Source organism: Chamaea fasciata, unplaced genomic scaffold (genome assembly GCF_029207755.1).
Source record: "Chamaea fasciata isolate MVZ Bird 193981 ecotype frontalis unplaced genomic scaffold, bChaFas1.0.hap1 SCAF_10, whole genome shotgun sequence".
Lineage (NCBI taxonomy): Eukaryota > Metazoa > Chordata > Aves > Passeriformes > Sylviidae > Chamaea > Chamaea fasciata.
Window position 1 is genome coordinate 17,099,838 of NW_027094095.1, and position 60,948 is coordinate 17,160,785.

General features: G+C 39.1%; 3 protein-coding genes across 15 annotated transcripts; 1 reads left to right on the top strand and 2 right to left on the bottom strand.

Moving 5' to 3' along the window:
- Window positions 1-4,130: 4,130 nt before the first annotated feature.
- Window positions 4,131-26,408, bottom strand: LRRC8B (leucine rich repeat containing 8 VRAC subunit B). Of its 2 annotated transcripts, XR_010722456.1 has the most exons (6): window positions 26,316-26,408; window positions 13,925-13,979; window positions 13,024-13,123; window positions 10,197-12,355; window positions 5,850-9,212; window positions 4,131-4,547 (listed from the first exon to the last, which is right to left on the bottom strand). XR_010722456.1 is itself a non-coding variant. In XM_066192508.1 (5 exons), exons 4-5 carry the CDS (start codon window positions 12,327-12,329, stop codon window positions 8,940-8,942), a joined length of 2,406 nt encoding a protein of 801 aa, XP_066048605.1. In that variant the 5' UTR covers window positions 12,330-12,355; window positions 13,024-13,123; window positions 13,925-13,979; window positions 26,316-26,408; the 3' UTR covers window positions 4,131-8,939. The 2 variants fall into 2 exon arrangements, 1 of the variants encoding a protein (XP_066048605.1); XM_066192508.1 differs by having other exon boundaries at window positions 4,131-9,212.
- Window positions 26,409-36,863: 10,455 nt separating this feature from the next.
- LOC136294880 (uncharacterized) lies at window positions 36,864-39,511 on the bottom strand. The gene is made up of 2 exons (XM_066193071.1): window positions 39,463-39,511; window positions 36,864-37,963 (listed from the first exon to the last, which is right to left on the bottom strand). Exons 1-2 carry the CDS (start codon window positions 39,509-39,511, stop codon window positions 36,864-36,866), a joined length of 1,149 nt encoding a protein of 382 aa, XP_066049168.1.
- On the top strand, window positions 37,615-60,204 carry KYAT3 (kynurenine aminotransferase 3). Of its 12 annotated transcripts, XR_010722459.1 has the most exons (15): window positions 40,744-40,930; window positions 44,071-44,129; window positions 45,313-45,457; window positions 48,243-48,392; window positions 49,602-49,688; window positions 51,032-51,154; window positions 51,246-51,366; window positions 53,964-54,040; window positions 54,839-54,928; window positions 55,511-55,697; window positions 56,688-56,761; window positions 57,189-57,275; window positions 58,598-59,390; window positions 59,626-59,670; window positions 59,904-60,204. XR_010722459.1 is itself a non-coding variant. In XM_066192510.1 (14 exons), exons 2-14 carry the CDS (start codon window positions 40,832-40,834, stop codon window positions 58,658-58,660), a joined length of 1,362 nt encoding a protein of 453 aa, XP_066048607.1. In that variant the 5' UTR covers window positions 37,649-37,698; window positions 40,830-40,831; the 3' UTR covers window positions 58,661-60,204. The 12 variants fall into 12 exon arrangements, 8 of the variants coding, with proteins under 8 accessions (XP_066048612.1, XP_066048607.1, XP_066048606.1 ...); XM_066192510.1 differs by adding an exon at window positions 37,649-37,698 and having other exon boundaries at window positions 40,830-40,930; window positions 58,598-60,204; XR_010722458.1 differs by having other exon boundaries at window positions 58,598-59,670.
- Window positions 60,205-60,948: the final 744 nt, after the last annotated feature.

A 60,948-nucleotide genomic window follows, 5' to 3' on the forward strand; every position in this document is an offset into this window, starting at 1 on the left:
CTATTTGGGTAGTGCATTTGCTTGGCACACAGTGAGGACAAACTGCCCCCACATAAGCTTTCCATTCCTGGTTTCTAGTGTATTGCTCCATACTGCAGCCACCGGAACTCAAGGGTGTGTTTACAGTCAAACCTCAAGGAGCTTAACTTGTAATTCATATCTAATTCATTTAAATGCTTTTTTCAAACGGTGTTTGCAAAGCAGATGCCGGTACCTGACGCCCTGCCACGGCTGCCAGCCAGTCAGGCAATAGCCCCGTCAGGGGGACACAGGGGGTACAAGTGCCTGAGGCAGTGGAGAGTACGAGAATGCAGTAGAAATGCCTTATGCAAGTTCTTGGAGCATTTCAAAGCTGAAATAAATTGGCATCTCAATAGGACATAAAAAAAAAAAAAAAAACCACAAAAAAACCAAAACCAACCAACCCCAAAACAAAACAAACAAAAATCCCCACCAAAACCACTGCAGAGCTTTACAAATGCTCACTTTAGCTTCCTGGGAAGTGCCTGATCATTTCTGAATGCTTAGGTAGTAGCTTAATTTTTGAATTTTTAATTATCATACACACATACCTTTTGCATTTTTGTAACTTTGTAAATGACTGCAGCCCTTTTGTTAGTGTTCCTCAGCATATATGCTCTCTCTCAACTGGAGATGTCCTCAGGATAGATTATCATTTTGGGAGGGAAAGGCAAAGACATGATTTGACAAATATGTCAGGTTCCCAGTTGCACAGGATGAATTTTTCATGCTTCACCAGCAATCTCATTCAGTATCAGTATATTCAGTTTACACTAAAAAGCTCTCTGATTTTCTAGCAAATTACTTCAGCGGAGAAAAAGTTCAGGGAAATGCTACTCCCTCCCCACTGACCTATGGACTTAAATAACTGCCAAATGAGCCATTGACTTAACTCTATGAAGATGGCAAAAGTACAGGTGTTAGCTAAACAACTGCTAAGGATGTGAGAAGAAAAGCTGTAAAGTGGAGACTCAGACTAACAACCAAAGCTTTCCCTTCCAAATAGTATTTTTCTACCCTTTGCTAGCTCAATTATTTCAACATATAGCAGGTACAGCCTCTAGAATTACTGAGTTTGCCTCCCGATCTGTATGTTCCTTACTCCATGCTTTATAGTTGGATATGGCCACTATGTAGGTCACTGTGTATTTCTATCTACAGATGATCAAAAGTGGCACAGCCACTGAAATAATCAGCCCTGCTGTGCCCTTCCCAGCTCCTTCTCTCATGCCAGCACAAGCCTGAATTCTCTTACATACCACGTTGTAATTTTGTCATCAGCTGGACCCTAAGGGAGAGACAGCAACGACAGTGATTTAGTATCTCCCTGACCTCAATACAGAAGCCAAAGGAATGTTTACCTAGGAGATAATTTTCTGTCATCTAGAAGCTTTAGGGGACTCCTTTGCCCTATGGAATTATTATTATTATTATTATTAAAACTCACTTACAGGTAGGCTGTTAATGAGAAAAGGCAGTTCAAATCAAAGGGCACGCAGTTAAAAACAGAAACTTCTGAAAAATGCAAGAGGGATTTTCAGCTTAATGGAGCTAGCAGACTTCTGCAGCACAGCTTTGTTATTTTCTGTTAAAAACCCCAAACCAACCCAAAACAGAAGAAAACAGCAGATTTTTTTCAGTGGGAAAATAAAAACCCAAACCTCAACTTATACTCTGCTCCACTTCTGATTTGAGTCTGCAGTGTCCTGGAGCAATACTCCAAGGAAGCAAATGACAGATCTGAACTGATTAGGCCTGAGGTCTTAAAAGACAAGTTGTCACGCACTATTTGCTACTTCACTCCCGACTCAAGAACATTCAGCTCATGTGCCTATTCCCCATCTGCTCACTGCTTCAGTTTCTCTCTGACAGTTGTGCATTTCCAGTACAAACATCTTTGATATATTAAGAACTAAGTGCAGGGCAGCGTAAAACATGCACCACTTTTCATCAAGGTATCAGAAGCACTACTCTGTCGACTATTAATCTTTATTTGTGAGCTTAACTTATTAAAAGCCTCCATTTTAACACAATAAATAATGTAACTATGTATGGTAGCTTACTGCAACCTGAACCGTTATGTAGCATTTGTCTCCTCTGCTATGGAATACAAGACTCTCTTTATGTCTTGGTGGATCTGTGTAAATCTATGGCAATGAAAATGAACCTGTCTTTATAAGGTGCTAGCATTATTAAATCCAGAAAAACAGGCAGCTGAAAGCACGACTCAGTAAATTTAAAATGTTGTACCTATGTTTATCAGTTTTCTCTGAAGCAATGCAGGAAAGAATATGTTATCAGTTCAGACTGTTTAGTAGATTCATTTCTCAAGCCAGCAAAACCACACAGACTTGGCATAAAACCAGATTTAAATCAAATAAGATTCATATGTACTTGCCTTTGTTGCTCATTTCTAGCTATTTTTTATACCAGAAAACTTACCTATTTCCTTTTCGTGCATATGTCATAATTTATAAGAACAGAAAGAAAATAAAACTTTGTTTTACAAGATCCTTTTACCAAGACATCTTGAAGAACAAGTTGAATGACTTGAAAGAGTTATTTGGAATGGTATGAATACCCTGAACTTCCACTGGCTTTGCGTGGGAGTCAAGTACACTCACTAAACAGTTACTCAAAAACTCAGCACCTTACAGAATCAAGGCCCTGCACAGCCCTCAAGCTACTTCAGCAGTTTTCTTTAGTGAGACAGACTGCTTTGAAGGAAAAACTAGCAGCCAGATTAAGGAACCGATTCAGCAGTGAAAATTACTTGCTCTACAACAGCTGGACTAGGTCCTGCTCTAGCCTTTCTCCTCTTCAGTTTTCCACCCCCACTGCACTACACTGTTGCTTTGACACAGCCACTTTGTCCACCTCATAAAAAGCAATGCCAACTTTGGGTTGCCTTAGCACACACTGAAATACAATTCAGCAACTGCTGCTGGAGAACCAGAATCATCCCTAAGTAGCAGAAAACTTTCTACGGAGCACAGAAACTGCTAGCACTGCTCCATAACAGAGCACTAATCTAGATAAAACACAAGCAACCAGAGGAAAACAGTGTAAGGGATTAATGAGCCCATATATTCACCAGTAAGCATGGGTTACACATCATGGAAGTGTGATTATTTTCCCTTCTGTTCCTAAATTTTCAGGCAACCATTGCAGCCACAGCAACTGAGCATATCTGTTATCTGATAACAGTTCAAGACACGCTATTTACAGACTCCTGAAGAGTTTTTTTTAATCTATCCTTAAACTTTCCACTTCTTAATATTTTACTTTAGATAAACATATTTAATATATTTGTGTGTCTTAAGCCTGTTTAATACCCAATCGACATTCAATACCTGTATGTGCATATATGTAGCTATATATATGTTGCTATATATATGTTTTATAATCCATGTAAATAAGTCATGCCCATTTAGTTGTAATAATGTACTATGATTAAAAAAACCCAAAACAAAACTAAAGAGGCAGCCAAGGAAAATTATGCTGCAAGCACCCTAAGCAGTTACCATAAGGGGAGGTACTGATCTTTGTCCTGTTCTGCTGGGGTTTGGTACTTGCCAGACTGTACCAGATTAATTCAGCTTGTTAAACCAGCAGAAAACTAGTACACTAAAGTGTTTTGCCAGGCTTTTGCATAGAATCAGCTCAGCATAAGGTCCAGCAAAAGCCAAAACAATGGTTAGACCAGAGGGCCAAAGCACAGAGGCCAGAGGGACCTCCCCAATGATGGTGAACACCTTCAGCTATAATGAACACCTTCACTAAGAAACCCCACTCAACTGTTTCATTACCGTTTTATGCATTTTTGCTGCTGAGCAAGGCGAATTTCAAATGATTGATCAATTCACTATTTACTTGCAGGTTAGCTATGTTTGCAATGAAAAGTAATGAGCTACGTTCCTTTTTCCTCTTGCTATCGATATACTAGAAGCCTGAACCCTGACTTGAGAGATTTTCAGGTTGCATTGCCAGGGCGATTGCACTGACTGGATTTTCTACATACCTCCTGTTACAGTTTTCATCTCTCCACACTTTTCAAATACTTGCTTTTGAAAAAAGTATTCATTCTGCAATAGACAGATATGCAAGTATGAGAGAGGGGAAAAGAAATCACTTTTATTCAGTTTATTGTAAGTAACACTTATAAACAGTAGCAGTAAATACAGAAATAGCATTTTTATAAGAGGAAGAAAGCAATAGCAAGCAATAAATGTACGTGTTTAAGAGCAGGCCCATGAGCACTACAGACTGGTGCCTCCCTGTGTTAAGCACCATGCTGCCAGAACTGCCTACGAGCAAGTTATACTTCCCAAGAAACACTTCCCAAGAGCCTTGCTGGGCTAAGTAGTAATAACAATCTCTCAGATCTCTCCTGCTACCTGGAGCAATTATTCCTCTCCCCTCTCTCTGCAGGTAGACTCATTTTCATCCTCTCTTCTCCACATCTCCAAGTGTTAAATGCATATGACTTGTATATCCATACGACGCAAAAATCTTTCAGCTGGCTCCTACAAAGCAAAGTGCACATTTGTACAAAATAACACATTATAGGTTATTAGAAGTCAAACAAAGAGGGAATGGATATTCACGTCAATGGAGTAACATAAAGAAGCAACAAGACAAAGATGTAATGGTCCCTTTAATAAACACACTAGACTGAGATAATGCCTGAACCCTTTCAGATGCCAGTCTGGCCCCAGAGTGGGTTGCTACTGCCCCCTGCATTACCTACATGTCCTAGCAATGGAGCACTGGGAAAAACTCTTCGTGTAATGCCAGGATGGAGACTTCTCCAGACACAAGAATTCCTGAAACATTGCTGTACCCTGCAAGCGTATAGGACCATAGTATCACTGCTTACTTCTTCCTGTCAACTACTATTCCCCCTCCCTTGCCACAGCCTACATTACTCGCTGTCATGCTGGAGCCACGCTGCAGTCTCTGCAATCCCTTTGGGAAATGCACTACTACACTTGCACATTTGATGGACTTGCCCACCCAACAAGGCCAAATAAAGTGTGAGAGCTTGATTAATTCCTGATCTCCAGAAATAGTCAGAGTTCTGCAAAATCCTTCCTAGAAACAATCCACAGGATGATGTGAACTGCCTCCTGATTTCAGAACTTGCAGCCATATATTTGCTCCCATATTGTTTTCAATAATCCTGGCATTTATTGAGGCAGAAAGGGGAGAGAGAAAGAGTTACTTATTAGAAATGGTTACAGAATGAACTTCAGATTACGTTCTTGAAGATGAAAAAGCCACATGACCAAAGAAGTATGTTTAAAAAAATTAAGCTATTAGAATGACAATAAGTTGCCATGAAAGCAATACACAAATCTGTAGGAGCATGAAGAAACAGTTGTAAAAATCATCGCCTGCTTTATTTTACTAATGCTACCTCCTCAAAACAGGTAAGCAGCATCATTTTTTATTATTTATTTCATTTTATGTCCAAGAAGAAAGGGCCACAGCTCTGTAGAACTTACTAGGAAAGTTCTTATTTTGAAAAATAAAAAGCTAGCACTTGAATGTGTAACACTACTTGCACGTCTGAGATTTTTCCCTTATTTTAAGTTTAAGAACATGGAGACAAACCCAGGCCTGCAAAAAAAGCCATCAGGTATCATCTTGCATTTCAAGAAAAGTGAGATGTTTGAGCCAACATCACATGCAATACTTGAAATACATTCATGATTTACTATGAGCAGCATTATTTATGGCAGTTTAGCCACACGAGCCAAGCTGGGGAGAGAATCATTGCTAACCTGCTTCTCCCAGTACAATTCTAGTCTGCATTTGATACTTACCCAGCTCACAAAAATTAAAGAGGGAGACTTGGAAAAGGTTCTGTAGCAACAATGAAGACGGAAGCTCTGTTCTAAATCAACACAAGAACGTCCCTCCTAATCCAGAATATGAAAACTGTTCTGACATAGACCATCGTGTTCATTTCCCACTACTGTTCATTATCTTCACGCTTCCCTGTAGAAGATAGATCTGCTACCACACATATACCGACAGCTGGAAGCAAACTTCTGATTTTTGCATTAAATGCAACTTCTCTTATGAAAAATAAAGAACAGTTCATAGAATTGTAATGCAAATAAAAATTTAATCTTTAAACAAAACGTTCATTATACGGAAGGTCACAATACAAAGTTCTTAAACACAATACAACACAAACAAGTTGAAAAGCCTTTTTTGATTGGAAATAATTATTTATACAAAGACTAGATGCCAACAATATTATTGTACAAACTCTGACAGTGGATTCATAAATTGATTCCCTGAAAATTCCCTCATTTTGAAGACATAGTGAATAATAAGATAATGGCTGAAGTGAATTCAAGGAATTCAGAGTTACATTTGTTTCCATCCTCAATTCTAAGCACTTGGATTAGGTTTCATGGTACAAAAGGGATAGTAAAGGCACGCTGTGGTTTGAAAACAAGGCTAGATATCACAGCCTTTACACTTTCCAACTTTTGTCTGGATGTTTTCTAAACACCCAAACAGGCAGCTAAAATAATCCAACCCTCCTGAGGGGGTGCAGAGTGAACAAATTAAAGTCTGCAAAAAATGCAACCTATTTAGCCTATAAAACAATATTACTATTAATTATGCATTTGAGTGATTCCTCAAATCCTCTACCATTTTAGAAATGAAGTACCTTTCTCCAAGTTAGTTATGCTACTTCACTCCTGACAGAACTAGTGTAAAATGAACATTTAAGAGATCATTTTTCACCTTCATCAGTTTGATTATGGAAATAATCAGGTTGATTATGGAAAAGGACTGATGCGTTCCTAAAAGGCTGAAGCTATTGGCCAAGTCAATTACTTGCTGATTTAACTTTTTCAACACGTCTTCCTAATTTAGAAAAAAGCTTTAAAGAAAATGCTCATTTAATCTGATATAAACTATTAGACTGCAAGCCTTAAGTGTCAAATACTGGCATAAAGTGTTCTTTAATGTTAAGTTATGAGGTCCAGACAGGCCTATTGCAATTATTAAAACTAGTCTTGCCAAAGGAGTGTAAATCAATGTGTTGTGGTTTAATCACATGTACCACAACTAGCTCTGTTGATGAACCATGTCAATTCCTATGGGACTGTTATACAACTCAAAGTTAGTTAACAGAGTTTGGAAGAGTTACATATGGACATTATGAAACACTGTTCCAGCAGCACTGGTCTGCACAAAACCACAACCAACCAGTTTAAACTAAACATTTCTAGAACTACATAGAAAGCAATAGTTTTACCACATTTTGGTTCCCTGAGAAGAAAAGTGCTCCAACTGCAAAGATATTTGGAATGCCATCAGTACAGTGGATAAACATGCACCTCTCGCACTGCTCCTGCAAAGACATCTACTTTCACGTTGATCAGACTTGTTTGGGCATTTTCATTCAAAATAAACTTTACACTCCACAAAACCGGCAGTGGAATGGGAGCAAGAGATGACTAAAAGTAGTCTAGTACTAAAACTAGTTTTATCTGTGATGATTTGTTATTACAAACTGGAATGCAGTTTGTTAGCACACTCGTTGAACACAAAGTCATTAAGGGCACAGTTTACTTCATTTGTTTAACCCAAAACTGAGATTGGTTTTTGAAAACTGTATTATGTTAAAGTTTTAAAATGTGTTTTTGAAAAGTATGCTAACCTCTTCTTTCCCCAGGGGCATAACTTATGTTTTTAGTGAACATGATAAACATCATGAGAATTAAGACTTCAAATATAATAAAACAGCGCACAGCAGAAGAATGAAGTCAGGAAACATTTTATTTCCATCCAGTTTTGCAAGTATTAAGGATGGCATAAGAGTTTATCCCACCACTATGATTTATGAAATTATTATATCCCTAGAAGAGGCAAAGCTTATAATGCTTCCTGTCATTTCTTCCCAAATGTTTATAAGTTGTGTGATTATTTAGTTTTATCTGTGTCTTTCTGTCCCTATCTAATAAAAACCTCAAACCTCCTTCATCCTCTCCCCACTAAGTGGGTGTAGAGAAGCTGCACTGAGGCCGTCAGTAATGAGAAGTTATAAAAATACTAATCGGCAACATACACTACACTAACACCTGGGATGCTCACAACATACAGAAGACAACTTTGCAACTATACTGTGTTCTGTTTGCCATCATTATTTCTGAAGATCAGTAATGTAAGATTGGTTCTCTAGGACATGCGCAAAACAGTTACTTCAGATTCTTCTGATTCCTCAATTAATTTTGTATTTACTATTTTTAAGACAAAATGCTGAAAACCAGTTCTAGGTCTTTAATAGCAAGATTCAAATGGCATCTTCCACAATTATAGAATTAATGCTTAGTACTTCTCAAAAGCTTTTAAAAATTAAGTTATGTTGAAAAATTACTTTCAGTATACCCCATGCAATTACACTGCTCAAAGAGTTTTAACTCTTAATTTAATATATCCTAAGTTAGAGAAGAGTTCATATTTAGAAACTAATTCCAGACAGTTCTTAGACTGCATATGGCAGGAGATAAAACTATTTTAAATCATCACTATCAAGAGAAAAAATTCTCATCGGAAAAAAGTATATACACTCTCACTATAGCCAGGCAATCATCTCTTCTTTTTCCATACCATCATAAACATTTAGCTGAATTATTTCAATCAGTAGAACCTAACCAACAATTCATGTTCTAAAATTCATACATGTTTACCTGTAAAAGGCTGCATCTTTTGTTTGAATATGAATAATTTTTTCTTTTCCAATACGATCAACTCAGTTCAATGCATTAAAGTTTAAGACTGATTTGTAAATTGCTCTCTCTCCTTCACTCCTCTCTACCTATACAGATCTTTAGAGAGATATTAAGCAAGACTTGTAGAATGCAACGATGCAGAGTTTAATTTCAAACTCAGGACTTATCTGAGCATGCCTGCAAACGCTCTCTTACACGAGGTGGAAGTGTTTTTAACAACCTTTCTTCTACAATTAGATTATTTCGCTTTAAGAGCTGACATTCTTCCAGTTCAGCAGGAAGTGATTCCAGATAGTTTCCAATGAGCTCTAACTGAACAAGATTCAGTAGCTGACCCACAAAAGGGGACAAATTCATCAGACTGTTATTTCCTAGAAGAAGACATTGCAGCTTTTTGCACTGAAATAATCCATCAGGCAGTATTTCAATCTAGAAAAAGGAAAGAGAAGAACAAAAATAAAGTACGTTAGAAGTTGTTAGCCTATGTGCAGCTGCATGTTTTGACACTTCCCCTTTTTATTTTAGGTAAAAACCCCTCTTAGTTTATGAAAGGAAAAGGAAGACTATAATTCTTCTGTCATTATGTGATCAAGTGCTTGAGAGCATGGTTTTATTATCCCTGTTTTCTTACAAAGCTGCTTAGCTCCTGGCACAAGCCAAGCCTGGAAGGGGGAGCACACCCGTGCGTGCACACAGAACTGCGTGCAGACGTGGGCAGGTGGCGGGGAGAGGAAGAGCCTGCTATTCCTAAGGATCACCTAATGAAGAGCAAGCATAAGAACAAGACTGTGGAGAGACATTAGCAGCTCCTGTGTTGTGAAACCTGCACAAGCAGTTATCTGTGCAGTACAGTTGTCCTGGCCCACTCTATTGACATGTATCATCCAAAACCAGCTTCACCAATGAAAACAATTATAAACCTCAAAAGAAGTCACAACCCTCAGCCCCACACTAACAAGGCAGACAGTTTAGCACTGATTGTGAGGTTACCAACCATAATTATTTCCCTCCTCCCAGTCATACACCTGAGCCGCACCTCAGCTGTTCATCCACTTAGGCTTTCAGTTTGATGTTTTAAGGTAAACATTAAACACTGTTCACTTCCATTAAAATACTACATAGGATTGACAACTACAGGGAAAGGGAAGACATGTTTCTGCAGCCATGCTAACCTATACCATCTCTGGATCAAAGCCCTTAAGCCACCACAAACCAGGATAGTACTTATTCAGTATTATGTGAGCTTTGCTGATACCAAAGCTTTAGTAATTAAACAAGCACCACCCCTTTTTTCTGGATTTACATTAATCATGAACACCACAAAAGCTAGAGGCTTTTCCAGAAGAAATGGCAACTTAAGTTGCCATTTAAGTCTATATTTGTTTTTGAGTAGTAATTCAAAGTCCTACTTACGTGGTTTTTTGTCAAAGCCAAGTACTGCAGATTGCTCAGATATCCGATTTCTTCAGGGATGGAGGTTAGCTTATTATAGCTAAGATCTAAATAGTGTAACTTTCTACAAAGAAATAGCTGCAATGGAACATTCTTAATATTATTATAATTTAGATACAACTGTTCCAGGTTTGATAATGCACCAATCTGCACTGGGACATATGAAATACTGTTGTGCCACAATTTTAAGCAAGAAAGATTCTTAAGATGCTGAAAACTAATTATTTCTTCCACTGTTCTGAGATTATTTTCTTTTAAGTCAATTTCATGCAAGTTGTTTAGGGTAAAAATGGAATGGGGAATGCGCTCTAAATCACAGCAGATTAGTTCCAAGGTTCTCAGGTTTACCAGCTTCTTCAGGTTATTTAGCACTATCAGTTTATTTCCCTCATTGTTGATAGACAAGTGCTGTAAAGAAGGCAGAAGATCTGTAATCACTTGAGGTATACGGGAAAGGTTGTTTTTTAAGTGAACTGATCTCAGATTTTTTAGCCCCTGAAAGCCATCATTGTATATGGAGTTGTGATGATCTAGCATGAAATATCCTGTTAAGCATAATTCTTGTAGGTTTTTTAGATGAAAGACCCAAAATGGAATTCTTCCCATCTCGCTAGACTTCAAACGCAAGGTTTTCAGGTTTTCTTCTAAAAAGCTGACTGCTGGATAATCCATCGTTAGTGATGAATGATAAACATTGAGCTCTTTGAGATTGACAAGCTGGGTCACAGCTGAAGGAAGTTTGGCTTCAGGAATAAGTTCCAGGCTTAGGACTTCTATTTCTGTCAGTTCAAAGACACTGTCTGGAAGACCATTTAACATGAAAAGGTGAAGTTCAGTCTTGTCTTGGGAGTTTCTTACTAGTTTATTTTTCAGTTTTTCCACTGACCATTCATTGTTAAGATTTATCTGTTTCAGTTCATTTTCACTCAAATCAGACAGGAATATTGAGAATCGTTGGGAATAAAGAGGATCATACTGGTCTGCCAAGTGAAGAATAAATGCAAAGTCATTCTTCACATCAGGTATATCAGTGTAATTACTTTTCTCTCTCAATTTCTCAAAAGAGTATTGCTTAAGTGAACTTCTTAACATCCACCACAAACTGTAAGTACAAGTTAATCCATAGAAGATCACTAAAACAACATAAAATGAAGCCAAAACTTTAAAAATTTCTGCTAGCGAATAAACACACTGGTACCTTTTGTAGCCTGTAAAGGCCTGAACATTAACTACACAATCAATTTCAAGTGTAATAAATGATAAATAGTAGGGGACATAAATTACTATTATGACAACTACAAAGACTTTCACTATAATCTGTTTCATATACACTGTGTATACGACATCCTTTTCTTCGGCGTGTACTCTGAATTTCTTCACTTTTTCAAATATAGCTTTAGCTTGCTCCCCTTCTTTCTTGTCAAGAACACTTGAATTTTCTCTTCCAGTTGTTTCCAAGCCATGTTGTGAATATGGCAGGGACTGTCTGCTGGCCCCTATGTCTCCTGAACTCTGAGGTGATGAAATCGCTGTTTTTGATTTAGCTATCGGCAGCTTCCTCGCAGACTGCTCAGCAACTGTTTCTGAGAGGGCACGCGTCGTCCACGGAGAGTCAAAACACTTCTGAAGAACGGCTACAAAATGCTCGAGCCTGGAACTTGTACTAGGATAGTAAAGCCAGAAATTACTGCAAGCTGCAAAAATAAAGGTATGCAAAAGCACTAGGTATGGAAAAAACTTGGCAAACCAGTGAAGCTGTCGCTCATAACAGACGGCATCAATGTAGGAATACTGCTGCCGATGGAGATAATTCTGGATTTTAAGCGGGACGATTATTGGTGCTGCCGAGCTAGCTGACATGTTAAGGTTGGCTCTAACTAAATCCCAAGGCACAGCACAATGATTGTCAAATTCTAGCTTGCAAGGAAGACAACACAATACTCTGGTTTGGGTAAGCTGGAGAGCCCCAGCAAGTACAGCAACTAGCAGCATTATCATGGTGAGGTAATACCAGAAGACATCCCACCATGGTTTTAGTATGTGGTAGGATGACTGGGCATCTGCTAAGCATTTGAGTTCTGTTAGCGTGATCATGACTTTCACCTGTGAGAGAACAGCAGCTGGTAGAAGAAAAAAGAAAAACAAAGACATTCTTAGAGAATTGTTAAAAACAATTTTATCTCGCCATTAAATACTTGAAGTTTATTACTGTTTTCACAGTTTTAAATATGTGTAACGTGTGGCCTGGACTCCAGAACATAGCAAAAGGATCCAAGAACTTCTGGGACTTGACCCCAGCCATCATCTCATGGATTTATTTTAAGGAAAGGTACTTGGAAGTGCAAAAACTTAAGAGTGAAACCAGCATGAGAAAAGGTGTATTTTAACCAAACATTTGGGTACTGCTCCAGTAGAAGCAACAAGCAGGTGTAAGTTAAAGTGGTGGCTGATGTATTATCAGCAGCCCTTCACTACCATCATAAGCTTACATAAGTGAATTCTTATTTATGAAGTATTCCAAAATCAGAGTGGTACATTAACATGATGGCTCTTGTAATTTAGAACTTTCTACCAGATTAAATAATTCTACCCAGTTAAAAATACACAAATTCCCCAAAAGCCCTTGCGTATTATATATTCTAATACATAATTCCCCATCTTCTCCCATCAAGAGAATTACGTGTATTGGCAGAATTAAAATTAAGGTGGCACAACTTAATATTGTTCAATACTGTTATATAAAATGATACATTTAACTCCCAGAAGCATAGGTTTGATTCATACTTACTTTACTAATTAAAGAGAATAAAAAACACAGCCCTGCTCAGTCAGGAGGTCTACATCTTTTAAAATTCCTTGGACATGCCATCTTTACATTTGTCTTCATTCTGTATGGAGAAAACATTGAATATACTTATTTAATGGCTTAACCTAAATAAAGAGTAAAGATTTCAGCTTTCATTAGAGTTGCTGCCTCATTATGCCTCCATTGAGCTCTGCATTGCTACAGCTACATGAAATGGAACAGTATGTACTCCTGTGTGGTCATGCAACATGCAAAGTTTTGCAGTCACATCAACACCAAAATCCCCAACATGCAGGGAAACTGCCTATAGCTAAGTCCTATTTCAACAAGGACGAATTATTTTTTCGTTGCTTGGGACACTGACCCCCACTTGGCTACACTCTCCTTTCAGGCAGTTGTAGAGACTGGTAAGTTCCCCTCTGATCCTCCTTTTCTACAGGCTGGGCCCCCCTAGCTCCCTCAGTTGCTCTTCACAGAACCTGTGCTCCAGAGCCTTCCCCAGCTCCACTGTCCTTCTCTGGGCTCACTCCAGCCCCTCAATGTCTTTCTTGTAGCGAGGGACCCAGAACTGGACACAGCACTCGAGGTGGGACCTCACTGTGCTGAGCACAGGGAACTGCCCTGGTCCCCCTGGCCACACTGTTTCTGATACAGACCAGGATGCCACTGGCCTTCTTGGCCACCTGGGTACACGCTGGCTCTTGTTTATAATATATTGGAACTGTACATTTCAATTTTAAACAGAGCTGACAAACTGTTATAAAAAACTCAAACAATAGCCGAACCTGATTCTTATTCCACGTTCAAGTGGAAAGAATGACCAGAAATAAATTAACCCTTCTTGCAATGACAATGCTATTTATAATAGAATACAAAAACTTACCAGGCCCACCCAAGGGAAAGCAGCTGAAGAAGGACTGGATGCTTACAATACACTCCTGTAAGGAAAATGAACTGTCATAAGATTGTGAGAACTTTGGACTCCAAAAACTCTGAGTATTAGAACAGCAGCTCATTACTCCTTCCACAACAGCATTTCAAAGAGCCAACATCTATGAGTAAAAGATCTAAGGATCTACAGGATGCCACCCCCTTCAAATTATTTACCTGCTCACTATCTGAAAGTTGCTTTTCCTAGAGTAGAGATAAAGTAATGGCTTCTCTCATTGTCCCCTTTCTAAGCACTAAAAGCCATTTAAGCTCAACTGGTTTTGCATATATGTAACATTACAAGTTCTGCAGCTGAGATGCTCCACACAGCTGAAAAACAGCAATTTCTTCAATTACTCCAACTTCCAAAAGCACATCTCAAATGCCTTTAAAATGAGTCCTTTTGATATAACTCTTATGGTTTGAATACAAATTCGTTGGTATAAAAGCAGGAAGAGATACTAAATCCATTCAATTTAAGGCTTTCATTCTGCAAAGAATACCTGGATCACATCTTGACTCAAGCCAAACATGCCTGATTTCAATGTGAACAGAAGAAAATAAGAAAAATTTTTTTTTTCATTTCCAAACTCAAATTAAAACCAGTCTATTCTTCTTGAACTTTGTTATAAAAATGAAAGACTTGGGACCTCTGTTAAAGTTCTGAAGAACACACTAAGAGATTAATGTATTGAATGATGCAACAAAGTACGATCAAAAGGTAAAAATAGCAATTTTTTAATAAAGAAAAACACTTGAAAAGTCAAAATTATCACTAAATTGGCTGAGAGTTTAACAGCGCGTGAAAGGTTTAATGAACATAAGGATGGGAGAAATTCTTCTCCTGACAAATGTGGAAACCTCATCAGGGACTTGGGGAGATACTAACATTTTAAGATGAATCATATAACTAAATGCTTACTGGAGCATTCTTGGGGAATGAGGCATACCTGTTCAGTAAAAAGGACAAAATTCAGAGTACAATAAAACAGTTAACACTCTTTGATAAATTAGTTTCCCTAAAATTTACAAAAAGGAGAACAGAAAATGAAACTTAAGCCAATTCTGTGAAAATGATATTGGTATACTTGAGAGTATGCATCACTCAATACACCTTTTTCAACCAATGACATAATGCTAAAAAAAAAAAAAAGGGTTTTGTTTTTGTACAGATTGAGAACTCAAGGTGAATCTGACCCACGAAACATTGTGAGGTCTGTTTCTGTGAAGTGCTTTGTCACCTCTCTGCTTTGCATATGAAAGCTGTTAGTGCCCATCAGAGATTCCAGAACAAAGACTACATTCTTGCTGTGGTTTTACAACACTTTCTAGCAGAAAGCAAATGTAACAATATTAAGTATATAAATACTTGAAATCTGGTCTGGTGAATGGCTACTTTTTGAAGTAGCCATTCCAATGAAGAATGTGTATCCATTACAAGTCTATGTTTATGAAATAAAGCTTCCCGTAGGCAGTGTATACAACTAAAACATAAACACATGAATTATTGATAATAATTTTGCTGAAGACATTTTTCTTTCAAATCCTAGCTGTATGCCAAGAGGGACTAATCAAATGGAATAATGCTGAACTGTAATGGATTTGATAAACCTCATCTCCAGCAGCTTTCAACCCATATCAAAGCCATAAAAGCTCTTCAAAGTGGCCTAACTCAATTGGCAATTTTTCTTCGAAGAAAAGAGAGTGAAGCTTAGCCCCAGGCAAAATGATGACTTCAGGAGAGTCACTCCAGACCAATACAGAGACACAGGCCAGAACAATAAAGATCACTAATATCAAGGTAATTTTTAGTTTAGGACTTATTAAATCAGAACACGGAAACATATCCAGAAGGTGAATAAAAGGCTCTCATTTTGAAAAGTAGTATCTCTAACTATCAGACACCCACCACCACCACCACCCCCAGCTGCCAAAAGGGTACTTGGCATTGCATTACTCTGTCATTTGGTCATTGCCCACAGAACTTTAGGCACATTTAGTAAGGGATGTCTTTGGAGCAAGGCAATTACCTTGCTTGTCCTCCCTAAAGGGTATTCAGCTGGTGTTTCTGACATACCAATTTAATAAAAATAGATTCATACAACTATTTAACAGGTATTCCCAGGCCCCTGTCTTGCTTTTTTTCTTCCCCCTCAAAGAAACACACCCACCAAGTTTTCAGGCAGTCTCTTGAGACTCTTGCAGTTGCTTCTCGGCCTAGATAAGGAGATGCTGACATACTAAGTAACGTATCTGTTATCAATTTTCTATCAAAAGTCATTCCGGAACTACAGCACCAACTTAGCTTCTAGCTAGTTTAAATATATCACTTTTTCTTCTCAAATTCTGGATGGAAAAATAAGTTTGATAATAAACTAAACACATTGGTTTTGCTCCTAGGCAGTTTTGAAACTCTCCTATGAGATTCCCAGTACCCGCTTATGGTTTCACATGCACAGCCTGAACCTCACAAATAAATCCTCATGAAAATTCTCAAAGAAACAAAAATAAGCAAACTTTACCCATACACACACTCACCACCCAAAACAGATCTTTCCTGGCAAAAACTTCTCCTTTTATTGGCATATTACTGCTTCCTTTCTCAAGTATTCCGTGAATAACAAACAGCGAGGTACTGCAAGAGTTCTGGTGCCATGAGTGCCTCTCCCTTTTTCAAGCGGTGATTCTTTCAGAATCAGAATTCAGAATGACTTTGGTCACCTGTGGGCATACACAGATTCAGTTGTAGGACCTCTTTGATAGGGACTGTGGTTTTGAATCTGTATTCCATTGAATGCTGGACAACACAAACAAGATTAAAGAAATCTTCTTTCCAGCTCCTTCTGAAGAAGATCACAGGTGACAAACATGTGTAAGTGATTATCCTTTTGTATTTAAAACAAATCCAAAGACATTCCCACACTCTACAATAAACAGCATATTGCTCAAGCACTGGATCTTCAACACTACATTAACATTATTTCAAGTTTGCTATATCAACCTCTCAAATAAGTCCTTCCAAATACTCAGAAAGTACAACTACAGACAATCTCAACCACGTGTACCTTGCCTTTCTTAAACACTCCTGCTCTCAAGACAGCTGAATGTAAGGTGCAGAACAGTAATAGCAAAGTTTTATACTGCTTAAGAATCAAGTCCTTGCTCTCTGAGGAAGGCTTACATGAGTCTACAGAGCCAAGTAATTTCTGGGGAAAAAAAAATTGTAAACATAGTTTAAAATTTAGTGAGTTAGGCTACACTAACATTTGTACTTTACAAGATTTTCCCTTCTCTGCTACTGCTTCAGAGTTAATTGCACAGCCCATAAGTTGATAAAAAAATCTTTAAGAAATCCAGCAACTACTACCTCACATCATGAAGCTGCGAAAAACAAGAGTAGAACATGGCAAGTATATCTCAGCTTCCTCAACTACCTAAAAGCTTGAACATTCTCAGGTTCAATACAAAAGGCCTTAGGTGGAAAAAATAAAACAAAGGCAGTTTCACCCTTCTTTCTCTCTCTGGTACACATAATGCAAGAAAAATACTTTATATAGTCTTTATAGAGTTGCAGTCTAATCTAAATTGAAAATATGCTTTACTCCAATTCGATTTGCTTTACAAGCATAAGACTTATTCTTGAAACCTGACTGTGCAGGATTAGATACGTTACATTATGCATTTCCTTCCTGTGCCTGTAGCCCCCAAAAGGGACCATTGTCTTCCTTGAGCCAGATCCTCATTAAATATCGCTGATATTGAGCCTTTTTCCTATTCAAGGAAGGCCAGTCAAGAGGTAAACTTTGCTTGTAAAATTTGTCACTGTTCAAACACTCACTGGGGAGAGGGACCACATTCAAACATTCCAGTTGCCTAAAATGACATACCTGTGGGCCACAATCGATAATGGATCACACCAGTTAGGTCTGCCCAAATGCATGAAGTTACTTGAGCTTAACCCTCAATAGTAGGTGGGAGGGTAAAAACAAGGCAACTATTGTGAAGACTAAACTCTGAAATGAAGTTGCATTATAAGATTTGCATTTAAAAGTTATGTTAAGTGTGCTTTTTATTTCATTCTAGTCTAGCCCATAGAGCAATTTCAAATACAAATTCACATTCGGATATAAATATTTTAACTAGTAAAAGCACTTTCTCCAACCCTCTCCTCAAATTAAGGATTGTGTTCTAGCTGAAATAGGTCACAACCTATTCCTAGAAAGGCCTGTACTAGTGAGAAAAGGATTCCGTTTAAACCCAAGTTGAAAACCAAAGAGATAGGTGAGACAAACAGTTTAAACAAAAACCCTACAAAATAAAACACAGAAAAATTTGGAAGTAGGTACAAACTTAAGTTTCTGAACAAGTACGTTACAGAGTTAAATAGACAAGACGTCTAAGGGTAAAAAAATACAGTAAAATGACAGGTAGACCAGCTTTGTTTTCATGTAATTGCATCAACATGACTGATCTCTTTGAGAACAAGCTGTCTACTTGTCCAGAACCTACCACTTCATTTGTAGCCATGGTGCTTTCTAATGGACCAAGCAGAATCTGGACTCCAAATCAAATCTGAGCATCTCTAGTAAGCAATGTTTTGCACAGCTTTACTGTCTCAGTACTCAGATATGTATTTTAAAAATATACAAATTAAGGTTATAACTTAAAACTTGAGACATATCAGCCTCTAAAATACTGACTACAATAAATATCAATGTAAGCATCTGTTCAGAAGAGAGTCCTTTGCATTGCTCATACAATAAATACTTACCTTGTTTCGTTCCTATATTTAATTAATAGCTTATTTTATTAGTATTCATTAGAAACTCTAGCACTCTTATTTGCTCTATTAATTTATATTTTTTCAAGCAGCTGTATATTTCACATATTCCACTATGAAAATTAAATTATTGGAGGAATATGCCAGCAATGATGTAGCTCTCGGAGCAGCAAAGGCTGTCCTTCACTAATAGCCAAGAAAATACTTGCAGAAAAAGAGGCACCATCCCCATACAAACCTAATCTGGATGTCTAAAGAACCTTATCATCTCAATTAGAAGGAGGCAACAAAATCAGAATCAGAACTGCAAGACTAACAATGCTCAAAGGAATGGTGACTTAAGAAAGCAGACTAAAGGAAGGGCCTCTCTAGCATAAGAGAAAGAAGAACAAGAATACAGGGGGGGTTGGAGAGAAGGGGAGAGAATTGTATTGGAAATGTATCAGCCTTCTTAGGATAGAAGCACATAGTCCACCAGTGCTCAGCTAATGCTAATTTAAACCACAAGAGACAACTCTCTCCAGAGATGACTGCAGGCATGCCATGCTGTCAAGCATTCCAGCCCAAATGTGTCAAGGAAGATACCAGGGAACTGGCACAGATTACACTCCCAAATAATATCTAGAACAACAGGCCTCCTTTGTTGTTCCCCCATCTCCCAATTAGGTTTTAAAGTCAGTAATTCAGTTCTAAAGATACTACAGTCCTTACTTCCAAGTTCCAAAGAAATCTTGGAGCAAGTTTGGAACATTAAATATGAAAAGTCTCCCTGGTTCTTCACCTGTTCTTTCCTAAACAAGCAAGATGACACCAAAAGCAACCTCATCAGTTCCAGCCTAGATCTTTTAACTGCACCTTTGGTAGCTCATCCAGAAACCATCTTACACAACAGTACATCAAGTCCTTTATCCCAGTACTAACACAGTCAGACACCTTCCAAGTGCATGAAATAAGATTTTTCAAGCTTGCTTGTTATACCTTTTTATTCTTGTAACCCTGTTTTTGGGTCTTTCTCATGCTGGGAAATACGACTATATAACCATAGGACAATGGTATCAGCAGTATCCCTCCAGCATTCTCAACGACTATCAATGGGATCTATTTTATTTTGCATACCAAGATAAGTATTACAATAGAAAATTAATTTTTATCCCTTTAGTTTCTCTCAGTCAGAGAGATATGATGTCAATTCATTGTGCTGCCATGCTCAGGACATCAGAAAGCAAAGCAAAGGGAACACTAGAGAATATTCATAACTTAAATACTATTAGATTTCTTTACAAGGAAGTTCTTTATTTATAGTATAGCTTATTATCTTCAGTCTTCAAGAGCAGCAACAGTACAAAGAACCCAGCAGCATAAAACAGTAAGAATTATATAACAAGAGACCCTCTTTCCTTGGGAAAAGGCAAGGAATTGCTTATCCATCTTTTTCACTTTTCAGTGTCCTCAATAAAATCATAAATGGCCAAAGACATTTGAAACAGCCAAGACAACTTCAGTAACTTTACTGGAAACCAGTCTGAAATAAGAGAATATTTTCAGAAGGAAGAACTTAGGAATATGTCCACAAACCTGAACCAGCTCTGAGTGCTCAGGAGTGCTGCTGTCACAGCAGAATAAAGTACACTGACTACAGATCCTGCTTAAGAAATCAATTAAGCCTTTGGGTCAACTTTGTCATTGACAAGATATCATGTTGCTATAACTAGGCTATTAACATCATTTGTTACATGGTAATGTAATACCGTATGTACTCAGGTATTAACAAAAGCACCTTCATATTCTGATTTGCTACTTCTACATAAAGGAATTCAACCACACTGCATTTAGACAAAGATAGAAGTTGCCAACATTTTTCATATCACTTCTGCAGAGAGCAGAATACTGAAATACAGTGGTTATCATTATTCAGAACCTCCATTCTACATGAATTTCCTAGCTCAGACATTGTTTTCCCATACAATACCCATACCTAACCTAGTTAATATTTACTTCTAACAGCTGAATTGCTTCATGCTAGTAATTTTATTTCTTTCCAACTCAAACTTCCCAACTGTAAAATCATGGTAATGTTTCTGCTATTCTCTAAAAATTACTTAAATGAGGAATACTATACACTAATAATTTCTTACTAGGTATTTAGCTGTTTTGGATTGTACTAAGCTTCTGTTTGGTTGTGAGAGCTGGAAATACATGGTATTCCTTTTCCTAATAGTGGTCAGACAGTTATCACCTTTGTCCGATCTCAGAAATATTAATTTGTATTTACAGTCCCCATCCTACCTAGAATAATTCTGATGTTTCTAAAATATAAACGGTTATCTAGGACCATAACTTAAAAATTCAACATTTGGACAAAAAAAAAAGATACTAAAGTTTTTTCAACCTTTATAGACTGCTAAGACCAAGCAGCACTCTCTCAGGATAGCAGATGTTGAGAACGGAAACAGCAACTGAGGTCACAAAAAAAAGATACCAAATGTATTCTGTCTCTGTAAGATAATTATTACCATGTACAAATATAGCTACAAGATTTAAGAATGGTAAAAATAGTCTATTAGTGTTAAGTTTTCCTGATGCTGTGTAAGATTAATGCAGAACTTTCTAGAAGGGAATATTATTATTTCCACAGACAAGAACTTAATTGCATCTAGGAAAATATAATTATCAGGGCAGCAATGCAGAAACACATCTGATTTCACTCTATTAGTTCTGACATCAGAAAGCTGATTTGGATTTTCAGTAGTGGCTCATATCTCCTTTTAGACGCAGCAGGTTTTCATCCTGTTTAGCAGGAAAGACAGTTACTCACGAATGCCAGCCTGAAAAACTGAAACACTTGATTCTAGATGTTTGATCTAAACAGTTAAAATAGAATAATGAGAACGGAAAAATTTCCAATTGGTATCTGATGCAAATTCAGGGACTCTTTTTGTATGCCAGCTCTCCTGAAACCCATCTTATTATCTTTTTAAAGAATATCCCCACCCCAAAGTAAGAAAAGGAAAAACTTGAGACTGGAGTCAAATAGAAGCCTGCTTGAAATGGAAATTGAACAGGTTTTACCAATCCTCCAGCAGTGTGCAATCTGGCTGCACAACCCCCTCAATCTCTCAAGTATCTTCCTATTCACATTACTCCGCATTATGTATTTACTAATAGGAAAAGACACCAGCTCCATCTTCTCTTCTTTTAATAAAATGAACAGACTGAAAGACAAATTTCACACTGCACACACTGTGCGGTTGTGCATGTACAAACTGCATGCCTAAACACAACTGTCCAGCTCAGAGCTGCACACATGCATGTGACCAGGAGAGCTGAAAGCAATGTTGTGCCTATCAGAAGCATCTCCGAGAACAATGCTAAGTTTCAGAACCACAAACAAGTGATCAGACTTGAATTCTAGCGTAAATCCACAGTAATCCTGCTTTGTTTCCCAAACAAACACAAAGTTAGTTTAGGACCTTTGTTCACGCATTGTACTTCCATCAAACCCAAGTGTGCCGTGCAAGTCTCCAACTGCGCAAAATTTCCTTTGAGTAGGCTGTCTGAAGAGACCCAACAGCTGGTAAGGCTCTTCAGACAGCAGCATTATCAGAAACACACTTTGGTAGGAAGCCAGGTCTAAGAACTACAAAAAAAAGAGTCAAGGTTTTATCATCACCTGAATCAATTAAGAACTTTGAAGTAAAAAACGTCTAGCCCCATATTTATAAGAAAGTAAATAAGAATTTGAAGCAAAGCAGACACTGCTTTTAACTCCTGTTCGGTAAAGCACTTGAGTATTGACATATGCCATCTCACTTCAATTAAGCAATAATTTTCCCAACTTTGTAGTCAGTGTCAATGCAAAATTAGTATTTAAACAATGTTAATGTTCAATAAAAAGTGTTTACTTGGAAAAGACACTGGAAAAGCAACAATCAATTTCACACTTGCACTGGCACAGGTTGGAAATTAAAGTTTATCTTGTGAATAATTTAAACACAGATTAGAAACAAACAGTTTTTAGTTTAAAATGTTCAAATTCCCTCCCTTCTTCAAATATTTTGGATTACAAAATAAATGCACGCCAAGAGTTTGCTTTCATTCAGACGGAAAAATTAGTTCAAAGGACTAATACTTTAGCACTAAAATCACAATGTCCTATTCTTAAATTTCAGCTCAGCAAAGCCTCATATTTGGATGTAGATGATTTATTTAGCTACCAGAAAGTATCTAAATAAATATTTCACAACCTGAACTACTCCCAGAATACTGATATTTCCCCCAGAAAACTAATGCAATAATGTCTGGGAAATAAGGGGTTACATTTTCTGAGGTTTGAAATAAGAGCTCTAAAAATCAATGTCACTTTAATTAAGCCTGAGTAAACTACATGACCATGATTTTTTAGCTGTTGCGCCACAAACCCGAAACTTTGCTAACTAAAATCACAATTCAAACTACTATCTTACAAAGAAACAAAGTGTGTGTAACAATGTCTAAATTCTACTCATAATTAGTAGCAACCAGATTGTGTTACTACCATGTTCTTATTGGTATCACTGGACCCCTTACCAGCATTTCGAATCCCTTTAGTGTCTCACAGTCAATTAAATTCTCAGTTTCAGTACAAGACATTGCATTCCAGTTTACAGCATCCAAACGTACTTGGAGGCTGAGCCCTTATGATGGAAATGCAGTCACATAATTTATTTCAGTGTGTGCAAATACATTATTATGAAACAGAGCAACACCGATGAGAATTAAATTGAAAATAGTCCATTACAGCTTCTCCACAATTTGCTTCTGGTTGTGGAAAGACCCTAGAGTCCTCTTGGGTGTACATCAGAAGAGAGTATGTCAGCACTGTACCTTGAACTGCATTTGTAACAGCTTTACTGAGAGCTGCATCATCTGCCTTCCTGCCAAGGTACTACACCACTACAAAGCACAGCCTCTTAATATCAGTAAGTTTAATTCAAATAGCTGGGGAAACTATTCATAAGTATTATGACCCTTTAGTTCAATAGTGAATCACAATTTGATTTCAACCAGCTAAAAATTAAATCCAGAACTAATTTGTAGCAGACTAACAACTCTTGGGGAAAATCATCCTCAAACCCAAACATAAGTACAATAAACTGAAGCTCACTCACCAAGTCTGGTAAAACTCTAACTGGAATTATATAACCTCTACCACTTAAACATTGAAGCCAGCACATGTAAATATTAGAATATTAATTCCACTTACATTTCCCAACCGTCTACATGGCTCCCTGTGACATCTGAACCAAACAGCTTCATAACCACAGCCCAGACTGCTGGTTTATCTTTAAAAAGAGTAACTGCAAAAGCAACTGGCAGAAGAACACTATTTACAAGACAACAGCTGAACAGCTGTTATAAGGATGCCTAAGGATAAATACAGCCCACAGGTTAGCGCTTAGAACACAGAAAGCGGCATGAAACGTTTAGATAGGCAGCACAAAGACCCATATAAACCACACCTTATCCCCTTAGTCACATGAAACATCCATTTCTAATCCTAGCTGAGTAAAGCTTTATGGCTTTAGCAGTAGGTATAGTAAGCTGAAGTAGTATTATTAGAGCCACAGTCTCTTTTGCTACCTGTAGCGCATCAGGCAGAGTAGGCACAGCAGCAGCTAAAGCAAGACAAGATTCCCCTCCATTCCCCTTCAGAGACCCCTTAGAAAAATATTTATTTGACAGCGACATGCTGCTCTACAAGGTTCATTTTATAATGCTGAAATTCTGATGGATGTTTCTTTAGCACTGTTGGTCCCCCTCTAAGAATTATTCAACATGTTTTCATTAACTTCAAATAACAGCTGTATTGGTAACTTCCAATAAACAAAAGGCAATTTTCTTCTTATAAAAATCATGTTTTCCTGAAAGAGGAAACAAATACAAGCTGGACCAGCAACTCCCTTCTCTCAAAAGTGTAAGGAAACTAGCAAGTTAATATTGTACAATTTCTACAAGTTATATGAATCTGACTGAAGTTATAAGACAATTGCATTATGTGAATGTAAAATTCAGTAGAATGTAATAATATATGCTAATATAAAACTCCCTGATAAACAGTTGTTACCTGGCTACAACAGAATGCTTTAAACACTCAAGAAAAACCTTTAAAAATCCTCCTGTATCATATATTAACTACTGGTTCTCTGCTATAATCATTCCTATTTAATTTAATGTCCTTTGCGCTGCTCAGGGCCACAGTAACAAAAGTTACCTCTTCTATTCCCCACACTGTCATCTGAGCTACATGGATACAGAAGAAAACACGTACAATACAGATGGACAATGTTCAATAAATTCTACAACTACTGTAAGATTTTACTACTTAAACTTCATGGGCTTTCCTTCACTGCTCTCTTGAAAGTTTAAGTTCAACAAGACAGATCGGTAAGGCCTAATCTGTTGCCCTTCCTGCTAGGAAAGAAAGTACTTAAGAAAAAATTCCAAAACACCTAAAATAATTGATGTCTTACCTTATCCTTTCAGCAAACAGACAAAGCAAGTTGGGTGTCAGCAAAAATATAGCATGAATACTTGAAGCCATAAGAAACCACATAGGTTCTAGCTTTTTCTAGGACTATCTCACAGGTATAGTTTTAAATGACCACACTAGGGACTAAGTCCAACACAGTTTACCTTACCAGCATAATTAATAACATTCTTAATATAAAATAAAGGGTTAGGGAAGTCCACTTTAATCACTCGTACATAACTGGTCAACCGCAGCATTCACTACGGCCAAATTCTGACCCAAAGCCAGGAAGCTGCCCCAGTTCCACCCCTGAGCAGCCGGGCACAAAGTCAGCCTGACGCCACTTGCACAACTCAGCCAGGGCGCAAAGAGAGCCTGCCACAAGATCCCTGACTAGCTGGGGCGAGAAACGCATCGGCCCGGCAGCAGAAAGGAAGACAACGATAGATAGGACGGTTCTTGTTCGACACGCAGAGCTGTCAGGCCTCAACACCGAGCGAACTCTTTTCTCCCTGGCGGGGAGGTTGGCACTCGGCTCCCGCCCGCCACTTGCTCGAGGGCAGGTGCCGCCCGCCCGCCGGGGGCCGAAGGGTGGCGGCTGTTGCCCGGCCGGAGGAAGGCGGCCCCAGGCGACCTGTAGCGCCCGGGTCACTCGAGGACACGCGCGGATATCGGTTACGCAAACCACGGAGCGGTTTTCGCCGAGCTCCGCCCGCTGGCCCCGGGGCGGCCACAGACCCGCTCGGCGCCCCGCGCCCGGTCCCCCTCTGCCTGGGCCGGCCCGCGGGGCCGCGGCAGGTGAGCGGCCCCGCCGCCGAGGGAAGGAGCGGCCGCCGCGCAGGCTCACCGGGCCGCCCGACGAGGGGCGCCGGGCACCCCGCGAGACGGCAGCGCCCTCCCGCTCCGTTGGCGGAGGGACGACCACGGGAAAAGCGGGGACTGCGAGAGCTGCCCTCGGAAAGCCCCGCTCCGTGCCGCTCCCCCTCCTTCCGCCGGTGCCTCCCTCGCAGGCCGGGGCCGCGGGGCACCTGTCAGCGGCAGCCGCCCCTCCCTTACCTGCCGCCGCCGCCCCCCGGCCCGGCCCGCCCGCGCCGCGGCGCTGGGTCCGCGCGCTCCGTCCGCGCGGCAGCCGGCGGCGCAGCGCGAGGCACCGGCTGCAACCGGCGCGTCTGGGGCGGGCCCCGGTGCCGTCACGTGACCGCCCGCGCGGCCAATGGGCGCGGCCCGCGGCGCCGCCGACGGGCCGGGGGCGGGGGAGCTGCGGCGGACAAAAGCGCCGCGCCCGTGCCCGGCCCGGCCCCGCCGCTCACCTGCGGAGCCGCCCGGCCGCTCCTCCCGGCGGTGCGGGGAGCCCCTGGCACCGCGGCCGAGCCCGTACCTCCCGGTGCGGCGGCGCCGCCGCGCCGGCCCCCAGGCGGCAACCCCTCCCACCCCCGTCTGTGCCGGCGTTTAAATAACCCGAGCCGTTGGAAGAGGTGGAGGAAGCGAGTAAAGCCATTGTCGCCGGCCGTTAGCAAATAAAAATAGAGACGGTGGCACTCGCGAAATGCAATTTAATCCCACCGGAGGCTTCGGCTGTGACGGAGTGCGGATGCCGGAGCAGCCCCGAGCCCGCCGGGGGCGAGCGGAAGGAGCGGGGTGCGGATGCTGGGGACGCGGGGCAGCGGTACCGCGCGGGTGCGCTCGGGATGAGCTCCCGCCGCCGCACCGCCGCTGCCAATGTCCTGCAGCACCGGGGTCCCCTGCCGGGGCCAGGGACACCCAGCGCCCGCCACCCGTTCGGACAGGAACAGTCAAAAGTCTGTGCCGCCAGACTCTTCTGTGGCTCTTAGTTCCACCGAAAACCTGATACCGACATTATGAAGTTCACAAAAACAACGTTTTTAAAAAGTCACGATTCGTTTGACTTTCCTACTTCACCTCCTCTTTCCCCAGTGGGTAGTGCAGCTCCCTTCTCCAGATGTCTGAAGAGGCCGGTTCTGCTGGGCAAAGGCATGAAAGCCGGAAGGAAAATTTTGATTCCTACCTAGATTTCTACAAAAACTGGGACAAATGGGCTCTGCTTCCCTCCTCTTAGTCGTGCAAACAGCTCACTCTATTCAAGTAATTGTCCTGACATATTTTCGTTATTAGTAACACCATTGCAAGGACCTAGTCTAAGCTCTATTTACAGTATAATTACACTTCTTACACGGGCTCTGCTATGGTAATGTTTATTCTGTATCCAGTTATCAATTTCTTAGGAAAAGGGCTCCTTTCAAAATATTGCTCTTCCTCCATGAAACACAAAAATCCTTTTCTCTGCAGCTGTACAAAACCACCTTCATTTTAAATGACAAAGACTTTAAATTTCGCAAAAGTTAACAATTTTCAAATTGTATTCAGTTTTCAAATATGTATTCAGTACACATTTATCTAGTGGTGTTAGTTTCAATTTAGAGACATTGAAATATACCGTACTTTTGAGGAAGCACAAGCATTGCCGCATTGCACTGGAGCCAAAAGTGAAACTAGTTAAAACAAAAGAGAACCTCACTTTTTAATCCAAACATGTAGAAATACCAATGAAAAGGTGTGTTGAAAAAAAAAATTTAAAAGCCCTTTTGTTTTTCTAGTTTGCAGTCACGGTGTTAGCCTAGCAGGGAATGTATTTGTTTTAGGCTGATAGCAATCTAACCTCAGAGAAACAGCTACTGTCACCACAAAGATGTCAACATCGTGGCATTGTCTGCAATTACCGCTCCGAGAGTCGTTGGTGAGGTTTGGTAAACAGCAAAGAGCAGGCCAGCCTCTTCCCAGGAGACCAATTCCCTTTTGTCTCATGACCTGCTGTCTCCTTAGCTGGCTGTATCATTGAGATAAATTTTCTGCTCTATTAGGGTTTCCCTGAGGAATTATTTAATCTGTTTTACTGGGACTATTTCCCCTGTCCATGAGCAAAATAAATAAAAGTACATCTCATTTTATAATCTTGCTTTCTACCAACTTAAAAATGAAAAATCTGTCTCCAGGATCTGCGATGTTTTCTTTTTGTCAGCAGTATGCTAGGAAGACGAGTTAATGTTTGACTAAATGATAAAACCAAGAACTACTTGTGCTAAGAATCAAAGTATTGAATTAAGTCAGAACACGGAAGTTAATGTTCATAAGGCTCATAATTGCTTGAGCAGAAGATTGCAACACAATTATCTGGGTTTAGTTCTTTACTCTGATACTGGGTAGTTCCTGGGGAAGCACAAGGGGAGGACTCAACTCATCAGTTGCACCACACCAATCTCTGAGCAAAGGAAATATTTTGTTAACATCTTACTCAAAAGCAGCACTGTTTTAGCAGTGCAGCTACTCACTGTATACCTGAGCAGATCAAGCTCATCTTTAAGGTTAGCTCAGTGACAATTATTTCAGGATTAATTTCTTCCAGTCTTTTTCAAGCAACATTATCTGGAAAATGTTCTTCAAGCTCCAACACCCTTTTTGGTTGTTTGTGACAGCCATTCATAAGATGCTGAAAAACAACAGCTTGACAATACTGTGAAAGTTGAGCTTTCTTTCACACATTGTGCCATCCCCTGATCTTTTTAAACTTGCTATTTAGATGTCACAAACACAACTTTGAATGTATATATAACTATACAAAAAATAATGATTTCAAATGTTACGCTCAGTGTGACTATTGGGTATCCAGGGCATCTGCTTCAACTCCTTCACTTGTTCAATTTTGGGAAATCTCATGTAGCAAGGAAGGAAACCTATATAGTAAAGTGTTTTATATTTGCAAGGGTAATACAGTCAAAATTTCACTTTGAAATATTTTCTATTGAAAATTCTTTTTAATATTACAGAGATGATATTACGCTTGTCTTTTAACCCTCTAGCAGTGCTTGGAGTTGCAGGAGCAGCAGCATCTTGATCGGTGATCATGCTGGCAGCAGTATCTGAAGCTGAGCCAGTTTTGTAAATAAAGCACCCTATGACAACTTGCCTTGTAATCACCAAGTGCATTTCTGGCTATCTGATTCTCAAGATCCTGTCTTTTGGTATGAAAGGCTACAGATGCATATTTAGGTAAAGCATGAACAAGCAGATCACCACTCTAACTTCTAAAACTCCATACTACCATTTATTCTCCTTAAGAGAATAAAAACTTGTAAGCTTCATAGTTATTCATATAATTTAATTTCATTCCCTGGCACTTCCTGATTATTATCTCATTTGCCCTTTCTGACATTTGGTAAAGCTTCTTTGTCTTCTACTGACAATTTACAAATCACATGTTCCATACGCTCCAGATCATTGATTCCTGATGCAATAACGTGTCTCGCAGTGACCAACAAAGGCTCTCCTGCAGGGGTGGGTATTTTAGAACAACACTTCCCTCTGCCGGATCTGCGGGCACTCACAGCTCTGCCGCCCTGGGGGGACCTGCAGCGTCCTCTGCCTCTCGCTCCAACAAGACCCCTGCTCCTCCCAGACTGCGCGGGACACAGCGAAATTAGCAAAGCTCAAAATAGTTCATCAGATGAATAGGATAATCATAAAAATTCCCTCCAGTATCAACTGGACAGAAATATCGAAATACTTCCTTCTCAAGACAGGAGGATCTCAAGGCCATAGATAATGTGAAAATTGGGAGTCTCAGGGTCTGATGTTTCATATTCCCTCCAAAACTCTGACAGCTTTACACCAGATGAAATTAGAACAATATTTAAAAACACCTTTTACCCTACTCATCAGGTATTTCTTTCTTTACAGTGTGGAAATATATAGGGCCCTTCAGGAAAGAAAAAAAGGAAAACAGTTAAGAAGAATTGCCTGCACCTCTTGTGACTCCATGAAAACTAAGATGGTGCTACAGTGAATTTTAATTGAGTGCCACACTTCCTACCTGGCCATCTGCTCCAAACCATTTGCAATTACCAGAGTATGACATTTTACAGGGGGGTTGATGGAAGTTACTATATTCAGATACAGCTGTCTTGCCTTCAAGTCATTCAGTGTTTGGCATATTGTCCTCAGCTGAGGGTGAGTGTTAAAAGGAAGGGGAGAGAGAACTGCAGAGATACATGAATAAGATGGTGCTTAATTCTTGCCCTTCACAAGGGCAGGAACTGGTCCCAGTGCAGTACTACATGTGCTCCTAACTCATTTGTAAGAACACCACTGAAAAACATAATTAAGCATTTTACTGAACAAAGATTCTGCTCATATACTCTACTGAATGAAGGCTTTTAGTGGACTTCAAAATAGAGGAAGAAGATGAATAAAATGAAGATAGAAGAAGGGGAGTAGAAAATACAGATACAATTCTAAAACAAAATACCCCATTAGGGAAATTTACTTTGAAAAGGCAGACAGAGAGACAGAGACTTTTTCTGTTCCATAGAAGAAATGTCAAAAGATTGGATCAAGGTGGTACTCAGTGTTGAAAGGTAGAACAGGTAAGAGTGCTGGAAGCCATACTGAGGTAATTGGAATAAGCCACCGTTATAAGGCAGGTAACAGCTAGGTGGTTCTTGATCTGTGTTCAAAACAAAGCCTGTGCTAAGCACACAGAAGGTCTACGTAGAAAATATCATATGAGAAGTATTTCACATGGAAAAAAAACCCAAACAAACTAAAGAGTTTGAAGAGGAAATAAAGGGCTTGAATAAAGAAACCAGAATGTCATGATTAAGGAGGCATTCTGAGTAACAACAAAAGGGAAAGGAAATAAAAAAGTAAACTCAACAGCATAAGGTGGCATAAGCAATGCTTTTCTGTCAGGTGGTTTTCCAGTCACTGCCTTGTTTTTTAATGCTGAAGAATGGGATTCTCTGTGTCATGTCAAAGGTATTGCATTCTTGCATCTTGTTGATTAATTGTAAAGTCTCTGTCTGAGACTTTCCAAGGAACTTCTGAGGTGGACTCCAAGTAGACAGCATGAGTATTTGTCTTCCAAGACCTTTCAACATAAATGTTTGTTGGCTCTAGTAGTCCTACAGGCATTAACAGCTCACATTTGACACTTAATACTGCATTACTAATAATTGCTGTGTGTCTGCTAGAATGCTACTAACAAATAACAATTAAAAACAAAATTAGTGCTTTGGGATTCAAATACCATTCACTCCTATTGCTCACAAATGCTTTGACTCCACTCTACAATTCTAGTATTGCAAGTACAAGTCGTAGAAAAGGCAATTAAGAATATAACATTTGAAACACTGCATCACATAATTTTCTGCAGAAATACACTTCAGTGTATTCTTATGCAGATCCTGATTTCTCTCAACTGTCCTAGGCCTCTTTCACTTATGCTATCTTATTTTTTACATTTCATTCACCTTGCACGGGGGTGAGAAATTCACACCTAGTAAACATTTCATTAATGCCTGCTTCTGTTTTCTCAGCACTCTTGCAAAGTCTTGAATTTCTTGAATTCAGCACTTGTCTGGGACCAATTTTATGCTTGCTAGAAATCAGAAGTCCTCCACTAGGGAGCTCCTGACTGTGTTGTATTATGTCATAACTGTTCCTTTATTTGTTAGGCCTCAGACATGCAGCCCTGATTTCAACTGGGAAAGCCCAAGAGACTCACTTCCTTCAAGTTTTCTCTTGTTGATGATTATAGTCCCCAGCTAATTTTTCATCCAAAGTTGCTGCTGCCTCAGATCTGCAGCCTGGTTTGTGTCTGATGTTACTCCCCACTTCGGGGTTACCCAAACTAAGTGGATCACTTAAACACTTTTGGTTACAAGGTTTCACTTTGCATCATTTTGAAACACTCAATTTGGGATCAACCAGTATAGGCTCTTTCCCATTTAACCTGCCCTTACAAAAAAAACAAGTATCTGCTCCTCACCTTGCAGTCAAGGATCCTCAGGGAAGCTGTTAGATCAAAAGACCAAAGGCAAATATTTGTCTTTCAGCACACATTCAATCTGGATCTTTGCCCCATTCCCTTCAGTCTTCTTTCTGAATGTGTATTTTGAGGTTCTTCAGTGATTTATCTGAAAAAAATTATTCCAAATAACCCTCCAGAGACTGTACACATCCATTCTTTACTATTTGAAGCCCCTGCCAAAAAAATGTCACAGAATCACTTTCTGCTAACTTGAGGAACCCATAAGAAAAAACCATCTCAACAGAAACTTGTTTTATTTTTTCTAAAGATCATGTAAAAAAATAAAACAAGAAGGTCTGTTATACCAAAGTATCTTTACCTCAATTCAAATACAAGGAAGGTACCTCTGGAATTTGTCAGAAAATACTTCCATTGTCATGCCCTCTTTCATCATTGTTAATGGCATGATTCTACAGGGGGGGAAAAAAAGCTAATTTTGTCCATGAACCCTCACAACATAAAAATATTTAGTTTTATAAAGAAGTCAAAGATACAGAAACACAATATAAGATCAGCATTGGCGATATGAAGAATATCCAAATAAATTAATTGTTTGTGGATGCTGCTAAGAAATGCTAGAGCTTTCCAACACCTGCTTTACTCTGCAGTTGCTTTCAATTTTCTTTCTCATACTTCCATTAAAAATGTATGAGGTCATTTAAAATTGGAGTCCTCTCAGCACCTTCTAAGATTAGATCTTTAGAGGCAATAATGCAAGTATAATGCGAATTCCAGGATCACATTAATTGGCCATGATGCCTTTTTTAAAACAGTGCCAAGCTTATACAGTAGCTACTATCTGATAAGCAAGTTTTAACAGTGCAGCCTACCAGGAAAGAAAAGAAAAACTCATTATTTTTTAATGAGAATCAAAATAAATGCTTACAGCACAACCTGTTGTGGAGGGTTCCTTGGCACATATTTGGAATGTTTAATCACGAAACAATGTAGTCAGACACAAGTCATACAGGTCACCTCAAATGACTGAAAAATCCTATGCATTTGTTTAATACCCCATACTCTGAGTAATATGGGAAACTCTCATCAAAGTATTTCCAGCTCCCTAGACTTCCATTATGCAATCCTGTGTTAGTCACACAGTGTGGGAGCAGAGTCTCACATCCTCTTCTCCACTCCAGATGCTGGCAGAACTCAGCCTTTAGGAAAAAAGCTGGGCTTGTGTGATATTTGGGCTGTACTTCTCCAGCTGTATTATCACACATTCTTTTCAAGATGGCACACTAATTCCTCAGAACATCTCTTCAATAAGGATTTGGGAAAGACAAGATTCACACTCTTTCTTGACAGGGCTTACAGCCACAACGTGGCAGACTGTGAAGTGGCAGCAGGGCCGTGGGCAGGGGGTAAGGATCGTCCCTCCCACCCGAGAGGCTCCAAATTATCCATGGCTGAGAGATGCGTGGGTGCCCTGTCTGACCTACTGCACAGGCATGAGTACAGGACACTGAGCTGCTGCAGACACCAGCATGTCTTTCTGTGCTTTTGCTTGAAAAGCAGGACTTGAAAAGCATAGCTGTGCAATTGTGAGGGAGCAAAGCAATAGAGAAAGATACCGAGAAGAGGAATTGTGAGCAAAGAGATTATCTCATCTGCTATCCAGTTGATTTTGTAATGAGAAAAATAGGCTTTTGTCCATTCGTTGTTAGCAAACAAGTCTGTGACAAAGAGTTATAGGGCCCATCAGTAATTAAATGTTTTTTCTTGTTGCTGAAAAAATATTTAGGGCCTTAAATTAATATAAAAAGGAAATTACACCACATACCTGCCTTTTGGAACTGTACATATAAGGTTTTATTTTTATGACTTGTATAATACCACTTTGGAAAGTATTGGGTATATGCTAAAGGAAAGCTGATGTAAATCTTATGTTTTTCATCCCTACTTTGATTTGACCATGATACAGGTTTGAGTCTTATCTACTGCAGCTAGGGTAGAAAACTGATGGACAAAACACAGCTGAAGTCAGCTGATTTTTTATGGACTGTTAATAGTGTGCTTGGGCACTCAAATTCTGCCAAGTAATTTTGTCCTCTTCAATTAAACTGCCTCACTAATCAGTTGTGAAGTGTAGAAACTTCTGGCCTCCTTTCCTTAAAAAAAAGATAGAGCTGAATTATAGGAAAAGAAATTAGACTAAAAATGCACTAATCCTTACTTCTAATGAATGAGAATGTGCTAAGCTGTCATGGTAGATTTTATCAAAAATTGAGGAGGCATTATTAAGCACTTACAAAATGAGTGAGATGCTTCTAAAATGAACCTCAGTACAAGATATTTGGGGTGCTTAAAAAAGGTGAGAAAAGTTAAATTCAGGTGATGGCAAAGTTACTTTTAAAATATAGAAATAGAAATTATTTTTATGTATGAAATGTAAATCTGAAAAAACAAATGCCTCACCACACCTAAATTTATTACTTTAGCTAAGCCCAGGGTTTTAGGACTGATTTAATTTTATGAAAACTGTTGAATGCTGCATTCATCAGACAATGTATTTAATCATTAGGCTCAGTGTTCCTGTTTTTCCTGCTGTGCCAGAACTGGTAAAATTTTTTAAAGTTAGTGATCTTTGAAACAGAAGTTTTGGAGCTTCACACTGCTCAAAGTGTAGGAAGGCTGGACTGCTCACTCAGTTTCTCTAACACTGATGAGACAGGCCTCCTTCAAGACCATCTAATTGATATGCAAAGTGAGGATTTCCTGCTAAAAGCACAAAATACCACTACATTAAAAAGAAATTGTCATTTTGGGGGGAAGAATTTGAAAAATTGCTACTGCACATAGGTAGCAACTACAAGATTCATAGTGATCCACTACTGCAGCAGACTTTGATTGGTGCAGAAGTTGAACCTTCTATATGTTTTTCATATTATTTCAATTGAAATTTAAACCAGAACTGTTGCACCAGAGGCTACAGAACTGTAACTAAAAGAACAGGCACTACTGTCTTTGCCACAGTAGTTAAACTGAGGTGGATCCTATTAACTCACATGCTCAAAAGATTCCGTTCCATGAACAAGAGTCACAGTCTTGCAAGAGAGGAAACATCAGTGCCAGTTGGAGCAGACAAGAGTCAAAACCTCCTGTGTTCTTGACTGTCTCTGCTGATCTGGTAAACACTGAGCATCACCTAGGGAAAGAACTCAGACAGTGCTTGTTTCATCATCTGAGAATGAATCAGGAGAATCTTACCAACATCCCTTCAGCTGTCTGTATCATGGGCCTAGAGTAGACAGGATGATGCAGAAGCCTGGGAAATATCACGGTTCATGGATTACCCCATGACATCTGCTTTGTACACAAGTCTCTGAAAAATACGTGCATCAATGGAACAAAAGGCCAATGGTAGTCTAAAGTTTCTTTTTTCCCCTTTTTGAAGCCACTCATGACACAGCAGAGGTTGGGATCTGCTGCCCTCCAGTGCACGCTTGCAGCTGTCCTCTCTGCCAGAGGACTGCACTGAGACCACCAGAATTCTCAAGAAGCATTACAAAAAAAAAAAAAAAAAAGAAACAAAGTGTTAAATTCTTTGTGTGTCTTAATTAGGATCTAACATAATTGTTGAGACTTCTTTCTTAGTTTTGCTCTTTTGTTCTGGCCTTGTCAGAGTATTTCTACATACAAGTAGAGTGTTCTAGTTTGTTCTATGAAATTGGCTCTCTTCAGTCAGCTCTTACTCTTTCATTTGCTATGAATATGCACAATAATTATACACATGACACAATAAATATGGTAATGATATGCAAATAGTGTATCTATCCCATTTCATATCGGCATTCAGCCTATAATCCTTATCTCTGTGATTCTTACTGACACATCAGAGATCTTTCTAGTATCCACATTAAAAGGGAACAATGAAGATTTACTTTGGAAAGTATTTTCTCACTGGCTTGTACAGTTATTTCAAAAATATTTTTCTGTATTATTGAACATTGTTGAACAAGAAATGTATTTGACACAATGTCATGCCAGGCCCCTGTAAAATCTGATTCGCAGGTCCTTTCAGCTCTGCAGAATCACAATGGGACTTAGCACAAAAGATTAATTGGATTTGTATGGTCTTTCTCTTAAACAACAATGTACAATGATGTACATCAGTACAGTGGTGTTGATATTAAGGCAAACTGGTTTTGTAAAGATTTTTAAGAGTGGGAGAAGTAGGCTGCAAAGACATTTCAAATATATACACATATTTCTGACTGAACAATCAAATTTGGTGATGATGAGGGGTTGATTAAAGGGAACTTTTTAATTTACAAATTGAGTAAGTCTCTGTCCTGATTGTGAAGGGGAACCTTAAAAATGCAGATTCCATGAGTTTATGGAATACCTTAAGAAACCTGGAAAATCTCACTCTTTGCCTTATAAGTGTTAACTTAGGCATGAGATCATTCTTTACGATTTTGACACTTTATTCCCTGTAGAAAGGCCAAAGCCCGAGAAAGGCAACGAGTCAGCCCAGTTTTTTCCCAACAGAGCGCCAAGTTTTATGATACCTGGGAGATGCTACGTACACGTGTGTGCGTAGCTCCATAACAAGATGTAGCCGAGCACGAAGAGATGAGGAAAAAAAAAAAAAAAGTAATTCAAGTTCTGACAAAAAAGAAAAAAATCCACCACAACTTGGTACGGGGGAGAGACATTTCTAAGCCTTAGTTCGGCCCCGTCGCAGTGCGCGCAGCCCTTTCGCCCTCAGCAGCTCCTCACCCGCTCGGCCGGACGGGCGGGCCGGGCGCTCTCCGGACTGGAGGAGCAGGCGGGCCGGGCGCTCTCCGGACTGGAGGAGCAGGCGGGCCGGGCGCTCTCCTGCCCTCGGACTGGAGGAGCAGGCGGGCCGGGCGCTCTCCTGCCCTCGGACTGGAGGAGCAGGAGGGCCGGGTTCTCTCCTGCCCTCGGACTGGAGGAGCAGGCGGGCCGGGCTCTCTCCGGACTGGAGGAGCAGGCGGGCCGGGCTCTCTCCTGCCCTCGGACTGGAGGAGCAGGAGAGCCGGGCACTCTCCGGACTGGAGGAGCAGGCGGGCCGGGCGCTCTCCGGACTGGAGGAGCAGGCGGGCCGGGCTCTCTCCTGCCCTCGGACTGGAGGAGCAGGAGGGCCGGGCGCTCTCCGGACTGGAGGAGCAGGCGGGCCGGGTTCTCTCCTGCCCTCGGACTGGAGGAGCAGGCGGGCCGGGTTCTCTCCTGCCCTCGGACTGGAGGAGCAGGAGGGCCGGGCGCTCTCCGGACTGGAGGAGCAGGCGGGCCGGGTTCTCTCCTGCCCTCGGACTGGAGGAACCGGCGGGACGGGCACTCTCCGGACTGGAGGAGCAGGCGGGCCGGGTTCTCTCCTGCCCTCGGACTGGAGGAGCAGGCGGGCCGGGCGCTCTCCGGACTGGAGGAGCAGGCGGGCCGGGTTCTCTCCTGCCCTCGGACTGGAGGAGCAGGAGGGCCGGGCGCTCTCCGCCCCTCAGAGCGGCGGGACGGGCGGCCCTGGCCCCGCCCGTGGGGAGCGATCGCGGCGGAGGCGGTGTGGGGGCGGTCAGTGTGGCGTTAAGTGTGGCGGTGAGTGTGGCGGCCCGTGTGGCGGCAGCGGCCGGGGCGGAGGCGCTGCCCTCGGGCCTCTCTGTGCCGAGCTCCTGCGGGGGAGGCGGCTCCCCGCCCGAGCCCGGGGGGGCCGCGCTCCTTGTCCCGCAGAGCGGCCGGGCTCTGAGCGAGGGGCCTGTGGGTGAGGGCGGGCGGCCTTGGTGCCCGGCGGGTTCCGGGCTCCCCAGCTCCGTGCTGCGGGCTGGGAACACGTGTGGGTGGGAGCGCAAGTGCAGCACAGTGGCTACATGGTAGAGCAAAAAAAAAAAAACCCGACAGCCTCATCCCGCTCCTTAATCCGTATGCTAAAATTTATTTGTCTGCACGCAGTTTGCTTCATTCCTTGTAGATTATGGAAGAAGGAATGACAAAATGTTGACTACTGTGATAAATCTCATACAGCAGGTTTTAAGCTCAGGGCCCTTGCACAACTCCCCTGAGTACAGTGATTTTGGCCACTGTTCTCTGGGCTCAATAAGCATATAGATGGTAGGAAAAAAAGTCCTGGAGAGGCCTCCACTGGTAAGATGACACCTTTTCTTTCTCCAAGGCTTTCATCCTCTGGACAGTAAGAAGAGACAGTCCTTCAAAGACTTGACAGCATTTAGCTGAGGTGTAACATTTTCCAGGTTTGCATATCCAAAAAATATTAAGCCAAACACAAATGTAACAGGGATTATATTTACATTATGACATTACTGTGGTGGCAGACAGGCTTTCAGTGTTTGTCACTGAGGCTCCACAGTAAAATGGAACTATTTGTTGCCTCAAAAAATGCAGCAGCTTAAGGGGTCTGACCAAGTGTCGTTCAAGCTGTGACATGTTCTTTTTAAAGATGGAATAACTGAAGCTCAAAAATGAAGGAATAACAGCATTTGACCTTTTGTTTCAAAGGAGAAAAAAACCAATTTATTACAAAATTGTAACTTTTTATAAAATGCCCCAGAGGTTCAGCAGCATCCCAGCATCAGGGTACTGTATGACCAGGAGGTTGGGCAGCTGAAGGAGCAGAAGAGCCTACAACTCAGAGATTGTATCTGTGCTGGAACAGTTACAAAGTACAGCATGAACTAAATGGTTGTTAGTGCACAGATGTATTCATCTATTTCTCATGACCAAGTCCAACTGTATCTTCCAGTCTAGCTTAAGTGTGAACCTGTGTTTCAACTCAATTAGCAACCAGAATGTGTCTTCCTACCAGTCCCACTAAAAAAAAACATTTACTGCACTAACCTTTCTGGTAGCCTTGCTTGCTTCTTACTCCCCTAAAAATATAGAAAGCTGTGGGAGTATCCCTTTTTGTTATCCCTTTTTCTCTAACATGTTAATTTTCCTGTTTTCTCTATGGATATGCAAGCCTGAGTTCCAGGACTGACTGCATGAATGCTTCAGAGCACTGAAAATTAGAATGGGATGAAAATAATTCCTAATTTAATTTCTGTGTTAAGCAGACATGACTCTTGACCAAAATGCTGATGTCTGACTCCAAGATTGAAAAAAGGAACACTAATATGACTAAGAAAGAAAATCATATTACCTTTTAATTCCCCCACAAAACCCAGTGCATTTTCTGTGTTTGAAGAACCTTACAAATTTTTAAGAGAGTTGAAATGGGGTTTGCAGTACTTCTCTAGCTGCCTGGCATTGTGTAACTTCCCTGATCTGAAAGAAACTTTGTATCACGATGATAAAAACTTAGCTTAGGATAATAGAAACCGTCTCATTGACGTGCCTTACACATACTTGGTTGTGCTGAAACACATACAGGGGTAATAATTGAGAGTGTGTTCATCGTAAAAGTAACAGGAAATAATTCTCTTGAGCCTGTGGTATGTCTTAACATGTCATATAAAATTATAGTGGGAATGTGTGTGTTTTGAAAAAAATGAGTAGGCCTTGCTTTCTTTCCTGTTTTCTTTTTTCCTTTTTTTTTTAGCTCAGTGTGGGAAAGTATCTGGTTATATTAAGGAGACCTTTCCCTTTACTTCCTAGAGTAGCTTACATTGAGGTACTGAGAGTTACAGATGAGAAAAGAGGCATTTTTAGAAATAAAAGAAGACATAAAAGTACTTTATAGGAGGCTTTTTCATTTAATGGCCAGTAGTCTTGTCTCTTGAGTCTGAACAAATGCTGTTCAGTTTTCACTGGATAAGTGCCACAAAGATAGAAGCAGTGGGAGAAGTGTGACATGCCAGTGCCCTTTCTTACTGAGGCTGTTCAGCAAAGTTGTTTCCTTTATGTTCCTCATAAAGTTTTCACAGTTTCTACATTTCTGTGGTATTAAAGGTGGATATAATTTTTACTTCGGGTGTATTAGGCACTTGCAGAGATTGACCACGCCGCAGTTACACAGGTCTGCTGCTGCTCATGCAGTGTGGTGGTTTTGTGTGATTGCCTCCTGTCAGATAATGGCTTTTTTTTTTTCAGTGCACCATGGCACTAAGGCTGGAAATATTTACAACTGTTGGTAATTTTTCTTACTTGCAAGGTAGTTCTGCATGTAAGGCTTGCATGTTTTTTGTTTAATTTTTCTGTTTCTCAATGCAAAATGAGACAGGCAAAGATATGCACTAGTTTGTCTAGTCACTGTGACAAAACTAGTTACATAAAGTTCATAGGCCTCCCTCTCCAGTGTGAGTGGTCATCTTAAATATCCTGATTTCAGTGTACCCGATTTGAAACACATGGAAATGGAGACCAGTTTTAAAGATGTTTAACTTGTAAAAAATTTGTCTCATTTTCCATTCTATATTAGCATTTTTAATACCAATTTTTATTGCACAAACACATTTTCACAAGAATTCTAACAGACTTTGAAGCTTGAATTACATTTAGTCTTACCTGTTATTCAAAGAATAGAAGATAAATATTGTCAAATAAAGGAAACCTTCCTTTGAGATGACACTCAGAAACATTTTTCAGCCCTGTCAATTAGAGAGTTTTATCCTCTGAGCTTACAATTGTGACAAGGTGATAATTTAGTAGCGCTTACTTGACACAATATCACCGGGGGGAAGAGGAGAGGATCTTATCTTAAAATTGCTTAGTGATGTGTAGGAACTCCTTCCTAGAATCTGTAAGGTTTTTCAGGTCACTTATTTATTATGCAGGCATGTTTCTTGCTTCACGAAACTTCTGTTGCCGTGGCATTAGAACATGCCAGCTAAGAACAGATTTGCTTTCCAGATCCATCAAACATTCCTCCTCTGCAGTAAGTATTCCTTCAGCTCTGTAGAGAAAACTCATGCAATATTTTAGAGTTGCACTAATTTTGCAATGTTCCAAATATATATGCCCTTGCTGTGTTTTATTTTTTGCTAAAGATAAAAACATTTACTATCAAGAACAAAATAAGGTCTTTGAATCAGTCAAATATTAACCACACTAGCGTAACAGAATTTGGTGATTATTGCTTTGTGTATGCTTTTCAGTCTTTAAAGTCACACCTAGCACATATCACACCAGAAAGATTACCTAGCATTTAGAGAGAAGCTTGAGATACAGGAGACAGGTTCAATCTCAGCTTTATCACAGGCTTTTGGTAAGAAAATGTATTTATTTTAATCTCAGTTTTCCTTTAATGATATGAGAGTAATGTTGCTTCTTGATGCCCCCTGTTATACAAGGGGTCTATAAGTACCTTAATTTTATATAGAATCTTCTCAATTTCCTAGCTGAACTGCTTATAAGGTTGTGTAGCTTCATTTTAAGTCTTCCAGTTATGTTGAGAGAAAACAGCTTTGCAACATGCCAGGCAGCTGGAGGTGACACTGCATTTCCTATAGAACATTGGAATGTAAATTGTGTTCCCAGTTAATCTAGTCAACAAATTGGGTCAACTAAGGCACATGACAGATCCTTCAAAACAGATGCTTGAATCATTATACTGGAAGGTTGTAACATATTTTGCCCATATGAGAAGTTTCTTTAAGTGTGCAAGCCACTTTGTAGGTCAGCTTTTGCCTGAGTCAGTTTTTCGTATGCTCTATGTATTTCTATTCTATTTGAGTATTCATCCTCAAATTTAATACTGGTTGTTTTTTAATTTTTTTTTTTTTTTAAATCTTGGCTTAAGTTGTAGCTCTTGACAGTGTATTCTACAATTTATTTATGTACCATGTCAGAGTGTTTGCTTCCAACAGTATTAAACTTAATGACATTCAATTTCATTACAAGTTTCTCTGAATTAAGAGAAAAGATAAATACAAGCAGCAGCTGGCTTTCTATCAGGTGCTTCCCTTGTTAGAAAGTGTTAGGGAAAGTAGGAGGTCCCTTAGAGCTTGATGAAAACCCGGCTCTCCTACTTAACACCCATCTTTGACTCCTGGAAATCTTAGCCTTGCACCTAGAAATGGATTGGAAATTATCAGGTGATGACATAACTGGGCTGAAAGAAAAAAAAGTCTTAAGATTTGTCCTGACCTTCTGGGAAAGAAGAACACCAATGGAGGTTTAATTTTAAAATCTCAGGTAATTAGTTGGCTTCCCCAAAGTAGTAAGATTGACCTGAACCTCACTGTAATCTGAATCTGTGAAAACCTGAAAACTAATACAAGTCCTGCTATTCTGTTTTAAAACTGGTTCCAAGACATAAGAAAGAAAGAAATAGAAAGACTAGAATTGATAAATATTTAAACTTATATAGAATGGAACTGTAAGGTGAAGGCTTATTTTATTGTCAATACATTTTTAGCTAGGGAAGGTTACTCAATGCAGTTAAGATTTACATTATAGTTAATGATAAAAGTCCTGAAGCTGATAGGCCTTTAGCTTTTGGCAAATTGAAACAATTTAAGGAGAGGCAGTGCATGGAACAAATTTGTTCATGGCAGCATACAGAATTCTCATTGTTAATTAGCAAGATTCAAGGTGAGTTTTATTCCTTGCTCTACAAGAAGTAGTCTAGCATGTAAAAAAAGACTTGTGTGTGTGTCTTAGTGTAAGTATTACCTGGGTTGCTTGTGTTTTTAAAGTACAACCAAACATTAATCATATTTGCCAAAACATACGCTGTAAAATTGGATTAATCTAAACAATATGTGTGTTTTTTAAAAAATGTAATACAGATTACAGGACTCTCCCTTAACTCCCTCTTACTCTGTGTTAAGAAATCTGACTTGACCTGTCTGGTTATCTTAAAGGTTTTCTTCCTGAGGACAACTAAAAGGTTTCTGTGTTTGATTCCTCTGGTGTTCGTGTCACACAGATGAGGTCAGAATCAGATCTCTTGAGAAGACATAGGAGCAGAGAAGACTCTGATTAGTTTTATAACTTCCCATTCTTCATACCACAACAAATGAGATGGCTTCATTACTGTCAGGTGCAAGTATGGACCTGCTGCATACTGTGTCTACTAGGAGTAATTTCTGTGGATTCAAATTTGAAACTTGAGTGTAATGGTAATGCAGACATTTTCATCTCAGAGTATGCTGGCTAGAATATGGTTTTTGAATCTTTCTGATAATAACAATAACTGACAATGGTAAAAGTAACTAAAAATCTGTAGCATGACTCAAAGAAACAGGAGTGGCTGGAGTGCTGAGGGACTATGTAATTTCTATGTAATTTTTTTTCTTGAATCAAGCTAGTTTGCAAAGATAGATATGAACTTGGACCTTTGTTGTTTGCACATAGAAATAAATTTGAGTTTCTTTTTCCTAACTTCCTTTACATTTTTAGCCTAAAAATATCACAACTATCAGTTTTTCTCTGCCTCCATATAGAGTAGTCATTAAAAACCTATTTTACAGAAGTTTTCCGATACCTTAATTTAAGGTCTAAATATACAGAAAAAAACCAATATTCTATGTGGTTTTGTTGTGCTCTAGGGTAGATACTTTAAAGCTTAAAAAAATCTGAATTAAAATAGAAAACGTGTTTGCTATTTTCTTTCTACCCATCAATTTAACAATTAAAATCACATTGCAAATGCATACTTTCCAAACTGGATTGAGCAGGAATTGGACTAGAAATAGTGTAGTCTTTAAGCTGTTAGCATATTGCAGAAAAGAAAAAGCAAGTATGTACACTCCTTTTTTTCTTTTAAGGTCATCTTTTAAAGCTATGGAGCTAAATTATGCCCCTCCTCCATCCTTGCTGAAAGTTTAGTGGGTTTAGATAATGATGAATGAGAATTTCAGATGTTTTTGTGTGTTTTCTTGTTAGTCTGAATTCAAGCTATTATGAAAGTTTTAATGAAAGAACATATCTATAGTTTTGTGTAACTACTGAATTCAGCTGGCACTAGTATATTTGAGAAAGCCTGAATGAGGGTTTTCATGCAGAATCCAACAATATCATACTTTGTCTTTCTTAACAAAACCCTTCTGTCTGTGTATTTTGATCTTGCAGACAATGCCGTTCAGACACAAAAATACAAGACGAATTGAAGGCCTTGATAGCAATGTGTGGTAAGTAAGAGGAAAATATCTGCAAATTTCAGAAAATGTCCTTGGCTGATATATTTTCTTTCCAAAAAGATAATTATTGCCAATAATAAGGTACATGGCAGTTGCTATCTCTGCTGGAATATATTTGGCACCTGTTTAGAAGCAGTGAATTAAATTCAATTAAAGGTATGATTAATTGCTATTTTTGAGCTTTAAATATTAGGCTTGGGCTTCTCTTCATCTATTAAACCATGTAAGAGAAGTATAACTCATGGGCATGGTAGTAGAGCTGATCTTCAAATTTAAATGTTAATTCTGTTGAGTAATGTATTTCAATTACACCCGATCTGTTTACCAAACAAGTCAGATTTTTTAAAAAGCCATTATACTTGTTTCATAATTCAGCTCATTATTTTTAATACATCTTTTTCTAGGTATTGAATTGGTCTTAAAGCAATATTGCCATCACTGATAAATGCGGAATTTTCTTAGTTGGTGAAAAAGACTATTTTGGGCTTACTTTAGTTGTAGGTATGTGTTGCATCAGTTGTGTGTACATATACACAAGGTGTTTTGATTGTTCAGCCTCAAGCTAATTTTTTAGCAATTTGTATTAATTTTTGACAGAACTGTGATGCTATGTGGGGAGGGTTATGATGGGGGGAAGGTTGTTTCGTTTTTTAAATCTTGTTAACATTTCAAGAGGGAATAAATTGTAAAGCTGACCTGTAAAGGGAGAAAGGAAAAATTGTTCAAGGATCCTGCAGGCTACTAGGAACAGTAAATAGGCAGCCTGAAACAGTCTGTTGCCTAAAATGACTTAAAAAAATTCTAGCACTCTGAGGTGACTGGATAGTTTAAATGACACTTTCAATTGACTGAATTTGAGATATTTAATGTGATTGGTATTAAATTTCTTCTGTATCCAGAGTAACTGTGTGTTTGTGTATCTGTGCATCTGAGCACACTTTTGGCAGAGAAGTTATTCTGTGAATGCAGAACATCACATCCTCTGTCCTCTGACCCCTGTGGTCACTTACATTATTTCAGCCCCCAGCGCTCCATGGGAGCATTCTACTTTAACCTGTTCCCACTGCTGTAAACTTGGCAAACTGAAATACTTTTGTTTTGCCTTCTAATGCTAATGAATTAAAAAAAATAAAATTAATCTGGTATGTTAACTTTAGGATGTTTTTCCCTCCAGGGTTGAATTTACGAAAGTGGCAGCAGATCCCTCAATTGTTAATCTCGGTCAAGGCCTTCCTGATATATCCCCTCCCAGCTATGTTAAAGAAGAGCTGGCAAAGGTAGCAGCAGTTGACAGACTGAACCAGTACACCCGAGGCTTTGTAAGTATTGTGGGACTCCGGGACCCAAGTTCAGTGGAAAATGTGCCACAGGGAAAAAAACTGACTTCAAATTAGTTTTATCTATACATCATCGTCTTAAGTCCCAAATTAAGTTGATCTAGTAGCCTTATCTCTTACTAATGAACTTCCTCTGTGTAGGCTGGTTTGAGGCAGAATCCTTCAACAAGAGCAAAATGGTAGAGCAGGTCTGGGATAGATTGTCTTGAGGAGCTGATTCAGTTTAAAGAGTGTAGGTTATGCATTTATCTGTGACTTTGGTCAGGGGGAACATGAATCAGACAGTACAGTGAGAGAATGAGAAAGAAATACTTGACACCACTTGATACAGCACCTCTAGGATCAAGAAGAGCTTCACCCACAGAATTTAGTAGGTTTCAGTGGAGATTAGGAAGGGATGAAAACAGGAAGGTTTGGCCCCTGAAATATATTCATTACCCATTCTGTAAGCTGGCTTGTAGAGTTTCCATCTTGAGCTGGGTGTGAGTATGTGGCATTTATCATTGTCTAAGGCAGGGTATTCCAGGAGATCATTACTGTTTCAGTATTACTGTTTCAGTATGACCAGTTCCTTGTTTGGTTTGTCTGTCTTCTGTTTTGTGATGAAGATAAACAGTGTTGCCCAAATGAGAATCATGTGCCAGGACTGCTACAAGACCCTAAAGAGTCTATCAGGTATTTTTCTAGCTGACTATGTTATGCAACAGGGGCAGAAAAGCATTGTACAGACCAGTAGGCCAGAAACTGTGTTGGCAGTCATGGCATCACTGTGTGCATTTTCCAGCATGACTTTTTGCCTGTTCTCTGAGAGTCTGCATGCATTAGAAATGATGGGGAGCAGCAGTGGCCAGCACTGCCCTAAAGGACAAGCACTCACAGGGAGCAGAGTAGAGGTTGGGGCAGCAGGGCATGCCCAGAGACACTGGCTAAGGCAGCCCAGCTCACTTGACATCAAGCCAGGAAGTCAATGCACAGGTCAGGCTCAGCAATGCTAACCACAGTCAGACACAGTCCAGTCATCACTGGGCAGCTCCAGGGTGACAGCAGGTCTAAGGTCAAGCCACAAAATCAACAGGGACCTTTAGCTATGTACACAGAGTCTCTGCAAGTATGAGATACATACGTATATACATACATATGAATATACACACACATAACAAAAGATTCACTTTATGCAGACTTGAAAGAATAAAGCAATTATTTTATGTCAGATACACACAAATGATACCCTGAATTGAGTGAACTTCTGGGCTAAGCATTAGTATGTTCATCATGCACAACAAGGTATCTGAAAATCTTTGCTCACCAAGCAGACAAGGTTTTGGAGGAGCCTTGGCACAGTGGACAAGGTCACAGAGAACATGGGCTGCAGTCTTGTCTTGCTGCTGTACTGTAACAGACTTTACCAGCTATTAAGAAGAACATAAACTCTATCTCAAGCTGAAACTGTGCCAAATCCACCTTCTGACAAATATTCACAGACTGATTCTGCAAAACTATTTGCAAATCAAGCATAAATATAATTTTCCTAATGCATGCAATTATTCAGTATTTATTTCTGTCACTTTGTTCTTTATGTCCAAATGGTTTGATAATTCTCATGATAATTATGGATATTGACAGATATACTGCACATAGTAATTAAACAGGAATTTGTACTAATATTCACATCTTCAACCTTTGTACTTCATCTACAAACTTTTGCCCTTCTAAGCTTTTGAGCACAAGTTTTGTGGTAGCACATGTGGGAGGGATGAGAATGAATGATGTCCATCCATCTGATAATTGAGCCATTGTCTCAGCTAAACTCGGAGCTCTCAATGACTGTAGGACCATAGAGTGGCCTGATGTGGCTTGGGTGCTGCAGATTTCCTGTCTTGCTGACTGGCTCATGGCAAGAAATGGCTGTCATTTGAATCAGCAATGATTTGTAAGCCTTAATTTATGGTAATGTTTTTGTTTGTAGAAGGATTCATGATTTAATGCTCTGTGTGTAAGATATGATGTTCAGTATTTGAGAGGATTCTTCTTACATAGTTGCATTTTCTGAAGGAGCTGTTGTCTATTTCTACCAGGTATCTCAAAAGAAAAATATTTTTAAAGTAGGAATCCAGCAGTTTTCCTGAATAAACAGAATTATGCCTTCTTATTTCTATGTTGTATATGATCTTTGTTGCATGCTTGTTTTCTTTTTCTTTGCACATTTTGAGAAGAGTATGTTAACTGTCATATCCCTGGAGGGGACACAAATTGTGAATGGTACGCTGAGATTTGGGATGACTATATGAATGAATATTTTGATCACAAGTGCTATTTATCAGCAATATATAAATACAATAAAAATATTTTCTTTGCACCAAATACTTTTAGTTTAAAGATAAGGAAGGAAACAGAAGGAGCTGAAAGAGACTCAAAAGGTGAGGATGAATTGCTGTCAGAGTATTCCCTTCTCTCCTGTCTCATGTCCTAGCTCTGCCATAGGCTATCTGAACCAACTCTGAGATGTGATAATATGAAAGAAATTAAAAAGCATCAGACAGAAAAAGAATTTCCTAGTAGATACAAATAAATTGAAAACACTTTTCTTTCCTAGTGTGCAAAAAGTTTAAACCCTGCTACCTGTTAACAGCCATTAACACTGATGTTGTATTTTTCTATTTCAAAATGTAATAGTTTGATACGTGTGGAAAAAAGCCCAAACACAGCCTTTATACATTGTCAGGAATGCTCCAATCAGTTATTTTTTTTTTTTTTTTTTTTTGAACAGGGACATCCATCACTGGTGAAAGCCTTGTCACAAGTCTATGAGAAAGTTTGTGGAAGAAAAATTGATCCTCTCACTGATATCCTAGTGACTGTGGGAGCTTATGGATCTCTCTTTAGTACAATACAGGCACTAATTGAAGAGGGAGATGAAGTAAGTTTTTACTGGAAATATTCATGCATACACACAGACATGAGAATCCTGCTCTTTTTCTTATCTGTCTGCTTCTAAATATAAGTTAATGTTGGGGCTTCTTTCTGTCCCCATTGGTTTGATTTTTCACAGTTGTACATCTGACTTGTGTTTTCAGAAGCCATGATTAGGAGACTGTCCTTCAGATATCCTCCTATCACTCATCAACTTACAAACACCTTTTTTCACACTTAGGGTATCTGTGGCAGTTTCTTTATCATTGTTACTATTAGGTGACACAATACACACTGATTTCTTATTTGAGAAAACTTGTGGGCTGCTGTCTGCAACAGACAACTGAGGGTGGCACAAAGAATTGTTGGTGTTTGGGTAACCATTGTGTGTCAGGTCCTGTTGTCAGCTGTTGCATGGTGGCAGCGTAGGCAGCAGAAAAGCTCGTTAGTTCACTGTGCTAGCAGTGACTCAGCTCCTGACTGTTACTGATGTCTGCCTTTTTGACAACGATATTAAAAGTCATTTTACAGGAATATTTCTATCCATGGTGGACAAAACCTTTTTTGTTGTCATATTTTGCTTTCAGTGTTTTATTTGTTTCACTTGTATATTGTGTTCTCATCTTGCTTTTTTGTTGCTCTGATAGTCACTTCTCTTTTGTTTGGAATAGTTCTATTAGCTTTTACTTTTTTTTTTTCTTTTTTTTTCCTATTGTCTAGCCTTGGTGCAGTTTTTCTTGAGTTTGTCTTCTTTCTTTACCTGAGAATTTTTGTCTGATAAAATTTGAGGACTTTACTGTTCTTCTGAGATTTCTAGATATTTGGAAATCTTGGAATTTCATGGGCATAATTAGAGCAGCTCTGCTATGGTTCAGTAATTTGCCTTTGCTATTTCCCATCTTTCCATCTTTGCCCTGCATCTTCAAGTCTGTAGGTAGGACTCAAACATTCTTATTATTATAACTCAATATTTTTGATGTGGTAACTATAGAAAAACAGCCTCTGTGTGTTGTCAAAAATGAGTAGTGCTTATCATACTTAGCCTGAGGGCATTTTTGTGTTGTACTCTAAAAGGAGGAATATCCTCCAATGTTATAACATTAACTCTGGAGTGCCAGAAACATTTTCAGGTTATGGCATCAAGGTAAATGTAGAAATATGATGGTATCATGCACAGTAGACTCTTTGTTTCTGATACTGATGATTGTCATTTCAGGTAATAATAATAGAGCCATTTTATGACTGTTATGAGCCAATGGTAAAGATGGCGGGTGCAAAGCCTGTTTTTATCCCACTAAGATGTGTGAGTAACTTTTTAAAAATTAGTAATTATATAAAATTTCTTATCCATATTTTGATGAACACATATATGATGCTTTTCTGTATTGTTTTTCATAACATCAAATTATATAAAAATTAAATAGATTGCTATAGTGCAAATCTGAGACAACAATAATCCAAAAGAGAACATTTTATTAGTGTTGCAGGAGGTGCAGTGTTTCTTATTTACTTTAATTTGTGCATTCTGAAAGCTGATTTAAACTGCTTTCTTCAGTTTTTCATGCAAATTATGGAAGGGGCATCCATGTATCAGTGCAATTTCTCTGTCAATTGGTTTTCAAAAGATTTGGTTCCTGATCCCTGCACCAAGTCCTACAGTGACAGAATATACTTTCTTTTCCAAAATACGCTTGCTGAATAAGGCCTGATCATGTGGCAGATTTGCTATACATACAAGAATTACTGTTTCCTTTATTGTTAAATAGGTTGTGGGTTAAATGTCAAATTGGTGGTGCTGGCATTATGCCCACAGCTTGCAAGGATTGTTCTGTATGCCACCTGTGCCTCGTGCAACTGGCAGCCTTGCATGGGAAGGGCTGAGGGGCTCTTCGGGCAGGACTGTTGCAGGAACACCATGAAATCAGAACACGGAGTGACAAAACTTCCAGGACTGCAGTGGGAGTAGGTGAGACTATTCCTCTGGATGCCCACCTTCTAGGGATGTTTTGAATGACAGGGCACCTCCAAGTATTTTCTGTTTCACACCCTTGTTTTCGGTTGGGCCCTCTCCCAGACATTGCAGGTGCCAGAAGGATGGTGTGGCCATGCTCTGTGTTCTCTGTACCAATTGGCCCCAACTTCTTAACCATTTGTAATACCTCAGGGATACTTGTATTGTGTACTATATAAACTCCAGAGACTCGGGCAGATTTTTAACTCTCTGGTCATTTTCATTAGCTTGAGGAGGAGGAAAAGACCTCGAATCCCCAGTGATGACCATTCTTTTCACTCACACAAGCACACACTTGCTCTACTGTCTGGCAAAGCTGCAAACTCTCCTGACTTTCTGCATCACACACTGTAATAACCAGTATGTGTGCAACAAGATCCTGGAAACCAATTCCTGCAGGGGCTTTAAGACAGACAGGGGTCAGGAGAGGACATCCACTGTCATAATAGTTTACTTGTTCCTAGAACTATCTTCTCTCAGGTGAGCAAGACAGATTGGATATGTTGTCACATGTGGCTATGGAAGTGTTCGAGGGTGATGAGTTGAGCAGCTCTCTTTAGGCTGCAACATGTATTAAAGTCACGTATAAATTTATTGTGGTTTTGGTTTTTGTGATTTTTTGTGGTTTTTTTTAGAAAAATGATGGAAACTCTGCATCTAGTGCTGATTGGGTCTTAGATCCTGCTGAACTTGCAAATAAATTTAATTCCAAAACAAAAGCAATTATTCTGAATACCCCACACAACCCGATAGGCAAGGTAAGAGTACTGCTTTAACACCACTTTCATTTCAAAGAATGCATGAAATACTATGATTAATGCATTTTCCTTTACTTTTTCTGTGTCCCAGGTTTTTACCCGAGAAGAGCTCCAAGTAATAGCTGATCTCTGTATTAAACATGACACCCTGTGCATCAGTGATGAGGTGTATGAATGGCTGGTGTATAAAGGGAATAAACACATTAAAATAGGTATTGATCTTTTGTGGCCTCTTAGAAGTGGTTGTGGAATGATGCTGTGAACTTGCCTCCCAAGGATAATGCTTGCTGGAAGAAGCTCAAACTTCAAGCTTTGAAATTTTTCAATGTTTAGGCTCTGAGGAGGAGACCCCTTCTCTTTTCTAAAAAATATTTTAAAGAATAATTTCCAAATAGAATTTCCAAAGCTCTTAAGTGACCTTGGAGCAGATATCCATAGAAACCAGTGGGACTGATGCTTGTAAGTCAGCTAAGATCATATGAATTTGTCATCCTTATTCAGTTATTTTGTTGGCCATGACAAGTCTAGCTGCTGTTACTGTATGTGTATTAAACAGTGCTTTGCTGAAGAACTAATAGAAGGAACAGGAATTAGACCCTCCTTCTCAAAGCTTTGTAGAGATAATCAATGAGGGAAATGGACAATGATGAACACAATTATTTTTGCTCCACAAATTATAAAAACTAAAAAACAGTATAAAGGTCATTGTGGAGATAGTGCATGGGCCCTGTCTGTCCAAAGGATGGAGATAGGGTTAAATACTGGACATTGAATTCAGTGAAGTAAGTCCTGCCAGTGCAGTAGGAAAGCCTGTTAAATCTTCAGGTAGTCTTGCTACAGGGGTAAAGCACCATGCAAGAACAAACCAGAAAAACAAATAATGATGCCAAGTTCCTGATCCTCTTGTTTTACTTGATCCAAGTTTCACTGAAGTTCCCCAAATCACTCCCACTGCCTCAGAACAATTTAACCTAGTGGAGGTTACTGAACTCCTTTGCCAGTTTTGTCATGCTACAGCTATGTATTTCTGTGAAAGTTTCTAGTCTAGTGGCCTCAGGTTGGCTCTGCTGATGTATCTGAAAAGTCCAAAACTTCCTTCTCACATGTACAGATATTTTGTTTCTGATAGTAGTGTCTTGCATGAACTATCTGTTCGGATGTACTTATGGTTGCATTGAAGGTGCATTTCAGTTGTGTGCAATAGAGGCATGTAGTTAAGATTAAACAAATGAAATCAAGATACACAAGTATAAATTAGACATGAAAATACTTACCTTTTTTCCTGGCTCTGCCACTGGTTGAATGCTGAATAACTTTGCTTCTAGGCTTCAATTCCATATTTGAAGAGTGACAAGGAAATCCATTGGTGGGGGCTACATCATTGTCAAACTGAATCTTATGAGTAATAGAAAGAAAATTATATCTAAATGACCTTGCAATACTTGTTAGCTCAGCTGCACAGTTGCTGATCATCCAGCTGCAGTACACTGATTGCATTGGCCATGCATAGGCTGTGAGTCTGTTCTGAGGGTGACCTAATTCCATGGCTGTTGTGGTTGACTTGATAGTGATACTGTCTCGAAAACTTTCAGACATGGAAGAAGGAGAACATTTTGGGTACATTAATGTGATAGTAATCTGAGTCACTGCATCCTAACAGGTTACCTAACAGCAACTGATCATGTGTCCCAGTTGCAAAGTGAAGTCAGTTAAAGATTTCTACATGGGCTTAGCAGGTGTTTCATGGCCTTAGCATTTCATGCAAGGCTGTCTTCAGAATCAAAATCTCTGTGTGGGGTGTAAGGTAATCCCTTTTCCTTTTCAACAGCAGCAGGTCCAAACACATTGTCAGCTACACGTCATCTTTACACAGAGGTGGTGAATTGTCAAAATGCAGTAACTCCATTGTCATCAGCATCTTAATGCTTCAAACCAAGACATTTCCAGTTGAACAAAAGGCATTCTGTAATATAGCATAAAATGTAAAAATACTGTATAAAGAAAATGCAAATCAAAGCCCAGAAAGTTAGTCATCTAGGTTTAGGTACAGATTCTCTAACAGATCCCATTATATCATCTGTAACTTTAGTGTTAAAAATACTCTAGAACTTTCAGGGTAACACTGTAAACAATAACATTATTTCAGTGAAAGAAACCGACTCTGCTCTTTTTTTCCTTGTTTCTCATATTCCTTATTACTTTTAAGTCTACAAAAATAATACAATAAAAATGAGTGTGTTACTTCCCTATTTATTTACTCTTGTGTTTCCATAATAACCTCTACATAATTTATCCAATGCAGTGACACTTTTTTTTTGTGGGAGATAATAGTAAGTACTAAGAAGTCTTAGTAATTACTTTCTTATTCTGATGTCTGAGCCAGTGACACTGAACTGGACAGATCTAGTAAAGACTGCAGTGCCTGAGTTAATGTTGTGTATAGTACTATTACCAGGCATCAGAAAGAATCTGTCCTGGGGTGAATGGGTAGCCTTAATCATATTTTTCTTATGGATAATTGTTCATTTTTGCTGAGATATCTAACATGTAGATTTCAAACTGTACCTCTTATTTTCTGTCTCTTCTTTCTTCTTTCATTAATCCTTACCTTCTTTTCATGATAAAAAACACTGGCCCATAAATCCTTTCTCATTTGTTATAATTGCTATAATTTCAGAATTTGCTACAATTTGTTTGTTTAAGATGCTGCAATGAACACACAACTCTGAGATAGGGGCAGTGCAGTTCTTCAAACTACACGGAATATGTGAATGCACCTGTACCAAATGAATTTTATTTTATGTTACAGCTACATTGCCAGGTATGTGGGAAAGAACAGTAACTATAGGCAGTGCTGGGAAAACATACAGTGTAACTGGCTGGAAGGTAAGAAGAATCAATAGAAATGAGTTAAGTTATATAGATAACAGAATGCATTTATTACTCTAAAAATGCCTCTCTTTTTATGACCTGTGTTCTGAAAGTTTCTGGCAAATCTTCATGTCTCCAAAATGTAGCAATACCATTCAGTTGGAGAAATTACCTATCTTTAACACCCATGTCTTAATTATCTTCTTGTCTCTTAATCGATAAACTCTTGTGAGCATAAATGGCTAAAAAAACAACCACAGAATGATTTGTTCAAAATTAGTAAAGACTCTTGGAGAAAACATGGATATGATGATGTTTTAACTTCCCAGTTTTCCCATCTTGACTTTTAAATATAAATAAGCAAGTGAAAAAAAAATATTTTTGGCACCTAAGTTCTTCTTCATCACCTGTGTTCAAACTGATCCACAGCATATATGATTCAGTAGTGAGCTTTTGTTTTATATTGAAACTGGCTTTGACACAGGAGTTTAAGAGATGGAAAGGTTCTAAACCAGTTAGAAATAACATTCCTGATGAATGTTCAGTTTGATTTCTAACCCTTGTTATATGAAGAGTAAGAAGTTTGCTCCGTATCCTGTGGGAGATAGGGATAAGGGAAACTATAATCGTTGTCTCAATTCTACCATTTTTAAAGGTATACAGCAAGCTTTGTGTAAACCATATTTTTCTTAATAATTTATCAAAACAAATTCTTAAAATAGAAAAACTCAAAACATTGGCTAATTTTTAGTTTTTGTTATTTTTTAATACCACCACCCGTAAGTGTAATATTTGCATGCTTCCCTCCCTTAGCTTGGTTGGTCCATTGGTCCTGAGTACCTGATTAAGCATTTGCAAGTTGTTCACCAAAATACACTATATACTTGCCCAACTCCATTACAGGTAGGTACAGATGGGACAAAAGGAGATTGTTTTTTGGTGTAAGAAAGCTGTTGGCCTCATGTAATAAAACAATAATCACAACAATGAATTTTTAGTTGTCAAAATACATATTCTAGGGTGTAAAAAGAGGAAACAAATTTGATCAGCTCACCAGACATTTTAAAAACACAATCAGTCTTGCAGATTGTTTCATCTTTCACCTACAAATACTTCTTGCACAAAAGATGACAATCTTAATGGTTTCCTAGCAAATATAAATGAAAGTTCTGTCTACTAGTGTCCAGTATTCTGGGGTATGTTATTATCAAACAATTAAATTGAACTTCAATTCAGATTGTAAACCCTTGTGTCAAGAACTCTGACTTCTGTATATGTTAGTGCCTAGCGAAAGTTTGGGGGTGTTTTGGGTGTTGCCACAGCACAAAGTAACGAACAGATTACAGTTGTAGCTTGTGTCATTTGTGTGGTGATTTGGTTAATAGGGGGCCAGCATTGAACAAAAATTCACGTGATTTCAGCAGGAAGTGTGAGTGTCTGTGAGTTTACTGAGTGGTAATGAGTACCTTGGATTTCTGTTTGCAGGAGGCTTTGGCACAAGCATTTTGGATAGATTACAGGCGCATGGATGACCCAGACTGCTACTTTTACTCCCTGTCTCGAGAGCTGGAAAGCAAGCGTGATCGCATGGCTCAGCTACTGAAAGAGGCTGGACTAAAGCCTGTCATTCCAGATGGAGGATACTTTATGATTGTTGATGTTTCCACACTAAGTCAGTATAAAGTTTATTAAAGAGTGTGTGGAAAGTAAATTTGGCTAATCAGAAAACGCAGCTTTCATTTAAAACTATATTCTCATCTCATATGCACACATATATGTGCATAATGACAGGAGTACTCACTGGGATTGAAATTTTAAGTTTCACCTTAGCTGGTAAGGTGCATTTAATGAGCTTCAGCAAAGCATTTGTGATCCTGACTTGTTGTCCATGTTATGCAAAGCTTTGGCAAGTTTAGAGAGGATAAAAGAGGTAGATAAGCATTCCTATTTTCAAAATGTCTATGATTATGGAAATGTTTGAGAGCCAAGCAACTGGATAATATCCTGAGTTCATACCATTTGTATTTTCCTCTTTCTTGTCTTTTTTTGTTTGTTTCTTTGTTTTTCCTAATCTGACGTCACACCCTAAAGGCTCTTTGAAGCATTTTGATCTCTAAACACTGTAAAACACTACCAAAATTTACTATCTTTTTGAAAATTCAGGTTATGGTAGCTTCAGAGGAAGAATTCCCACAGGGGAAGGGTTTTTGTAGTTCCACATTTTTTCACTAACCCATCTAAATGGCATTTGTCATTCAGACAGCAATGTTTAAACACAGGATATCACAGTTTAATCATGTGTCAGGAAGTTTCAGGTACCCCAGCTTCACAGATGAGAAAGCTGCATTTTCAGGGATTTTTGCTATCCATGCAAATAAATGCACTTTTCAGTACCCTCCATAGCCCAGACTTCAGAACTTCTTGGGGTATTACACGGCTTTCTTCTCAGCCGTGTCTGAATTTGCTTTGGATGGAAAGCAAGGCTCAGATCAGAAGGGAAAGGTTCAATCTCTTGGCCTATTTTACTTCTTATAGTATAATTTTAAAATTATATATTAAAACATATATCTTCATTCTTAAGTATTAACTGTAATACAATGCTGTTAATAATGCCTTCCCATTGGAGTCAGGAAATCTTACCACATATTTGTTTTACATTTAGATGTGGATCTCTCTGACGCAGATGAGAAACAACCTTACGATTATAAATTTGTCAAATGGATGATAGCCTCTAAGGTAAGATGTCCTAGTCATAACCTAGTTTTAGAAATGCTTTTCTATTGAAAGCAAGAAAAGTGCAACTGTAGTTATTAAATAATGTAGTAGAGATGTTCCATTCAAAATAGCATTTGGTGGTGCTGCTAATGGTGTGACTAAAATATCGCTCCGGATGCTGAAAATGTACGCGGTAGCTTTGTGCTACATCCCAGCATTTTTCTTTCAGCATGCTTAAGTGTGAGTTATACAAAAGTACCTTTGAAATATTTTACCTAAGAAAAGTAATTTGAATTTAGTAAAGCCTAACTAGTGCATATAAAACTGAACCTTGTCTTTCCCTCATGTGTTGGGAGGGAGAGTTCTAGAAACAGAATAGTAAAATCATCATGCTTTAACCAGATTTTTTGTACACATTTAAATAAGCAAATGCTCTTTCATGTTTCAGAAGCTGTCAGCAATTCCTCTTTCAGCATTCTGTGGTCCTGAGACAAAGAAACAGTTTGAAAAATACATACGTTTTTGCTTCATTAAGGTAAACTTGTGTCCTGAAAATGAATGCAGTACAGGAATCTGCAAGAGACTGACTGTTACATTTTTCTCAGGGTCTCTTCTATTGAAAGCTTTTAGGAACGTAAAGTTAGTTTGGTGTACAATTCAGCACAAAGTATCTTCAGTTGTCTTTTTCTACTTTACACCATCAGTGTGGGTGGGCATGGCTAAGAAGGGCAACTCACAGAAAACAACTGGATGTGTAGACATTTTAAGCTTATTGTATTGATTTTTAAAAACATTCTTGACCAGTGGTGACATGAAAATTATTGAGATAGGTAAGCTATCAATTAATGTGATACCCATAATCCAGAGCAGAGAATAATTATATAGCAGAGTGTGTGCCCTAAGCCCATTCAGTGTCCAACACCAGAACAGTAAAGAGGTCACCTTCAAATTTAGCTCGCTTGCCTGAGAATACACAGTTTCACATGAGCTCCAAATTACAAAAGAAAGCATGTTTTTTTGTGAATTGGCTGATTTTTGCCATTTTGTGAGCACCTTCTTTGCACATATTCTTTCCCCTGTTAAGTCTGTTCTTGAAAGACTGAAAGATTTGGGGACAGGTATGTAAACTTTGATAAGCCCAAAGCCCTAAGATGTTTCCCAATTGTTCTGTAACAGAGTCAGCATAATGGAACATGTGCAAATCCTGAACTGTTCTGTGTAAAGATCAGAGCCTTAGCCTGAAACAGTAAAGAAGGGGAGTTTCTCCTTGTGTAACTTACTTCTTTTGATGAGGTGTAAATCTATGGTATAAACTGAGCCAGGAACAACCAGGATGAAGTTACTTGTTGTACCTCTGGCTGATAAACAACATGAATTGTTTTAAGTTAGACTGCCTTTATGACTCACCAGGCTGGAGCCAAGCTGCACAGTTTGGAGGGATTATGTTTAAGTCTTCCCAGCAAACCATGGTTGCAAGGAGATTAAAAAATCCCAACTGTACTCACAGGGATTAGGAAAGTGTGCTAGCATGTCTCCAAACCAGAGCTGCAAAGTTACATCACTACATTAATGCCATGAATTTATGTCAGTATTGCTTTCATTAAATGGGATAATATGAATGCTGAGATGACATCTTTTAATTATATCTAATAAATATTTTCAAGGAATCAGCATTGAATTTTTTGTATAGTCCAGATTTGTACCTAATGACTGTCAATGGAAAACTGGCTGAAAAGATATTTACAGGATGCAACTGAAGCAACCAAATACCCAAGTACTGATTTGAGATGATAATCATAACTGACCCTTTTCAGGAACACCATACTTGCAGTAATAGTGTTGTTCCTTGTTTTGCAGAAAGACAGCACACTAGATGCAGCTGAAGTGATCCTGAAGAACTGGAATAAACAGACAGGCTGATTTTTCTTATTAACTCTTCCATATGGTAGAACTATCTAATAGTAGAGAGTTTTTAAATGGAAATTTAAGAAAAAATTACTTAATACAGTACAGAATTAATATGACATTGTAAATAAGTTTTTGATGCTACCTGCTGAGGAGTTAAAACAATGATTTACTGAAATATGTGTAAAGCAACTCAGAAGTTCTTTTCAGTCTTTTAAAAATAAATTGCTTTTCTCGTAAAGAAACCCCAATGGGATTAATTTCTTCTACTGAAAGAAAAGATTTATAGGACTCTGTGTAAAATAAATAAATGATATAGGTATTTTAAAGCTTAAAATTAAAAAGGGGGAGGTGTTTTTGGTATGAGATAGTACGGGAACTAGGGAGAGACTTAGAAACATCTTAGTCTGTGAAACCAAATAACCTGCAGTAGAGGAGGATTAAGACCCATGGCTCATATTAGATAATTGCAGTGACTTTCTACCTGCCATACCTGCCTACCAACTCTGCAGAAATTGCATCAGTTCAAATAAAGTGAAAAGTGCTAAGTAACATAACTACTATTTTATTTCCCTCAACAGTCATGTGTGGTGTTCTGAAAGTATTCAGTCCTCAATACAATTATAAAAGTGGCATCTAGAATAGGAATTATATTTACTTTTGTCTACCTTGTATTTATTATATGGATGAATCTACAAAGCAAAATATAGAAGACTTTGCTTTAGAGGCTCCTTTACAATCAGAGGTACAGTGACATAATGATTTGTATCATTCTTTTTCTTTCCATGTTACAACAATGGCAATGTCACACCAAACTTACTTCAAACTCTTTAGATCTAGGGGGGCCATGGAGGTGCTAATGTTGTTCTGTGGAGCTCAGCTAGCTTGGTTTCAAGCACAGTAGATAAAGGACTTGTTTTAGAAGAAGTCAGTATGTAGAGTCCCTTTCTAGCTGCTTCCTTTTTCACTTCTTTCTGCAGTCTTTTAATGTGTGGATGGGTTTCCCACTAGCAGAAGCAATCCAGGTAGGTGACTTTTTAAGGCTGCGTGCTTTGTCCTCCGTAATCTTTCTATGTTCTTCTCACGGGCTGTCATGGTTTCAGATGGGAGTGAGTTAATTTTATTCTCAGTACCTGGTACAGTGCTGTGTTTTGGATTCAGTATGCGAATAATGTTGATAACACACTGATGTTCTGGCTGTTGCTAAGTTGCATTTATCCTAAATCAAGGACTTTTTCTGTGTCTCTTCCTCTGCCAGTGACGAGGAGCAAAAAAAATTAAAAAAGCTGTGAGGGAAAATAGCTGGACAAGTGAGCTGAGCTGGCCAAAGGGATATTCACACCCTCAAATGTCATGCCCAGAACATCAGCTGGGGAGTCAGTGGGAAGGGGGAGCCGATCTGGCTTCAGGAATGGGCTCTGGTATCAGTCAGTGGGGGGTAAGCAACTGTATTGTGCATTACTTATTTTTCTTTTTTAAATACTTTTTGTTATCATTAATTATTTACTGCTGTTGTTCCTTTTTATTTTGTCTCAATTACTAAACTGTTTTTGTCTCAACCTACATGTTTTACTTCTGGTTCTTCTCCCCATTTCAGCAGTCTGGGACGGTGGGTGAGTGAGCAGCTAGGGGCTGCTTGTTGCCAGCTGGGCTTAAACAATGACACAGCTCTTATGGTGCAAAGCCTGAACAAATTCAGTAACCTGTTTTGCCAATGTTTCACCCATTCTGTGATCACATAGCTGGACTCTTAACTGAATTCTATTAGGCTGTGACCATGGCCAGGACCTTAAAAAAGGTATAGAACCTGGATAGCGAGAAGAGCTGCTAGATTTTTTTCATTAATACTTCTCGGTCTTGGGTTTTTGGGAGTCCAGTAGCTGGGACTTCCATAGTCTTTGTAGCTGTCTTGCACAGCCATTCCCCAAATCTCACCAGAAGATGGTTGGCTGGTATTTTGAAAGTTATGTGTAGAAAAATCAATTCAGCAATTAGATTTACTTAGCTGAAATTTCAGAATTGATTTAATTTGAAAATTCCTACATTAATATCCAAGATAAACTGTTTTTTTAGACACTAAATTTTTGTGAAATCTCCACTCTATTTTACAAGGAGTTTAAAATCTGTTTATGCAAGCTGCACTGGGGAGCTGTGATGTTGCAGCAACTAAGAGATTGCAACAGGCTACTGAACTGCATAATAAATCAACAGACCATTACAAAGGCCCTTTAGACATACAAACCAGTGATTTGTTTTCATTAATGTACCGTTCATTGTGTTTGCAAAGCAATCTGAATATCCGT

Coding starts and splice junctions, on each gene's coding strand:
- LRRC8B (XM_066192508.1), bottom strand. CDS start 12,329: ATGATCACGCTAACAGAACTCAAATGCTTAGCAGATGCCCAGTCATCC. Junction 9,213..10,196: donor TGGCTTTGACAAAAAACCAC/GTAAGTAGGACT, acceptor TCCTTTTTCTAG/ATTGAAATACTGCCTGATGG.
- LOC136294880 (XM_066193071.1), bottom strand. CDS start 39,511: ATGAACACACTCTCAATTATTACCCCTGTATGTGTTTCAGCACAACCA. Junction 37,964..39,462: donor ATGTGTTTCAGCACAACCAA/GTATGTGTAAGG, acceptor TCTACCATGTAG/CCACTGTGCTGCACTTGCGC.
- KYAT3 (XM_066192509.1), top strand. CDS start 40,769: ATGTGTAGGAACTCCTTCCTAGAATCTGTAAGGTTTTTCAGGTCACTT. Junction 40,931..44,070: donor TCAAACATTCCTCCTCTGCA/GTAAGTATTCCT, acceptor TTGATCTTGCAG/ACAATGCCGTTCAGACACAA. Junction 49,689..51,031: donor TTTTTATCCCACTAAGATGT/GTGAGTAACTTT, acceptor GGTTTTTTTTAG/AAAAATGATGGAAACTCTGC.